General features: G+C 43.5%; 1 protein-coding gene across 1 annotated transcript; it reads right to left on the bottom strand.

Moving 5' to 3' along the window:
* Positions 1-25,353: 25,353 nt before the first annotated feature.
* On the bottom strand, positions 25,354-47,216 carry LOC123743770 (semaphorin-4F-like). Its single transcript, XM_045721870.1, has 4 exons — positions 47,070-47,216; positions 46,881-46,940; positions 26,554-26,652; positions 25,354-26,114 (listed from the first exon to the last, which is right to left on the bottom strand). Exons 1-4 carry the CDS (start codon positions 47,208-47,210, stop codon positions 25,788-25,790), a joined length of 627 nt encoding a protein of 208 aa, XP_045577826.1. The 5' UTR covers positions 47,211-47,216; the 3' UTR covers positions 25,354-25,787.
* Positions 47,217-72,089: the final 24,873 nt, after the last annotated feature.

Genomic DNA, 72,089 nt, shown 5'->3' with positions numbered 1-72,089 from the left:
CTGGAAGGGCATCAAGGAATCTTTGGGTTGTCTGAGAATTTATAGCACGACTTTTGATGCTCCTTGGTTGGGGTCTGAGCAGATTATTTGTTGCGATTGCAAACGTAATAAAATGGTGGTCCGACCCTTTTGGAGTGGGTCTGTGGACTTTTCCATGTGAATATTAAAGTCACCAAAAATGTGAATATTATCTGCTATGACTACAATGTCCGATAGAAATTCAGGAAACTCAGTGAGGAACGCTGTATATGGCCCAGGAGGCCTGTAAACAGTAGCTATAAAAAGTGATTGAGTAGACTGCATACATTTCATGACTAGAAGCTCAAAAGACAAAAACGTTGTTGTTTTCTTTTTTGTAAATTGAAATTTGCTATCGTAAATGTTAGCAACACCTCCGCCTTTGCGGGATGCACGGGGGATATGGTCACTAGTGTAACCAGGAGGTGAGGCCTCATTTAACACAGTAAATTCATCAGGCTTAAGCCATGTTTCAGTCAGGCCAATCACATCAAGATTATGATCAGTGATTAGTTCATTGACTATAACTGCCTTTGAAGTGAGGGATCTAACATTAAGTAGCCCTATTTTGAGATGTGAGGTATCACGATCTCTTTTAGTAATGGCAGGAATGGAGGAGGTCTTTATTCTAGTGAGATTGCTAAGGCGAACACCGCCATGTTTAGTTTTGCCCAACCTAGGTCGAGGCACAGACACGGTCTCAATGGGGAGCTAGAAGAGCTAGACGACCCTGAACTCCAACACATTGATTTGTTGACCACTCCATGGGGAGATCCAGCGGGCAGCTGCCTCTGATCACGGCACCTCAACCCGTCAGAGAGGCTTCAGTGCACACCAGTTCTCTGCCATGGACTCTGATCAGGCTCACCCCCCTTAACAGGAAGGAGTGGGATAGCCACTTTGATAGGGTCCTCAAACATGCACTCATCACCAACAGTTGACGGTGTCTGTGTTTTGGGTGCTGGCCATGGGAGTTGAACCATCGCTGAATGATGGAGAATGCCTAGCGGAACCAACAGTGAAGCCACCGTCAGTAGGTCAAGTAACTGTTGGTACTCTAACACTGACATGGCTCGTCCGACCTGGAATGACTCTTCTCATTTAGGGCGAGGCCCAGAACTCAAATGTGGTTCAAGAGGGTCCTCGTGTCCGTTGTGGCCTGTTCATTGGATGCTGTAGACTACTATAGGTTGACATTCCATCTGAACTCATTCGGAAACATTCAGTCAACCAGGGTGTCAACACTAGAAGTCCCTGAGACATTTGAGGCACCAGGATTATAGCGGTGGCCAGCATTGGAATTTTTTGTTCGTAGCCTTCCATCACTGTATTCAGTGCCCAAGGGGACTCCACTTGCATCTCTGTTTGGCCTTTGGGCCTGTGAGAACCTGCCAATGCCAACGGCAAACACCTCAGGGTGACTGCAGACTGCCACCCTTCTTAGACGTAGTCTGCTGCCTGTGGGCAGAGACACCTCACATTTCTCAAGGTGAAAAGCCATACTGGAAATGGTTGTTTCTCTTCGTGGGAAGAAAAGATGGGTAGTATATACCTTGCAGTATAACAAAATAATATGGCAACTCCAGCTACACGCTGCGTAAGAACAGCTGTTATGTGAGTTTCTAAGGGAAACTAGGATAGTTACTGTCTCTACTGTAAACTAATGTAACAAAACTATAGTAAACCCAGCTATATACTGAAACCCTCAGTGTAATCGATCTGAGATGTGAGTTTCCAGGGGAAACTAGGATAGTTACTGTCTTGACTGTAAGTACAACAGAAAACTAGTAAACCCCAGCTACACACTGTGCAACACCACAGCGTAATAGCTGAAAAGTGAGTTTCCAAGGGAAACTAGAATAGTCACTGGACACTAGCATAGTTACTGTATGTAGCCTACTGTAAGTACTGCAACAGAAAAACTATAGTAAACCCAGCTACACACTATGTGAAAAAAAACAATATTGTAATAGAGCTGTCAGTTTCCAATTAAGGGATAGTTACTGTCTGTACTGTAAAGTAGTGGAACAGAACTATAGTAAACGCAGCTACACACTGAAACCTGAGCTGAGATGTGAGTTTCCAAGGGAAACTATGATTGTTACTGTTTGTACTCTAAAATAGTGTAACAAAAACTATCGCAACCCAGCAACTGTGAAAAAACACCAGTGTAATCTCACTATTGTTGGGCTAATATAAACTCAGCCTAATACTGGAAAATGAAGCCAACAGTATTAAATTACTGTAGCTATAGTATACACTGCACAATACTGTACGATAGTATAGAATGGGACCTACAGTATCAGCCTTAGTCTCATATACTATCTGAAGGAGGAGAGAGGTGAATGGCTGCATCTTTTCCGTGTGAACAAAATTCATCCAACAGTGTACTATACTGTTTATAGTAAACACTGTGCAATAGTAAAGATTACTACGGACCCAGTATCAGCCTTTGTCTCATACACTATCTGAAATGATGAAGAGGCGACATGAATGGCTGTAACTTTTCCTTGTGGTAAAATAATGTAGCCAACATTGTAATATACTATGTCTATAGTAAACCCTGTGCAATACTGTATAATAGTAAAGATTACTACGGACCTACAGTATCAGCCTTTGTCTCATACACTATATGAAATGGAGAGGCGACATGAATGGCTGTAACTTTTTCTTGTGGAAAATAATTAAGCCAACAGTGTAAACTGCCTGACCGTGAAGGGGCAGGGCATTCTACCTCACGCACGTTTCTAGGTTATGTCTTGCTTTATACGTTTGTTATTTTAACAAAAACATAACCAATCTTTGTTAAACATAAATACCAAACTTGTTTTTGCATGGAGTCCGCTACGCCGTTAGCTTTTAACAGTAGGACTGCTATTTCTTGTCCTGGAATCCCGCTTAACTGACAGGTTAAAGTCTGCTTGAAAGAGCAGCTAACCTAGCTAAACTGCTAATGTTAGCCATCAAGCTAATGAAGTTATCCCCAGATGAGTTTCCCAATGGAGCTCTCTTTGTCTGGAGAAGTAAATGAACGGTTCCAGCGCTGTAGGAGCTCTATCTACAATGCTTTGTTTCGGGACAAACTGGATCACTAAGAATTCCAATGCGGCAATTGTTTGCTTGCCGAGGCTTGAGGTGGCTTCCTTGATCACTCAGGTTGCCAGCCTGCATAAGAAACTGGGTAAAACGCAAAGTGGAATGTTTACCCTTTCTACGCCGGTGTTGGATGCATCACCGTCTTGTCATTTGTCATTATCCGTTCGCTAGGGGAGCCATCTCTGATAGCAGAGTCGAAGAAGCACAGCAAGAGGAGCATGGCAATCAATGATGGTTGCATGTCACGAGCCGTGGAAGCCAAAGACAGCAGCCTTCCGCAAAGCAGTCTACACTCCCAATGAGAGGCCCAGAGCAGATACAAACAATGAATAGTTTCGCCGCCCTAGAGCCTGATCTTCTTGTACCTTCGTCGGTGGGCGTACCTGTGTCTGCGGCCGCTGTGCCTACTCCTACGATTTCAAAGTCGATGTCGGCACCCTTCCGTCCCTGCTCTGGATCAAGCGGGGCTTCTCCATCTGTCGAGGCCTGCACCATCCTGTGAAGCGTGGGAGTGGGAGGATTTCCTCGTCCTTCTCGCCAGCCGTGATTTTGGGCAGCTCCATTGTAAGAAATGTGACTGTTCCTGGTTCCTGAGTAAATTACATTACTAAGCTGTTCCCGAATGTACTATGCCAGGACATGGACATTGATTCTATCGTAGTCCATGAGGGTTTTAATGACATTATGAAGGGCAGCTCTGAACAGTTGAAACTGGATTTCAAAGAGATGATTGACTCTCTGCTAGACACTAAGAAAAGACCCATCATATCAAATCAAATTTTATTAGTCACATGCGCCAAATACAACAGGTGTAGACCTTACAGTGAAATGCTTACTTACGAGCCCATAAACGACAGTGCAGTTTAAAATAAGAATAAGAATAAGAGATAAAAGTAACAAGTAATTAAAGAGGAGCAGTAAAAAATAACAATATATACCGGGGGGTGCCGGTACAGAGTCAATGTGTCAATCATAGTCTGCTGCTGGAAAAATGTATGTGTTACGCTGTACACCCCCTGCTCTATTGTGGATAAAGAGTCTAACAGAACAAAGAGGGTGTTATTTAATGGAAGCCTCTCCAACATAATCCAGGTAGAATCAGGTATTCTCAAGGGAAGCTGTCTAGGCCCCTTACTTTATTCAATCTTTACTAACGACATGCCACTGGCTTGTGTCTATGTATGCGGATGACTCAACACTATACACATCAGCTACTACAGCGACTGAAATGACTGCAACACTTAACAAAGAGCTGCAGTTAGTTTCAGAATAGGTGGCAAGGAATAAGTTAGTCCTAAATATTTGAAAAACTAAAATCAATGTATTTAGGAAAAATCATTCACTAAACCCTAAACCTCAACTAAATCTTCTAATGAATAATGTGGAAATTGAGCAAGTTGAGGTGACTAAACTGCTTGGAATAACCCTGGATTGTAAACTGTCATGGTCAAAACATATTGATACAACAGTAGCTAACATGGGGAGAAGTCAGTCCATAATAAAGTGCTGCTCTGCCTTTTTAACAACACAATTAACAAGGCAGGTCCAACAGGCTTTAGTTTTGTCGCACCTGGACTACTGTTCAGTCGTGTGGTCAGGTCTCATAAAAAGGGACTTTGCAGTTGGCTCAGAACAGGGCAGCATGGCTGGCCCTTGGATGTACAGAGAGCAACCATTAATAATATGCATGTCAATTTCTCCTGGCTCAAAGTAGAGGAAAGATTGACTTCATCACTACTTCTATTTGTGAGAGGTATTGACATGTTGAAAGCACCGAGCTGTCTGTTTAAACAACTAGCACACAGCTCAGACAGCCATGCATACCCCACAAGACAAGCAACACAAACATAGGCACAGACACATGCATACACACACATGATAACATACGCACCATACACACATGTACACATGGATTTTGTGTTGTAGATATGTGGTAGTGGAGTAGGGGCCTGAGGGCACACACTTAGTGTGTTGTGAAATCTGTTATGTGCCCTGTGCAAGATGAACCGTGGTGCACCTCACGACACACTAGCTCACTCTCAAGGGAGAACTGGAATGGCAGCTATTTAAGGGGGTCAGCCGTAGCACTACTCGGTACACGGGACTAATCTGAAATTCTTACTCAGAGTGTATCCTGTCGTGCGGAAGGATACCATATTGGAGTGATCCAATAAAGTGCTACATAACTCCAATTATACTGAATGAAGTGTCTGAGCCGCAATCTGAGGACCAATGAAATCTGATTCCCTTCCTCTTGCAAAGATGATCCTTAGTTTGAGGAAGACTACTGATTAAATATTTTATTAATCACCAGTTTTTTTGTGTGTTAAAAAATAGTAATGTAAAAGCCCCATGCAGTCTTTTTATTTTATTTTTAAATCATCACTTTATATTTAATAAATCATTTTTGAAAATGTATTTCCCTGAGCCTCCTTGGGCCACTGAAATGCTCAGTCCTACTGTGGGCGTGGGGATACAAACTGGAATATAGTTACATACATCTAGAGCCCACCACCTCATTTGGAGCTGGAGTTGGACACTGAAATTTACAAACTTCCACAGGTGTGTAGGCTACTTTGTTTTGTCATCAAAACAAAATGCATATATCCCACATCTTAAAATGAAACAGACAGTGTTTTAACTAATTTGCAGCTATAAAACAAACAGACAATCATAATATCAGTCAAACATCAAATTCCCAGTTTGTGCTACAAAACTAACTTTATAAGACATTTTAAAAAGAGGTTCTTATTTGACTCAAAATTCCATGACATAGAGTAAGACATTGTTGGCAGAATAGATGGATGCAGTTCAATGGATGATTAACATAATTAACCAATAAATGTATTGGTAGTCGTACAAATATTGCTATCAGGTTGTAAATCACAGCTGGCCTGGTACATGCTTTGCTTCCTCCAGCCATTCGGGATGCACTGTTTCAGTTTCAATGACTCAATATTTTGGACAAAAACAGACAAACGTAACTAATGTAACCAGGCCATGATCACAAGTCAGTCATAACGTGGCTAATAGGCTAGCTTATCTATTTAGTTATTTATTTATTTGGCACGCTAAAGACACAGAGCCTAATGTTAGCTAGTTAGCTAGCTGCTGGGAGGATGTTGTCATTGGACGAGTGGGTGAGTGGGCGACTTTTTCCCCTCACATCGTTTTTCGGTGGCTACAGCTAGAGATGCAGGTGTAATTTTGTTAGATAGCAGGAAATGTGTTTCACTTTGCTAGCTAGCTATGCTGCACTTAAACGACTGTTATCCACAGTTAGCATATCTCTTAATTGTCAATCAAATGTATTTGGCATCGGTCAAATGGGTGGGCAGGTAGGCACGTTACCATGTAGCTGTCAAAATGTGGGTTGGGACACGCGTGCATTGGCAGACAAGCTGCAGAATGGCGAGCAGGCTACTATTCCAGATTGTTTATCAGTGCAATGTTGAGAGGGTTTACCTGATGTTCCCTCGTTAGATTTTAGCTCATCTGACTCTGGCTAAGATGACTTGTTGATCTTGTTGTTGTTCTCTGACCTATTCAAGTAGTGTCAGTGTCTAAACATTAGACCTAGAATGGCGGTATCATCAGACTGGACAATATCAGGGTGTCTACTTGTACATTAATTTGTATACAGTGCAAATAAGTTGGTGAACTCTCAGCCTTGGGGGGAAACTTAATGACCTTGGGTTCAGGCAGGGTCTTGTTCATTTGGACCTGCTGGGTCTTGTTGGTCAGAAATGAGTGATCCCACCTGATGATATTGGGTTTGACTGGCATCTGTCTGAGCTTACTGAGGAGGATGTGTGGCTCCAATATGTTAAATGCTGAACTAACATCCGCAAATAGCATTCAAGCATAGGCCTTGGGGTTCTCCAGATGTTGCAGGATGAGATGCACTATGCTGAGGATTGCTTCATCAGTGACACATTTGTATTTGTAAGCAAACTGATATGGGTCCAACAGTGTGTTTAGTCTGACTGAAGCTTACACGCCATGATCTTTTCAAGACACAACATTACAATGGAGGTCAGAGCAACATGCTTACAGTCTTTGTTTTCTTTGGGAGAATGCTTTTTGGGAAGAGGAGTGATGATTGCCTTCTTCCAACGAGATGGAACTATATGGGAATGTATAGACCTCTGAAAGACAGGGACCCAGGCTGGTGGAAGTTCCTCTGCTCAAAGCAGAGACACCATCAGGGCCTGTTGCCTGTTTGCTTAAAGACTCTTGTGGCCTCTCTAGGGTTAAATTTGAACTTGGTGTTGAGCATGTTAACACACTTAGCAGAGAAGTAATGTCAGTCAAACTTTATGTAGAAGTCATTAAGTTAATTTGCCATTGTCTTTTCGTCTGTTGTGTACAGTGGTTTTCTGGTGGGAGTCATATTAGTGATAGATTTTATTGTTAACCCTTGTTCTTGAATACTCTTCATTCTAAGCTGGATTGCTGCCCAATTCTACAAGAGTAATTATATTGAGTCAAACACAATTTTTTTGTCATCATTTGATGATAGTCAAATAGATGCCATAGGTTATAATAATCAAACATAGATTTATTGGTAAATGAAAAATCGGTAGGTATTTTGATTCCCAATTATACAAGAGTAATTATAATGAGCCTTATTCACAAAATACATTTGTATTGTCATCATCAGAGAGCCGAACAGATGTCATAATGAGATATAGGCCTAATAATGAAAATGTATTGGTAATAAATAAAAAACTGGTAGACTAATAACATCAAAATAACTTTTATTTTCAGATTTAGGCTATATCACTTAGGTGTTTGTTGTGTGTTTTGTTAACATTCAAATGGCATAGTATGATTCTCTGACAAGAATAGAGTGCCTTTTAGCTCTCCCAGTCTTATTTCACATGGTCGGGAACTGACCAATAAAAACGTGTTAAGAAATGGAAAAACAACAAGCACAATCAAACCATCTAAGCGCTGGTATAATTTGATCGTTCCACTTCTGTTGACACGCCCACTTTCAGACACTTTCAGACAAGTATGCAGTTAGCGTTACCCATTCTTGCAAAAAAAGTTGCATATTGTGACTTTAATAGATGAATAGGGACCGGCCTCACACTTCAGTACAGTAGGTGGTGGTGTATGCACTTTTCAGTTGGTTGCGATCCGCCAATACAGGGGGTGATGAAAAGTCGAACTGCATTAACCTGTTAGGGCTAGGGGGCAGTATTGACACGGCTGGATAAAAAACATACCCAATTTAATCTGGTTACCACTCCTACCCAGTAACTAGAATATGCATATACTTATTACATATGGATAGAAAACACCCTAAAGTTTCTAAAACTGTTTGAATGGTGTCTGTGAGTATAACAGAACTCAAATGGCAGGTCAAAACCTGAGAGATTCCTTTACAGGAAGTGGCCTGTCTGACCATTTCTTGAACTTCTTTTCCATCTCTATCTTTTACTAAGGATCTCTGCTCTAACGTGACACTTCCCACGTCGTCCATAGGCGCTCAGAGCCCGGGAAAAAACAGAATGTCGTCATTCCAGCCCCAGGCTGAAACACATTATCGCCTTTCTCAAGTGGCCGATCAAGGGACTCTGGGCTTATGCGCGTGACCCGACCGCCCCCGCCTTTGTGATTTTTTCCTCTGTTTGCCGAAAAGGAGATTCCCTGTCGGAATATTATCGCTTTTCTACGAGAAAAATGGCGTAAAAATTGATTTTAAACAGCGGTTGACATGCTTCGAAGTACGGTAATGGAATATTTAGAATTTTATTGTCACAAATTGCGCCATGCGCGACACTTCTTTACCATTTCGGATAGTGTCTGGAACGCACGAACAAAACGCCGCTATTCGGATATAACGATGGATTATTTTGGACCAAACCAACATTTGTTATTGAAGTAGCAGTCCTGGGTGTGCATTCTGACGAAGACAACAAAAGGTAATCAAACTTTTATAATAGTAAATATGATTATGGTGAGTGCTAAACTTGCCGGGTGTCTAAATAGCGAGCCCGTGATGCCTGGGCTATGTACTTAGAATATTGCAAAATGTGCTTTCACCAAAAAGCTATTTTAAAATCGGACATATCGAGTGCATAGAGGAGGTCTGTATCTATAATTCTTAAAATAATTGTTATGCTTTTTGTGAACGTTTATCGTGAGTAATTTAGTAAAATGTTAGCGAATTCCCCGGAAGTTTGCGGGGGGTATGCTAGTTCGGAACGTCACATGCTAATGTAAAAAGCTGGTTTTTGATATAAATATGAACTTGATTGAACAAAACATGCATGTATTGTATAACATAATGTCCTAGGGTTGTCATCTGATGAAGATCATCAAAGGTGAGTGCTGCATTTAGCTGTCTTCTGGGTTTTGGTGACATTATATGCTGGCTTGAAAAATGGGTGTCTGATTATTTCTGGCTTGGTACTCTGCTGACATAATCTAATGTTTTGCTTTCGTTGTAAAGCCTTTTTGAAATCGGACAGTGTGGTTAGATTAACGAAAGTCTTGTCTTTAAATAGCTGTAAAATAGTCATATGTTTGAGAAATTGAAGTAATAGGATTTTTAAGGTTTTGAAAATCGCGCCACAGGCTGCAAGTGGCTGTTACGTAGGTGGGACGAATTCGTCCCTCCTAGCCCAGAGAGGTTAATGGGTATAAATCCAATGTCGTTTTTTCGAAAGAACCGCAAAGATGATGGTGAGTAACCGTCATGTTTCACTCATTGAGATATCCACCTTCATCCTTCTAGTTATCAAGGGATTTGGTTACCGAATCACATGTACTGTACATTGTAGGCTCTGTCTACCCAGATGGAAACATTATCTTTCAAATAAAAGACGCTACAAAGTCCACCGTTATGATGTTAACAAGTACCTAGCTAGGGTCTATTAGGATCAAATGGGCATATTACTTGCTAGCTAACTAGCTGTGACTCCTGTATCGTTAGTTCATAGAAAGCTAAGCCAAAACAAACATGTGGTTTGATAGTGTTAGGTTTGAAATGTAAATCTTGGTCTGTTAACAATTTGTGCCTACACTAGCTAGGCTACCTAGCCTAGGTCGTCCTGACAGCAGTGTGTCGCATCAGATTCAGAGGCTTAGATGGAACAGTCGAGAACCTTCCTCCAGTGTTAGGCTATTTACCTACTGTATATGGGCTTCCTAAGCATGGTTTAATTATTCTCTGACTGGCACACATTGGGAAACCAGCCCATTAATATTAGATATAGATCTTCACTACTCCATGGTGTTTGTGTTTGGTAGCTAGCGACACTCAGCTAACGTTCGCTTTCATAGTGGTATTTATTTAGTTAGGATATCGAGGAACAACTGTGCAATTGGTAGGCTGGACAAATGACATTTTAACGCATTTTTTTCTGATAAAAATGAGTTAATTGCATCCACCGTAGAGCGCAGTTTCATATTACCATTTGTCCCAACTGCTTGCCGTAGTTTTGAAGTAATCACGAAAAAACTGCTTATTTTAGGGCATTTTTCACTCTGCCAGGTCCTATTAATTCTATTGAGCACCGTGGCACCAACTCACCTTCCAAACGTTCTATTCCCAGCCCATTGTTCTACGTCACAATGTCTGCTTCGCTGTTGTTGGCAATGAGAAATGCCCACGTTAAACTCGTAGGCTTACCTCAAAAAAATGTATAATAAGGTTACAGCTACTTTTTTTATTTTATCTTACTAGGAAAGTCAGTTAACAAATTCTTATTTTCAATGATGGCCTAGGAACAGTGGGTTTACTGCCTTGTGCAGGAGCAGAACAACAGATTTTTACCTTGTCAGCTCAGGATTCAATCTTGCAACCTTCCGGTTACTAGTCCAACACTCTAACCACTAGGCTACCTGCCGCCCCAGGTAGCTTGGTGAGCGATCTCACTGAGTACACGTTGTTGTGACCCAGAGTGCCAATGATGGCTGGCGCAAAGCCATCAAACGTGAAAAATTTTCTGGTCATGGTTAACCATATTTCCTTTCAGAAAAAGGTGTAAACCTAAACAAAACCTATGTCCCCATCCTCTTTTTCAAGATGTGGCCGATTTAAACAGCTAGAATACATTTTTATTAAATTAAGAAATAAACTAGTAGTTCCTTTTAACATGAGTCTTCAATATTCCCAGGTAAGAAGTTTAAGGTTGTAGTTATTATGGGACTATTTCTCTCTATACCATTTGTATTTCATATACCTTTGACTATTGGATGTTCTAATAGGTACTTTAGATTTGCCAGCCTAATCTCGGGAGTTGATAGGCTTGAAGTCATAAACAGCGCAATGCTTGAAGCACAGCGAGGAACTGCTGGCAAATGCAGGAAAGTGCTGTTTGAATGAATGCTTACGAGCGTGCTGCTGCCTCCCACTGCTCAGTCAGACTGCTCTATCAAATATCAAATCATAGACTTAATTATAATATAATAACACACAGAAATACGAGCCTTAGGTCATTAATATGGTCAAATCCGGAAACTATAAATTTGAAAACAAAACGTTTATTCTTTCATTGAAATACCGTTCCGTATTTTATCTAACGGGTGGCATCCATAAGTCTAAATATTGCTGTTACATTGCACAACCTTCAATGTTATGTCATAATTATGTCAAATTCTGGCAAATTAGTTCGCAACGAGCCAGGCGGCCTAAACTGTTGCATATACCCTGACTCTGCGTGCAATGAACACAACAGAAGTGACACAATTTCCCTAGTTAATATTGCCTGCTAACATGAATTTCTTTTAACTAAATATGCAGGTTTAAAAATATATACTTGTGTATTGATTTTAAGAAACGCATTGATGTTTATGGTTAGGCACATTCGTGCAACATTGGTGCAATGTGCTTTTTTCACGAATGCGCTTGTTAAATCACCCGTTTGGCGAAGTAGGCTGTGATTCAATGATAAATTAACAGGCACCGCATTGATTATTTGCAACGCAGGACAAGCTAGATAAACTAGTAATATTATCAACCATGTGTAGTTAACTAGTGATTATGTTAAGATTGATTGTTTTTTATAAGGTAAGTTTAATGCTAGCTAGCACCTTACCGTGGCTACTTGCTGCACTCGCATAACAGGTAGTCAGCCTGCCACGCAGTCTCCTCATGGAGTGCAATGTAATCGGCCATAATCGGTGTCCAAAATTACCGATTGTTATGAAAACTTGAAATCAGCCCTAATTAATCGGCCATTCCAATTAATCGGTCGACCTCTAAAACAAGCCACACTTTATTTTTCAAATGTGATTTGAACTGGGTATGACCTAGTAACCTATATGGGAAAGTCCAGCAATTGGCTGCGATAGGTGGGGCAGGATTGAGACTGATCTCAGGAATTAATAAGAAAAATACACTTTATTTCTCAGCTGCTTCACAAATGTTTTTATGTGAATTAATAACTTTTAATTGCTAAATATTTCCAATAGATGGCAGCATAAGACCACGAAGCATCAATTATAGGCTATAGCAGCAATATTATTGACATAAAATGGCATGCAACCAAAGACTATATGTCCCATGATTTTCTAAAACGGTCACTCGTTACTTTACAGGTAGCTATTTATCTCATATTAGGCCTGTGTTGCTTTTGGGAGTGCAAAACAATAGTGACTATAGCAGGTACTGAACCCCAGACAAATAATCACTAGACAGGTACACTAACCACAACCCTAGTAGACATGCATTACAAAAAGCTCTGTTAACATATCATATTATCAGTAAACCGCCTCGAATAGAAAAGACGAGTGCTTTTTCCAGTCCGCCAATAAATTACATCATGCAACGCAACCCTCGTAGTTAGCAAATTTACCTCAACGTGCCCCTTGCTTGCGCGAGAAGGCAAAGTTCTCGCTGCCGCTGACAGCACAAGCTTTTGGCGGGGCTTGTTGGCTACTTTTGCGAGAAGGCAGAGCGGGTCGATGCTTGTTGATAAATTTGACAATGAATGTACTAGGAAAATACGTTTTTTGTCGACCAGAGGTGACTGAATTAATGTTCAGGCTTATTGATAATCGTCATAGCAATGAAGTATAATTTCAAAACATGAGCATAAAAACAGGTAATAATAAACATAAATCATCATTATATTACTTCAGTCATCTGTTAAATTTGTTTTCAGCCCTTCCTCTTGCATTAGCAGTGTGGAAAGGGACATAAAAAGGCCTGAGCAGGAGTTTTCCTGTGAGGGGAGTGGTGTGTCCAGGGAGAGAACTAATCTTCAGAAATTTCATTTGTGATCTTATGCTGCCATCTATTGGAATTATTTGGCATCTGCAGTAGAATTGAATAAATTGTATATCTTTACTAAAGTAGTAATTACTCAGAATTGCAAAATATACAATTTTCTAGCTCATTTCATCACTTACAACCATAAAATAACCATTTAAACCATAAGAAACAATGAAACTGACATTAACACCATACATTTAAATAAATAAATAACATATTTAGATAGGAGACATTATCTGCGAAATTAACACCTCCTTAACATAAAAACAGTTTGAATGGTGTCTGTGAGTATAACAGAACTCCTTTGGCAGGCAAAAACCTGACAAGGTTTCAGGCAGGAAGTGGCCTGTCTGACAAGGTGTCGTTCTTCTTGTCTCTGTTTATTGAAGAGTGAGGATCTTAGCTGTCCCGTGACACTTCCTACGGCTGCCATAGGGTCTCAGAAGGCGGCAAAAAGCGGAATTGTGGCTTTGCAGGCTCTGGCTGAAAAAAAGTAGCGCGTTTGGGTAGTGGCTGGTTACAGTACTGTGAGACTCAGGCTCGTGCCCGCGTCGACCGAAAGCTTTGTTTACTTTCCTCAGTTTAGCTAAATGGACATTCCCGGTCGGAATATTATCGCTTTTCTACGAGAAAAATGGCATAAAAATGGATTTTAAACAGCGGTTGACATGCTTCGATGTACGGTAATGGAATATTTAGATTTTTTTTGTCACGAATTGCGCCATTTACCATTTCAGATAGTGTCTGGGACGCACGAACAAAACGCCGCTATTCGGATATAACGATGGATTATTTTGGACCAAACCAACATTTGTTATTGAAGTAGCAGTCCTGGGAGTGCATTCTGACGAAGACAACAAAAGGTAATCAAACTTTTATAATAGTAAAGCTGATATTGGTGAGTGCTAAACTTGCCGGGTGTCTAAATAGCTAGCCCGTGATGCCTGGGCTATGTACTTAGAATATTGCAAAATGTGCTTTCACCAAAAAGCTATTTTAAAATCGGACATATCGAGTGCATAGAGGAGTTCTGTATCTATAATTCTTAAAATAATTGTTATGCTTTTTGTGAACGTTTATCATGTGTAATTTAGTAAAATGTTAGCGAATTCCCCGGAAGTATGCTAGTTCTGAACGTCACATGCTAATGTAAAAAGCTGGTTTTTGATATAAATATGAACTTGATTGAACAAAACATGCATGTATTGTATAACATAATGTCCTAGGGTTGTCATCTGATGAAGATCATCAAAGGTTAGTGCTGCATTTAGCTGTCTTCTGGGTTTTTGTGACATTATATGCTAGCTTGAAAAATGGGTGTCTGATTATTTCTGGCTTGGTACTCTGCTGACATAATCTAATGTTTTGCTTTCGTTGTAAAGCCTTTTTGAAATCGGACAGTGTGGTTAGATTAACGAGAGTCTTGTCTTTAAATAGCTGTAAAATAGTCATATGTTTGAGAAATTGAAGTAATAGGATTTTTAAGGTTTTGAAAATCGCGCCACAGGCTTCAAGTGGCTGTTACATAGGTGGGACGAATTTGTCCCGCCTAGCCCATAGAGGTTAAGGACAAGTTTCAATTCAAGTTTCAATTCCTTTGAATAACATCAAAAGCCAACTATAAGTCCTGAAAAGCCTTCTCAATATTAGATGCGCTAGAATAAATAATTGTGTCATCAGCATACAGATGGGGATTTGCAGAGTCAACAGCCTTCCCTATATCATTTATATACAGTGTAAAAAGGATCGGACTTAAAATTGAGCCCTGGGGAACTACTTTTGTAAGCCTTCAACTCAGATTTCATACCCTCCTGAGCTACACACTGTGTTCTGTCAAAGGTAATTTTGGCACCAATCCAATGCATCAACACTTAAACCAACCTTTTTTAGTCTACAACAGCAAGGCATGGTCAAGTGTTGAAGGCCTTCGATTAGTCAATAGAAAGTTAAACACCGTGATTTTTCTTGTCCTGAGCATCTAGAATATCACCTACAACCTTACTTACTGCAGTAATTGTACTATGCTTTGCTCTAAAACCCGACTGGAATTGAGATTAAAACTTACTTATTATAAAGAAAGTCTTTCAACTGTGAGTTCACCAGGTTTTCCAAAACTTTTGCCAGTGCAGACAGTTAAGATATGGGACAATAGTTATCCAACTGGGATGTATCTCCACCCTTATGTAAAGGCGTGACACATGCTGCTTTCGTGACTTTTTGAATGGTATTACTCGCCAATTAAAAATTGAATATATGAGTGAGAGTGGGCAGCAATGATCTCTGCACCATTTTTTTTTAAATTAAGGGTTTAATTCATCCGGGCCAGCCGCTTTCTTAATATCAATAGATTTGAGTGCCTTTACCTAGATTGAGCTTCCAGAAGTTGTAAAATGAAATAGATGAACCATAGGCTGGCATTTGGCAGTTTCATTCACAGCCTCGTTTGAGATGTTAGGAAGGAGTTCATTATCAAATAAATGCCAAGCTTTAGCAAAATGCTTATTAATAAGCATGTCAAGCAGTTTATTCTTGTCTGTCACATCCATATCCATATTTCAGCGGAAGACCAGAGGTGTTCGGGTTAGCATTCATGGATTTATTGGTTTTCCATAATTTTGTCGGGTTATTGAGGTTTGCTTTTGTAGATTCGTAACAGAAGCTAGATTTGCATTTCCTTATTAACAAGGTGCACTTATTTCTCAGTGCCCTGAATAACTGCTATTCAGCCGGGGAATTACCCTTTCTGGATTGGCCCATTGTGTATTTTGTTTTATGGATCAAGTCAGATACTTCCCCTGTAAACCAAGGAATGTCTCTACCTCTAACCTGGTACTTTTTGAAAACATGGAATGAAAATTGGAGAATGCCTCTTCGAGGTCTGGAATAAGCGCAATCCTATCCCGGTTGCATGCAGGAATGCCTGGTCATAGAACTGCGTACAATTTCATTTGACTATGAACCAAGGGGGCACTTTGGGGATTTTGGTATCTCTAATGCAAGCAACTGCACAATGATCACTTAAATCATTAGGGAAAATACCTACGGCCAAGTATTTATGCGGATTGTTAGTTCAAATATCATAAAGTGTTGACTTGACTTAGTCTTTTGGATTGAGTCTTGACTGCAATTCTAATTTGAGTAAAATTCTGTGTATTTCAGTGTCCTCTTATGGCCTCTGAGTTTTGAGATAACCAGTCCCAGTTTAAATTGCCAATAAGGACCATTACATTTTCCCCCTAACGAACGCATCAGTTCAGCCAGAGAATCCAGGGATTCTACTTTTGCAGATGGAGGTCTAAGTTCACAGCTTTCGATAAATGCAGTTTCATTGCTAAAAACTCAACTGTTTTGGTTTACATAAAGACCGTAGTTCAGTACCCATATATCTCTTTAATATAGATGGCTATAGCCCCCCCCCTCGTCGGTCACATCGATAAACAAGCCAGGACTCAGACAGAACTAAGACATCTGGGTCAGCAGTGTGAACCCAGACTTTTATCATGTCTATTTTCAACATCAGACTCCTCACATTAATATCCCAACCCTGATCTAGTTTTAAAATCATTTGAGGTCGGAAGTTCATCCATAGCCAATGGGCCTTGGGTTTGGGTGAATGTTTCCTGACACCAAAAGCAGAATAATAATAAAACACTTTGATTTGTTTCTTCCTAAAATCTCTCTGCACTTACATGATTTAAAATAATCCAAACTACAGTAATCTGATACAACAAACAGTTTTTAACCAGTCCAAACCCTGTAGATGAGAGTTTTCTGAGCATGTCACAGTAGAAGTCAAATGGTAGCACAATCAGATCCCTCAGAGATGAAAGCTGCAATACCATAAGTCAAAGTAGGGTTTAGTGGTATCTCTGGGGTAAGGAGATGTTTTTGATAACTGAGACTATGCAATGAGCCAAAACCCATGTAGGCAGCAATTTAGCCCATTTGTACAAAAATACCAATTTTAACCACTAAATCCAACGATTCACTAAAACAAAAACTAGTTAAAATATGCTGAGTCAGTCTTTTGAAACATTAAATGCCATAAAAATATTCAGCTGTAGCCTACAGGTCTACTAGAGTTAGAAACCAAGTGTGTGCCCGAGCATTGCCTTGGTTAGAATGCCTGCGTGTTCAATAGCCGCCGCTGCAGGAATGTGCTGACAGTGGATTTTGCCCAGTGTGTGGATCTGGTCAATGCGCCCAGTCGCCTTGCAGTAGGCTGCCGCACAGTGAGGCAGCAGCGGGCCCAGCAGACCGGGCAATCACCGGTGGCGAGTCCACCCGGTGGCGAGTCCACCCGGTGGCGAGTCCACCCGGTGGCGAGTCCACCCGGTGGCGAGTCCACCCGGTGGCGGTCTCCTGGGCTATGAAGGCCAACGAATCTGGACGTTATGTCACAGCGCAGATACCGGCCTCCGGCTTCCACCACACAGCACAGCAAGGCAGGAAAGGAGTCGGAAGACGGGTAGATTGTTGGAACACAGATGAAAAACCTGACCGTCGAGGAGATTCCAAGACTAGTCAGCCCAACGTGTCTAGACAGTCAGTCACTGCACAGATGTATCCTCTCTCGGCTTTCAGCGAGGGCACCCGGTGGGAAGCAGCTGCTGCCCAGTTGGAAGCAACCACGTTGATACAACACCGATGCACTAGTCATTTGCACACCGGCTTGTCATAATGTTAACTAATTGGCATGTCACAGTGACAAATACTAAAAGTTTTTTCTCCCTCTCCCATTGAAGTTTTATTTTACAGGTTTTAACCCCATACACTTGTGGTTATTGGCCTATATGGATAGGTCTACATTTGAAATGTTTCTTACAGAAGAAATATGGAAAGCATATGCATAACCATGGTAGAAAATTATTAGACTAAGGGTGAAGACAACAGTTCACCTGACACAAGACTGAATCCAAACATTACACTGTTGATTTTATGTGCATTTTATATTTACTGTACATTTTGTACAGTAAAGGAAATCAGTCAAAACCCATACAAAGCTATGAAGCGGAGACCCTGAGCTCTGACGTCATTATAGCATGTTACTGTACAGCCACTGCGTTCCAATTTAGGTGCTTATAAGTGTCAATCTGCCATTTTCAACTCTTATATGGGTACAAGTGTAAAGGGCTACCTAGGGCCATGCTGCTGCTGTTGCCAGCTAGCCATCATAAACTAGCTAGCTGGGAAGTGCTCATCAGGACGACTGACTAAACTAACAGAACAGAATCTGTTCGTTTCCACTTGACTCTATCAATTTGGTCACTAGGCATGTCTATATAGCTGCTCCCTACACATTCTGAACAAGCATATCTGTGTTGTACACTTGTCATACAATAAGTTGTACTCATCCTTAAAAATGTCGTACTGGAGAGAAGAGGACCAAAACGCAGCAGGTATGTGCAGGCTCATCTTGACTTTTATTTACTATCAAAATGAATGCCAAAATAACAAACCATGAGAATGAACGAACAACCAACAAACAGTCTGGCAAAGCATAGGCTCAACACAGAACAATTCCCCACCAACCCCAGTGACAAACAACTCCTACATATGTGACTCCCAATCAGGAACAACGATTCCCAGCTGTTCCTGATCAGGAGTCACAAGACACACACCAGACTGCCACTTCCTGACCCCCAAACTACTACACCAGCTCCATCTGCTGGTCAGGACGTGACAGTACCCCCCCTCAAGGTGCAGACCCCGGAATGCACCTAAAAAAGAAAAACAAGAAAAATCCCCAATACCCCAACAAAAACCCAACAAACAATAACCCCTAAACCATAAGTGAGGGAAGGGAGGGTGGCTGCCGTCAACGACGGCACTGTGCTACACCCTCCCTCCCCAACCCACCTATCCTGGAGGTGGCTCAGGTGCAGGCCGTTCCAGGCTGTTGGGGCAGTCTGGCAACTCGGGGCAGTCTGGCAACTCGGGACAGTCGGGGCAGTCTGGCAACTCGGGACAGTCGGGGCAGTCTGGCAACTCGGGACAGTCGGGGCAGTCTGGCAACTCGGGACAGTCGGGGCAGTCTGGCAACTCGGGGCAGTCTGGCAACTCGGGGCAGTCTGGCAACTCGGGGCAGGTCGGGGCAGTCTGGCAACTCGGGGCAGGTCGGGGCAGTCTGGCAACTCGGGGCAGGTCGGGGCAGTCTGGCAACTCGGGGCAGGTCGGGGCAGTCTGGCCACTCCGGCAGGTCGGGGCAGTCTGGCCACTCCGGCAGGTCGGGGCAGTCTGGCCACTCCGGCAGGTCGGGGCAGTCTGGCCACTCCGGCAGGTCGGGGCAGTCTGGCCACTCCGGCAGTTCGGCGCAGTCTGGCCACTCCGGCAGTTCGGCGCAGTCTGGCCACTCCGGCAGTTCGGCGCAGTCTGACCTCTCTGGCGACTGTTGACTGGCGGGCAGCTCTGACGACTGTTGACTGGCGGGCAGCTCTGACGACTGTTGACTGGCGGGCAGCTCTGACGACGACTGTTGACTGGCGGGCAGCTCTGACGACGACTGTTGACTGGCGGGCAGCTCTGACGACGACTGTTGACTGGCGGGCAGCTCTGACGACGACTGTTGACTGGCGGGCAGCTCTGACGACGACTGTTGACTGGCGGGCAGCTCTGACGACGACTGTTGACTGGCGGGCAGCTCTGACGACGACTGTTGACTGGCGGGCAGCTCTGATGACGACTGTTGACTGGCGGGCAGCTCTGATGGCGACTGTTGACTGGCGGGCAGCTCTGGCGACTGACTGGCGGGCAGCTCTTGCCCCGTCAAACAGCCCTTTTCCCCCCCCTAAAAAATTATTGGGGGTGCCTCTCGGTCTCCCTTACCTCGCCAGCCTTCTTCCGCTGCTTGGTCCTTTGTTGGTGGGGAATTCTGTCATACAATAAGTTGTACTCATCCTTAAAAATGTCGTACTGGAGAGAAGAGGACCAAAACGCAGCAGGTATGTGCAGGCTCATCTTGACTTTTATTCACTATCAAAATGAATGCCAAAATAACAAACCATGAGAAAGAATGAACGAACAACCAACAAACAGTCTGGCAAAGCATAGGCTCAACACAGAACAATTCCCCACCAACCCCAGTGACAAACAACTCCTACATATGTGACTCCCAATCAGGAACAACAATTCCCAGCTGTTCCTGATGAGGAGTCACAAGACACACACCAGACTGCCACGTCCTGACCCCCAAACTACTACACCAGCTCCATCTGCTGGTCAGGGCGTGACAACACTCATGATATTTTGTAGGGTTGCAAAATTTCAGTAACTTTCCCAAAATTCCCAGGTTTTTCAGAAATCCTGGTTGGAGGATTCTGAATTTCCTGACCAAGATTTCTCAAACCTGGGAACTTGTGGAAAGTAAACTGAATTTTGGCAACCCTAACTACTAGTAGTTTTCACAAGGGAGTGGCATATATGTTTTAATTGAATCCAACACCAGGTCAGAAGGAGTTCTTCAGTGAGATGGTGGTGGAGGCTGTCATGATGCTGGATGAACTGCTGCCTCTCAAGATGATCAGTATCAAAAAGGTGCACGGGGGAGCTCTGGAGGTAAGACTTAGGACCTAGGGTGTGTCTGTGTGTAGGTAAGACGGTGTGTGTGTTTCAGTGAGGTGAAACGAGACTACAGGGCTCCATCTCAATAGTCTATGGTGTTTAGGGCTGGGACCTAACCTGTGTTTCAATAGTAAAATAAATAAACAAGAAGGTGCAGGGAGAAGCGTTGGAGGTAATAGAAGACTGTTTGTCACTGAGGTAGGATTAGACAAGGGGCTTTTTCAGCAGTGGTGGCAAAGTTAGCGGAGGGGTAGTGGGCATGGCCAATGGCATGGTTTTAGAGGCCACCCTCTTCGCCGCAGAGACAAAATGTGACCGACCGGCTCAAATCGGTCTTACGTAACAAAATTTGAAATTCTTTTTTTTTTTACATTGGATAAAAGTAGAGACTCAGAGCTACAAAATGGTATATCATACACTACAGTTGAGGAACAATAGGAAAATGATTTTGCTTTGAAAGTTGATAAACTTGTAAACTCGCTTTTGAGAAAATGGCCTTTGAATATTTTGGTGCTACTACTGGAGAGCCCTTTGTCGACACCCATTCAGCATCGTTCACACCCTCTTAAGCATTAGCCCCACCCATCTCTTTAAGGGTTGATCTGAGCGTTCTGTTCTTACAACCGAAATCAACCACCCAAGCTAACTTGCTAGCTACTTCCAGACACAAATGATAGAACAGCTCACTGAACATTACTCGCCCTAGCAGAGCTATTTAGGCTCTTATGTTATCCAGAGCGTAGGTGACTGCAACTGTTTCGCTCTCGGAGCGTTCAAGCGCACACTGGACACTCTGACCGAGGAGTAGGGTTGATGTGAATGTTCTGAATTGACAAAGGCAGTCAAGCACCCAAGCCAACTAGTTAACATTGGCTCACTTGCTAGCTACTTCCAGACACATAATGAGATAACACCCCACTCTGACCATTTTACTCGCCTTAGCAGTGCTGGTTAGGCTGTTTTCATGTTATCCAGAGCGTTGGTGACTGTAACTGTGCTGTTGGCAACAATTTAATTACGCTTTTTTGCCGATGTTTACTGACACCGGCCATATTCAACGGGTGTTGAGCGTTGGTAAATTCATCAGTTATTCTGCGCTGTGGCACACTCAGACAAGAGTCTTTTGTTAAGACAATTAACCATAATCCCAACTCATGACATTAAAACCCTGCATGAATCTGCATGTAGCTAACCAACCAGGTTCAATGTTAGCTAGCTAACATTAGGCTATAACTAGTCAAGCAAATGGCTCTGAGATAAAAATGTAATCATACACGTAACTTTAGCTAGCGAGCCGGCCAGCTAACGTTAGCTATCTAACAGTACACTTTAACTTTAACTTGAAATGAAACCACTTTCTGTCAAAATTAGAAACGTGTAATATTTGAAAATGTAGCTAGCTAGACTACCTTACCCGTATACATCATGGATGGACGCGTCTCCTGTCAGATGCCATGGTTGCCCTTAGTTTGAAAATGTAATCCGGAGACAGATGTTTTCTCCATCTCCTTAGCTATCGTACTCGAATTCCACTGATTTCAAAACTTGGTTAACTGTACCTTAACATTAGGCTTATGCAGTTTTACTACATGATACATCGTTTAAAAAGCAGCATTAGACAGCATCTCCTGTCAGATGCCATGGTTGCCCTTAGTTTGAAGATGTAATCCGGAGACAGGTGTTTTCTCCATCTCCTTAGCTATCGTACTCGAATTCCACTGATATCAAAACTCGGTTAGCTTTAACTTAACCTGTTGGGGGTAGGGGGCAGTATTGACACGGCCGGATAAAAAACGTACCCAATTTAATCTGGTTACTACTCCTGCCCAGTAACTAGAATATGCATATAATTATTGGCTTTGGATAGAAAACACCCTAAAGTTTCTAAAACTGTTTGAATGGTGTCTGTGAGTATAACAGAACTCAAATGGCAGGTCAAAACCTGAGAGATTCCTAGGACATTATGTTATACAATACATGCATGTTTTGTTCAATCAAGTTCATATTTATATCAAAAACCAGCTTTTTACATTAGCATGTGACGTTCAGAACTAGCATACCCCCCGCAAACTTCCGGGGAATTCGCTAACATTTTACTAAATTACTCACGATAAACGTTCACAAAAAGCATAACAATTATTTTAAGAATTATAGATACAGACCTCTTCTATGCACTCGATATGTCCGATTTTAAAATAGCTTTTTGGTGAAAGCACATTTTGCAATATTCTAAGTACATAGCCCAGGCATCACGGGCTCGCTATTTAGACACCCGGCAAGTTTAGCACTCACCATAATCATATTTACTATTATTAAAGTTTCATTACCTTTTGTTGTCTTCGTCAGAATACACAGCCAGGACTGCTACTTCAATAACAAATGTTGGTTTGGTCCAAAATAATCCATCGTTATATCCGAATAGCGGCGTTTTGTTCGATGCGTTCCAGACACTATCCGAAATAGTAAAGAAGTGTCACGCGCTTGGCGCAATTCGTGACAATAAAATTCTAAGTATTCCATTACCGTACTTCGAAGCATGTCAACCGCTGTTTAAAATCAATTTTTACGACACTTTTCTCGTAGAAAAGCGATAATATTCCGACAGGGAATCTCCTTTTCGGCAAACAGAGGAAAAAATCCCAAAGGCGGGGGCGGTCGGGGTCATGCGCATAAGCCAGTGTCTCTTGATCGGCCACTTGAGAAAGGCGATAATGTGTTTCAGCCTGGGGCTGGAATGACGACATTCTGTTTTTTCCCGGGCTCTGAGAGCCTATGGACGACGTGGGAAGTGTCACGTTAGAGCAGAGATCCTTAGTAAATGATAGAGATGGAAGAGAAGTTCAACAAATGGTCAGACAGGCCACTTCCTGTAAAGGAATCTCTCAGGTTTTGACCTGCCATTTGAGTTCTGTTATACTCACAGACACCATTCAAACAGTTTTAGAAACTTTAGGGTGTTTTCTATCCATATGTAATAAGTATATGCATATTCTAGTTACTGGGTAGGAGTGGTAACCAGATTAAATCGGGTATGTTTTTTATCCAGCCGTGTCAATGCTGCCCCCTAGCCCTAACAGGTTAACAGAACTCATTTGGCAGGCCAAAACCTGAGAAGATTCTGTACAGGAAGTACCCTGTCTGACCATTTCTTGGCCTTGTTGATTATCTCTATCAATTACAGGGGATCTCTGCTCTTACGTGACACTTTCTACGGCTCACATGGACTCTCAGAAGGCGGCAAAATGCTGAATCGTGGCTTTGCAAGCTCTGGCTGAAACAAAGTAGCGCGTTTGGGTAGTGGCTGGTTACAGTACTGTGAGACTCAGGCTCGTGCCCGCGTCGACCGAAAGCTTTATTTTCCTTTGTCTGTTTAGCTAAACGGAGATTCCCGGTTGGAATATTATCACTTTTTTACGAGAAAAATGGCATAAAAATGGATTTTAAACAGCGGTTGACATGCTTCGAAGTACGGTAATGGAATATTTAGAAATCTTTTGTCACGAATTGCGCCATGCTCGCGACCCTGATTTACCATTTCGGATAGTGTCTTGGAACGCACGAACAAAACCCCGCAATTTGGATATAACGATGGATTATTTTGGACCAAACCAACATTTGTTATTGAAGTAGCAGTCCTGGGAGTGCATTCTGACGAAGACAACAGAGGTAATGAAACTTTTGTAATAGTAAATCGGAGTTTGATCAGGGCTAAACTTGGTCGGTGTCTAAATGGCTAGCCGTGATGGCTGGGCTATCTACTGAGAATATTGCAAAATGTGCTTTCACCGAAAAGCTATTTTAAAATCGGACATATCGAGTGCATAGAGGAGTTCTGTATCTATAATTCTTAAAATAATTGTTATGTTTTTTGTGAACGTTTATCGTGAGTAATTTAGTAAATTCACCGGATGTTTGGTGGGGGTATGCTAGTTCTGAACGTCACATGCTAATGTAAAAAAGCTGGTTTTTGATATAAATATGAACTTGATTGAACAAAACATGCATGCATTGTATAACAATGTCCTAGGATTGTCATCTGATGAAGATCATCAAAGGTTAGTGCTGCATTTAGCTGTGGTTTTGTTTTTTGTGACATTATATGCCAGCTTGAAAAATGGGTATCTGATTATTTCTGGCTGGGTAGTCTGCTGACATAATCTAATGTTTTGCTTTCGCTGTAAAGCCTTTTTGAAATCGGACAGTGTGGTTAGATTAACGAGAGTCTTGTCTTTAAAATGCTGTAAAATAGTCATATGTTTGAAAAATGGAAGTTTTGGGATTTTAGAGGAATTTGTAATTCGCGCCACGCCCATCATTGGATATTGGAGCAGGTGTTCCGCTAGCGGAACGTCTCGATGTAAGAGGTTAGCTTGAAAAATGGGTGTCTGATTATTTCTGGCTGGGTACTCTGCTGACATAATCTAATGTTTTGCTTTCGTTGTAAAGCCTTTTTGAAATCGGACAGTGTGGTTAGATTAACGAGAGTCTTGTCTTTAAAATGGTGTAAAATAGTCATTTGTTTGAGAAATTGAAGTAATAGCATTTCTAAGGTATTTGAATAACGCGCCACAGGATTCCACTGGCTGTTACGTAGGTGGGACGATTTCGTCCCGCCGGCCCTAGAGAAGTTAATTGGATTCGTTCCAACATTTCTTGATTTTTTTCCCGCTTTTTTTCCTATACATTTTTTATTATTTCTGTACTTTATACTGTTTCACATTTGACTGCATTGTTAGGAGCTAGTAACATGAGCATTTTGCTGCACCTGCTATAACATCTGCAAAACTGTGTATGCGACCAATGAAATTTTATTTGAGAGTGTGAGAGAGGGGACATAAAAACAGAGATGGGAGGGTTATTTGTAGGCATTTCTGAGAGTGGATTAGTATGTGTAAAGTAAGTAAGATTTGTCTGAGCCAGAACGGCCCATAGGGCAGGAGCCTATCTCCTGTTTTTGTAGCGTGAGGCAGCTTGATGTACTACAAGTAGCGTCCCTGGATAGGACGCTAACCTCAGGGTGGCCACTATGTTCAATGTTTATATTACCTGTTTGTTTGTTTGTTTGTTTGTGTGTGTATGTACAGTGTGTGTTATTACCTGCCACGACAGCTGTATAGTGCTGGCTGGGCTCAAAGGGACATTTCCCTTTTCCTGTCTCCGTCCTCACCCTTTCATCCTCCCATCGCTCCAGAGAGAATGAAGACATGTTCTGAAAGAGAGAAAAAAGAGGGATGAGAAAAGGGAAAAAACAAAGAGATGAGGTTGTCATTCTAAGAGGCCAGCAAGAGAAGGAAGAATAAAGAATGAAAGAACGAAAGAAAGAAAGAAAAAAATTCCGAAAGCACGTGAAAGAAAAAACGAAAGAACAAAGGAAAGAAAGAACGAAAGATAAATCCTTCTCGCTTTTTTTCGCTCTCTATATCTTTCTCTCTTCTCTTCTCTGTGTGTGTGTGTGTGTGTGTGTGCATGTGTGCATGAAGTCTGCTTGTATGTGTTTTTGTATGAACGTATATGTGTGTACCTGTCAATCCAATGTGTGTCAAACGGAGTGTGTGGGTGTGTGTCTGCCTGTTACTTTGGTGTGTGAACGAGTGTGAAAGCATGTCAGAAGGGTTCAATTGCAGCTCATTGCACACACACACACACACCAGAAATGCACACTGCGGGTCGAAAGCGTAGGTGCCACAGGCGTAGATCTGCCCGTCTCCAAGAAACTCCAGCAGGCGGATGTAATTATTACAGTCACCCTATAGAGGGAGACAGAGGACAGGGGGATGAGTGAAATTACAATCATATTTCGCCACATGATTTTAATTAGTTCTAACGTATTGTACTTTAATACTGTAGTTAAAGGCAGTTCAAACAATAACAAAGCGGTCCCCCTGACACTGTTTGATCTCATGGATGGTCAGTCCTGTATATATAGCTCTGTCTATTAATTTGAGAGTGGATGCATTTCTCTAGCCCCATCCCTCAGCTGTTTATCACCTGAAGAGTTTCATTCATTCCATTCTGCACATCCAGTTTCAGAAATGTTAATACAGTTGCTTTTATTGTTTAAAGAAATGATGAGACATTGGTGTGTTTTTTCAATACTTAATTATTTAATGGCTTTGGGTTGTTTAATGACAGACATGTTTAAAAACTAGCATTGGATGCTTTCATTTCAGAAAGACAAATAGTCATGTTTTTTTTTTGGAAAATGCCTCACTCTCAAAGAAATAAGTAGTACTGCTAGGTTTTACACAGCCAAATGTAATATATATATATATTTTTTTTTAAGAAATGTACAAATGATACATTTGTGACCTCAATATTTAAACAATGTTTAAAAAATATATATTCTACACAGTATCATGAGATCTGTATTTTAGTAATTTCGCACATGCTCTTATCCAGAGCAACGTAAGTCATTCATCTTAAGACAGCTAGACAACCACATATTACAGTCAAATACACAGGACACGCAAATTCCATTCCAGCTAAACAATGGATATATAGCATTTGCCCCCCCCAAAAAACTACATCTTTCATACATATCTAAAACCTATGAATTAAAACATTTCAGAACAGTAACAATTTACACACACATGAAGGTACCCATAAGCAATCATTTCTGATGAAAAAACACAAAATGTGAAAATTAGTGGATATAGCGTTTTGGAAATAAACTCTTCACTTTTTTTATATGCAGATTGCCCCTATAAAAGAGGTAGAATAGATGAGGTAGAGGTCAATGGAACGAAGATTGTGGGGGATTGAATAAGGGTGTCGGTCGGATTGACGCATATTCAACAACTCTGTCTAATAAAGTGGATATTTGTCAAATACGTCATGATTGTGGGCCTGTTACAATACATCAATATGGTTAATAAAGTCTCATTTGGATACATTTGGCTGTTTTCGCTGCATAACATAAAGAAGTTGTTCTTTTTCAGGTTTAGAAGTGACTGCTACTGTAAATTCTAACTCCCGTTCGTATAAACTGGTAGCATAGCTAGCATACAGAAATCGCTGGTGGTAGTCAAAGTTGTTTTTAACGGCAATGCAGTTTATTGGTGGTATTGGGGTTGACATCCATACAAGCATTATACTCCTATTTTTACTTCAACATAGTGTGAAATACACATATAAACAATAGCCTAAATGTAGGTACATTTTGCTGGGGGTCAATGAGGAGATTCTGGATTTTTTTCCCCCATGGCATCTTTCCCCCACGCATTTCCATTGTTTGGGTTGAGTTCAATTGACATCTTTACCGCATCTATACTCCAAGTTGATATTCACGTAATAATAAGGAATTCCCCTCGACCACGCCCACAAATTGGGGAAAACAAACATTACTTCCTATTGTTGTCGATTTTTTGTTACTTAGAAATAACAAAACATTGCCGAAAAGCTTATGTGTTGTTCCATATACATATAACCAGGTGAAAAATCCCGACCTACGGTTCGCAATGCTCCTACGTAGGGAAATAGAGCCTGCGAGAAGAGCCCTGTGGCTTCAGGCTATTCGGGGTGGGAGAGTGGGAAGTGTGGCGATCCAGTGTTCAAGTAGGCTACACATAGCTATGTGTGTGGAAAACATTTAATAACAGGTAAGACATTTAACTTGTTTAGTATAGTCCATTTGTAACTCCACTCACTACTTGTAGCGGTATAGTCTGTTTGTTTGTGTTGTTGGTCTTGGATAGCTTAATGTTCCTGTCAGTAGCTAGCTAGCACTCACGTGGCTGCTAGCACCGCCATGAAAAGGGGCATGAGGGAAGCCCTACAATATTACGTTTTTCAATGTAGAGAGAATAATTACATTTACATTTACATTTAAGTCATTTAGCAGACGCTCTTATCCAGAGCGACTTACAAATTGTAATAATCATAATAAAAGAATAATCAGGAACAGGCAGTGTTGAAAAGTAATCTGCCCTCCCAAGCAAACAGGCAGTAACTGCTCATAGAGTGGAACTGAGAAAAATGGCTTCAAAGTTTTTTAATTGTCCGGCCAAATGAATTCTAGGGAGATCATTGGAGATGTAGTGATTTGTTGCCTTACTCCGAGTACATTTTTTATTCATGTTGATCCTGACATAACCTTTGACCCTTAAACGGCAGTTACTGCCTTTTTCCTTGGCATGATATGTTATTGCAGGGTAATACCAAAGCAAAGAGCAGTATCTGCCATTTTCATTTGTTAGTTTACTATACTTCTCATTTATGCTATTAATACAAGAGCAGTGTAATTACTGACAGTGTAACAGAGTTGAAACTGCATCCTTTGTGTGTCTTCCACAAAGATACCAGTTTCATTTACATAGAGATGTACTGTAGGTTCTGCGTCAGTCACATTACATACTGTGTTTGACAAGTAGCCCATGTCTTGTTATAAGAATAAATGTGAAAAGAAGCACTACAATTGTTTGAATTACATTAAATGATTACCTGTCTTGTAATATACACTGCTCAAAAAAATAAAGGGAACACTAAAATAACACATCCTAGATCTGAATGAATGAAAAAATCTTATTAAATACTTTTTTCTTTACATAGTTGAATGTGCTGACAACAAAATCACACAAAAATAATCAATGGAAATACAATTTATCAACCCATGAAGGTCTGGATTTGGAGTCACACTCAAAATTAAAGTGGAAAACCACACTACAGGCTGATTCAACTTTGATGTAATGTACTTAAACCAAGTCAGAATGAGGCTCAGTAGTGTGTGTGGCCTCCACGTGCCTGTATGACCTCCCTACAATGCCTGGGCATGCTCCTGATGAGGTGGCGGATGGTCTCCTGAGGGATCTCCTCCCAGACCTGGACTAAAGCATCCGCCAACTCCTGGACAGTCTGTGGTGCAACGTGGCATTGGTGGATGGAGCGAGACATGATGTCCCAGATGTGCTCAATTGGATTCAGGTCTGGGGAACGGGCGGGCCAGTCCATAGCATCAATGCCTTCCTCTTGTCGGAACTGCTGACACACTCCAGCCACATGAGGTCGAGCATTGTCTTGCATTAGGAGGAACCCAGAGCCAACCGCACCAGCATATGGTCTCACAAGGGGTCTGAGGATCTCATCTCGGTACCTAATGGCAGTCAGGCTACCTCTGGCGAGCACATGGAGGGCTGTGCGGCCCCCAAAGAAATGCCACCCCACACCATGACTGACCCACTGCCAAACCGGTCATGCTGGAGGATGTTGCAGGCAGCAGAACGTTCTCCACGGCGTCTCCAGACTCTGTCACGTCTGTCACATGTGCTCAGTGTGAACCTGCTTTCATCTGTGAAGAGCACAGGGCGCCAGTGGCGAATTTGCCAATCTTGGTGTTCTCTGGCAAATGCCAAACATCCTGCACGGTGTTGGGCTGTAAGCACAACCCCCACCTGTGGACGTCGGGCCCTCATACCACCCTCATGGAGTCTGTTTCTGACCGTTTGAGCAGACACATGCACATTTGTGGCCTGCTGAAGGTCATTTTGCAGGGCTCTGGCAGTGCTCCTCCTGCTCCTCCTTGCACAAAGGCGGAGGTAGCGGTCCTGCTGCTGGGTTGTTGCCCTCCTACGGCCTCCTCCACGTCTCCTGATGTACTGGCCTGTCTCCTGGTAGTGCCTCCATGCTCTGGACACTACGCTGACAGACACAGCAAACCTTCTTGCCACAGCTCGCATTGATGTGCCATCCTGGATGAGCTGCACTACCTGAGCCACTTGTGTGGGTTGTAGACTCCGTCTCATGCTACCACTAGAGTGAAAGCACCGCCAGCATTCAAAAGTGACCAAAACATCAGCCAGGAAGCATAGGAACTGAGAAGTGGTCTGTGATCACCACCTGCAGAACCACTCCTTTATTGGGGGTGTCTTGCTAATTGCCTATAATTTCCACCTGTTGTCTATTCCATTTGCACAACAGCATGTGAAATTTATTGTCAATCAGTGTTGCTTCCTAAGTGCACAGTTTGATTTCACAGAAGTGTGATTGACTTGGAGTTACATTGTGTTGTTTAAGTGTTCCCTTTATTTTTTTGAGCAGTGTATAATGATGGAACATGATAGAAGTATGACGTAGGGTAACACAAATTATAAAAAATGACCATGAGACTGTTTTTATTAGCATTTTATTTGTATTTTTTCAAATGACACTTTGAATGAATGAATAAATAACAGCTTTAAGAATACATTTAACATATTTACATGTTCATAAGAGGACCCAAATGACATTTAGCTACAATTGATGAAATGCTGAATAATTACATTTCATTTTTAAGTAACATTTCATTTCAACTTCAATATCACTCCTCATCAATGCTGTTCACAGCCAAGGCATTCCAGAACTGCCTTCGATTTGCAGGCATCAGAGGACACAGCTTGGTGATTATGTCCATCTTCTTGGACTCTTCTATCCCTCTATAGTGTGTACGTAGTGTCGAGGGTGTCTCTAGAGTGACTTTCTTCATGATAAAGTCAAGCTCTGTGAAGTCTTTTTCTTCATGGGAGACTTTGTAGAAGAGGCTCCTGGATCCACGCCTCAACTGGATCTCAGCCATCTCTGCCAGCTTTGGAACTGCTGCCTTCTTCAGCTTGATGATGGAATGGCCAGCTTTAAATGCCAGGATGTTTTCCTTTTTCATTTCGACCACCTCCACCTTGCCTGCATTGGAGGTGGCGACCACATGGAGGAAATCCCCGAAGTCGTACACCACACCTCCAGGTCGAGCTTTCATTTAATGTTCCACACCATGGTGGAAACTGTCTACACTCATGAAGGTGTGTCCTGGCTCAAAGAGCTTGAGGGTTATGTCCTCCATCAAAGTTGAGTCAGCATTGACAACACTCACCAGTGATGTTAGGAGGCACCAGTTTTTTGTTTTGAGAGTGCAGTTATCCACCCAATACACTGCATGCTTGACATCTCTCTCCCTCTCCAGTGTTGTTATGTAAGATGAAGTAACCTCCTCTGCCTTCCGACCAGCTTTTCCTTCATGCCATACCACTGATATTGTTTTCTTTGTCTTTTGAGACTTCTTTCCAATGGTGGCAAATGTCTCGTGATAGGCAATGATTCTTCTTGTGAACAATGCTGTGTTCACACCTGGCATGCGAGGGAGCATGATGACTTTTTGCATATCAACACTCCTTAACAGACCAGTCCTCAGGACAATCTTTCTGTGCATCAGCCTGGTAATGGCTTCTGCTCTGCCATGCAGACTTCTGATGTTCCTCATATTTCCTATATTGCATGCAGTCGGGGTTGGTGATGGTGAATTCAGGTGTTGCATGGCTGTTGTCTTTGCAGGCTTGGGTTTCCATGGCCTCATTCTCCCTGTGCTCCATCTTCAGATGATGACCTTGCACCAAACAGAGCTCGCACTCCTCCTCTCCAAGCTTCACAAAGCTGATGTTCCTTCCCTTTACCGCATTGCGCTAGATTTCTTTCCCCTCAGTTTGGTGGTGATTGTCTTGCCCATCATTGTGACAATCAGCCTGTTATTTTTGGGGTGGTAGCCCAATGTTGTCAGAAAAAACACTTTGCACACTTGTTGTGCAGAACCGCTCTGGTTTGGAAGACGGTACAGAAACGACCTGCTGCGTCGACTGTCAGAGCCAACAGTGATATTTTTCTTAGATTGCTGTGCCATCATTTGGAAGATCCATGTTCTCTTCTCCTTATACTTCATCTCCCAATAATTTTCCCATAATTCCATTTGTCTACCCTCTGAAATATTCTGAGTACATTGCCTCTTGCATTTGGGACCACATGGCTTACCCATTGGTGGAATCTTGGATTTCTTGTTTGATAGGTTGTCTGGAGTTGTGTCCACGGGCTCAGCTGCCACTTGTGCTGGAACATCCAACTTTGAAGGTGGATGATAATCTTCATCATCATCATCGGCAATTGATTTCTCATCTTATAGACTGATGTCTAAGGAGTCAGAGACCACTCACTGGTTCTCTATTTCTTCAATTAGTGTTGACACTGACTTCAGTTAAAGGTGGTAGATCATGAATCTTTGTTGGAATGTGGCCCTCAAGCTCAACTGAAATAAATAGAGCAAATAATCAGGGACATGCATCCTAATGATTGTATTCTGTCATGGATGATAATAATTAATACTGACATGTTGTGGTGTGCAAACATATGATCATAATCCTTTTCAGTTATTCTATAATGTAATCAATGTTGATTTTTATCTTGTGCAAACATTTATCATAATAATTTTCACTGTCATAACTCAGTTCATCTATTCATTTCATACCTGCTCCCAAAAAGGCTCTTAAATGTTCATCTTTATTTACAAATAAAAAAATAATTGCATGAATGGACATTGACAGGAATAAAACCAAGTATTGAAGTGGTTGTACTGTCCTAATACACCCTCACATGGCAACTTTGATCCGCATAGATACTAATCATCTAGACCACAGGGATTGGTGGAAGTCATGCAAAATAGTTTTTTCAGCATTCATGTAATGATGGCACTGAAGCAGACACATTGAGCACACATTTGGCATGTCAAAGCTTGTTGTACTAATTACATATGCCACCAACAAAGGTCATGGATACAATTTGGGATTTTAACTTTCCTGACCGGGACAGTCACGCAATACTGGAATATAAAAGGAAACCATGAACATGTGAGTAGATATATTATTAATGAGCTAGCAATGCTGTGTGTGCGCTCATCCGGAAAACAAGTGTGCGTGGCTTTTGACAATTCAGTATGGGGTGCACGTCCAACTGACCGTCAGCTGTCTAGAGATCGTGTGCGTGGTGTAATGTTACGGATTCAAATAACCCATTGAATGTCAGAATACAACTACAGAGATTATATTAATTATAGGTATAATAGATTGAAGCTAGTATAAACTGCTGATCGTCTCTTATGGGAACATGTAGCACAATTCTATTGCTTCATGCTAATGCTAGCTAGGTAGCTTTTGACGTTTTGGTAGGGGCGCGTCAGTTGCAGCTAGATGGCTGTCACTGGCTAGAAATCGTGTGTATGGTGTACTGATTCAAAGAAACCATCAGATGAAATTTCAGAATATAATTCATTATATGGCTAATAGATTGAAGTTAGTATCAATTGCAGATCTCTTATGAGAGCAGGTATCATTGTTAGTCTATGCTCGCTAGCTAGCTTAGCATGCTAGCTAGCTAGCTAATACATTTTGATCTCTTAGCTAGCTAGTTCTTAGCAGTGTCAGGATGTCGGTGTTTCAGAGCAAGTTAAACCATCATTTTCCCCCGGGAATGCTGTGTCATGGTGTTGTATCCCTAGATTAGCAATGTATTTGTGTGTGTAGCTGTCAGTCAGTGCCATACAGATTCGATTGCATCACTATCAGAATAAAATGATATGAAACCAAGGTAAAACGCAGTAACTGCAGCCAAGGGCAGGTTGAAACCAAGCTAAAAGGCAGTAAGTTCAGTTACTGCCATTTACCATGGTTTCACAATAACCTTTTGCAGTTACTGCTAATACGACCCCCATTTTCTCCAAAACACAATACAATAGAGGCAGGATACTTGTCCACACGATTAAGCATGCATTTAATGTAACACAAATTACATTAGCTAATTTTCGACCAAATGAGCAGTTACTTTTTGCTTGGGAGGGCAGTAATCCTTAGACATGTTGTTCTTTTCTTAAATTAAATTTTGTAATTGACTAAAACAAACACATAACAAGACCATTACATTTGAAACCAGTCAAGTAATCTAAGTAACCACAGGTTAGTTTTCCCCACAGGCGGGAGGGGCCGCGACATTCTATCTAATACCGACTAGGACTACACTGAACACCAGAACCACGGATGGTTCAGATAAGAAACCAGAGGGCCCCCATTGGTGAAAGACATATGAGACCTCCCCCAACCCACCTCACTCTGCTACAGAAAGACCCAACTGATCAATCCAACCTTAGCCCACCCCCCCACCTCTTTACCATGACATAAAACCCTTTTTCAATAGTGTGTGTCCAACCCCTCCAACCTCAACCCCCCTCTTATTCTTCACCATGACAATAGATATGCACTTGCAACCCTAGAGATTATAGAGAGAAGGGAACTAGGTCTATGTCCCAAATTGCACCCTATTCCCTATTTAATGCAATATTTTACAGGGAATAGGGTGGCATTTGGGGGGGGGGGGGGTTGAAGTTGGCGGGGTTGGTGGTAGTTCTGAACAGCCCCTGTGAACGCGCACAAACCATTTATTTTTTATGTGAGATCAATGCACACATTGCACAGAGGTAAATCAGATCCAGGCTGAACTGTGCAATGTAATAGGGAGTTGTAGTTTCCAACAGGCCAATATTCTACATAGTTTAGCACATAAAACTTGGCAATTAACTACAATGACCATCTACTACTGTGTTCCTTTTACACCTGCTACCGAAGAGAGAGAAAAATGCGCAAGCTCCCAACGAACAGTTCTTGTGCTGACATTGCTTCCAGAGGCAGTTTGGAACTCGGTAGTGAGTGTTGCAACTGATGATTTTTACACGCTACGCGCTTCAGCACTCGGCGGTCCCGTTCTGTGTGCTTGTGTGGCCTACCACTTCGCGGCTGAGCCGTTGTTGCTCCTTAATGTTTCCACTTCACAATAACAGTACTTACAGTTGACCGGGGTAGCTCTAGCAGGGCAGAAATTTGACGAACTGACTTGTTGGAAAGGTGACATCCTATGACGATGCCACATTGAAAGTCACTGAGCTCTTCAGTATGGGTCATTCTACTGCCAATGTTATTCTACGGAGATTGCATGACTATGTGCTCGATTTTATACACCTGTCAGCAACAGGTGTGGCTGAAATATCCGAAACCACTAATTTGAAGGTGTGTCCACATACTTTTGGCCATAAAGTGTATATGCAGTTCTTGACACAAACCGGTGCACCTGTCACCTACAGTTTGATTAAGTGATAGTTTTTGTATTGTTAACAAATGACAAGAAAATCATATCAAAAGTAAAATGAATATTGCATTTTGAAAAGCAGATGCTTTGATTAAATATGTATCCAAATTGAAAGAGCGATTTAGTGCAGTGAACAAGTGACTTTGTGAATTTGTTTCTTGTACTCAGTCAATTGGAAATGTGCTTAGTTTTGAAACACGACCCATTTCGATGATCTGTTTTTTTTGTGGTTAGAGTTGTGAAAATGTACCTCATGCTTGGGAAAATAGCACTAAAGTGATTGTAAAAAACTGTAAAAGACAAAACAACATGCTCATCTCTCCCTCCCCTCCATCTTCCTCCCCTATCTCTCCTTCCTAGCTCTCCTTCCTCTCCTCTTCTCCTTCCTCCCCTCTCTCTCCTCTTCTCCTTCCTCCCCTCTCTCTCCTCTTCTCCTTCCTCCCCTCCTTCCTCTCCTCCCCTCCTTCCTCTCATCCCCTCCTTCCTCTACTCCCCTCTCCTCCTTTGTCCCCCCTCTCTCCTCTTCTCCTTCCTCCCCTCTCTCTCCTCCCTCTCTCTCTCTCTCCTCCTTCCTCTCCTCTTCTCCTTCCTCCTCTCCTCTTCTCCTTCCTCTCCTCCCTCCCCTCTTCTCCTTCCTCCCCTCTTCTCCTTCCTCCCCTCTCTCTCTCCTCTTCTCCTTCCTCCCCTCTCTCTCCTCCTTCCTCCCCTCTCTCTCTCCTCTTCTCCTTCCTCCCCTCTCTCTCCTCCTTCCTCCCCTCACTCCTTCCTCCCCTCTCTCTCTCCTCCTTCCTCCCCTCTCTCTCTCTCTCTCTCTCTCTCTCCTCCTTCCTCCCCTCTCTCTCTCCTCCTTCCTCCCCTCTCTCTCTCTCTCTCTCCTCCTTCCTCCCCTCTCTCTCTCCTCTCCTCCTTCCTCCCCTCTCTCTCTACTCTCCCCCTCTCTCCTCTTCCCATTCCACCCCTCTCTCTCCCCTCTTCTTCTTCCTCCCCTCTCTCTCCCCTCTTCTCCTTCCTCCCCTCTCTTCTCCTTCCTCCCCTCTCTCCTCCTCCTCCCCTCTCTCCTCCTCCTCCCCACTCTCCTCCTTCCTCCTCCCCTCTCTCCTCCTTCCTCCTCCCCTCTCTCCTGCTTCCTCCTCCCCTCTCTCCTCCTTCCTCCCCCTCTCTCCTCCTTCCTCCCCTCTCTTCCCTCCTCCCCTCCTTCCTCCCCTCTCCTCCTTCCTCCCCTCTCTCTCTCCTCTCCTCCTTCCTCCCCTCACTCTCCTCCCTCTCTCCTCCTTCCACCCCTCTCTCTCCCCTCTTCTCCTTCCTCCCCTCTCTCTCCTCTCTTCTCCTTCCTCCCCTCTCTCTCCTCCTTCCTCCTCCCCTCTCTCCTCCTTCCTCCCCTCTCTCCTCCTTCCTCCCCTCTCTTCCCTCCTCCCCTCCTTCCTCCCCTCTCCTCCTTCCTCCCCTAACCTCCTTCCTCCCCTCTCTCTCTCCTCTCCTCCCCTCTCTCTCCTCCTTCCTCCCCTCTCTCTCCTCCTTCCTCCCCTCTTCTCCCCCTCTCTCCTTCTCTCTCCTCTTCTCCTTCTCTCTCCTCTTCTCCTTCCTCTCTCTCCTCTTCTCCTTCCTCCCCTCTCTCTCCTCTTCTCCTTCCCCCCCACCTCTTCTCCTTCCCCCCTCCTCTTCTCCTCCCCCCCACCTCTTCTCCTTCCCCCCCTCCTCTTCTCCTCCCCCTCCTCTCCTCTTCTCCTTCCCCCTCCTCTCCTCTTCTCCTTCCCCCCTCCTCTTCTCCTTCCTCCACTTCTCCTTCCTCCCCCTCTCTCTCCTCTTCTCCTTCCACCCCCTCCTCTTCTCCTTCCCCCTCTCCTCTTCTCCTTCCCCCCCTCTCCTCTTCTCCTTCCCCCCTCTCTCCTCTTCTCCTTCCTCCCCCTCTCTCTCCTCTTCTCCTTCCCCCCCCTCTCTCCTCTTCTCCTTCCCCCTCTCTCCTCTTCTCCTTCCTCCCCCTCTCTCTCTCCTCTTCTCCTTCCTCCCCTCCCCTTCTCCTTCCCCCCTTCTCCTTCCCCCCTCCTCTTCTCCTTCCCCCTCCTCTTCTCCTTCCCCCCTCCTCTCCTCTTCTCCTTCCCCCCCTCTCTCCTCTTCTCCTTCCCCCCCGTCTCCTCTTCTCCTTCCCCCCTCTCTCTCCTCTTCTCCTTCCTCCCCCTCTCTCTCTCCTCTTCTCCTTCCTCCCCTCCCCTTCTCCTTCCCCCCTTCTCCTTCCCCCTCCTCTTCTCCTTCCCCCTCCTCTTCTCCTTCCCCCCTCCTCTCCTCTTCTCCTTCCCCCTCTCTCCTCTTCTCCTTCCCCCCGTCTCCTCTTCTCCTTCCCCCCTCTCTCTCCTCTTCTCCTTCCCCCTCTCTCTCCTCTTCTCCTTCCTCTCTCTCTCCTCTTCTCCTTCCCCCTCTCTCTCCTCTTCTCCTTCCTCTCTCTCTTCTCTTCTCCTTCCCCCCCCTCCACTTCTCCTTCCCCCTCCTCTTCTCCTTCCTCCCCTCTCCTCCTTCCTCCCCTCTCTCTCTCCTCTCCTCCTTCCTCCCCTCTCTCCTCTCCTCCTTCCTCCCCTCTCTCCTCCTTCCTCTCCTCCTTCCTCTCCTCCTTCCACCCCTCTTCTCCCCCTCTCTCCTTCTCTCCTTTCTCTCTCTCCTCTTCTCCATCCTCTCTCTCCTCTTCTCCTTCCTCCCCCTCTTCTCCTTCCTCCCCCTCTCTCTCCTCTTCTCCTTCCTCCCCCTCCTCTTCTCCTTCCTCCCCCTCCTCTCCTCCTTCCTCCCCCTCCTCTCCTCCTTCCACCCCTCTCTCTCCTCTTCTCCTTCCTCCCCTCTCTCCCCTCTTCTCCTTCCTCCCCTCTCTCTCCTCCTTCCTCCCCTCTTCTCCCCCTCTCTCCTCTCTCCTCCTCCTCCCCTCTCTCCTCCTCCTCCCCCCTCTCCTCCTTCCTCCTCCCCTCTCTCCTCCTTCCTCCTCCCCTCTCTCCTGCTTCCTCCTCCCCTCTCTCCTCCTTCCTCCCCCTCTCTCCTCCTTCCTCCCCTCTCTTCCCTCCTCCCCTCCTTCCTCCCCTCTCCTCCTTCCTCCCCTCTCTCTCTCCTCTCCTCCTTCCTCCCCTCACTCTCCTCCCTCTCTCCTCCTTCCACCCCTCTCTCTCCCCTCTTCTCCTTCCTCCCCTCTCTCTCCTCTCTTCTCCTTCCTCCCCTCTCTCTCCTCCTTCCTCCCCTCTCTCCTCCTTCCTCCTCCCCTCTCTCCTCCTTCCTCCCCTCTCTCCTCCTTCCTCCCCTCTCTTCCCTCCTCCCCTCCTTCCTCCCCTCTCCTCCTTCCTCCCCTAACCTCCTTCCTCCCCTCTCTCTCTCCTCTCCTCCTTCCTCCCCTCTCACTCTCCTCCCTCTCTCCTCCTTCCACCCCTCTCTCTCCCCTCTTCTCCTTCCTCCCCTCTCTCTCCTCCTTCCTCCTCTCTCTCCTCCTTCCTCCCCTTCCTCTCCCCCTCTCTCCTTCTCTCTCCTCTTCTCCTTCTCTCTCCTCTTCTCCTTCCTCTCTCTCCTCTTCTCCTTCCCCCCTCTCTCCTCTTCTCCTTTCTCCCCCTCTCTCTCTCCTCTTCTCCTTCCCCCTCTCTCTCTCTCTTCTTCTCCTCCTTCCTCCCCCTCCCTCTTCTCCTTCCTCCCCTCCTTCCCCCCCTCTCTCTCCTCTCCTCTTCTCCTTCCCCCCCTCTCTCTCCTCTTCTCCTTCCCCCCTCTCTCTCCTCCTTCCCCCCCTCTCTCTCCTCTTCTCCTTCCTCCCCCTCTCTCTCTCCTCTTCTCCTTCCCCCTCTCTCCTCTTCTCCTTCCTCCCCTCTCTCTCTCTCTCTCTCTCCTCTTCTCCTTCCTCCCCCTCTCTCTCTCCTTCTTCCTCTCCTCCTTCCACCCCTCTCTCCCCTCTTCTCCTTCCTCCCCTCTCTCTCCCCTCTTCTCCTTCCTCCCCTCTCTCTCCCCTCTTCTCCTTCCTCCCCTCTTCTCCCCCTCTCTCCTTCTCTCTCCTCTTCTCCTTTCTCTCTCTCCTCCTTCCTCTCTCTCCTCTTCTCCTTCCTCCCCCTCTCTTTCCTCTTCTCCTTCCTCCCCCTCTTCTCGTTCCTCCCCCTCTTCTCCTTCCCCCCCTCTTCTCCTTCTCTTCTCCTTCCCCCTCCTCTCCTCCTTCCCCCCTCTCTCCTCTTCTCCTTCCTCCCCCTCTCTCTCCTCTTCTCCTTCCTCCCCCTCTCTCTCCTCTTCTCCTTCCTCCCTCTCTCTCCTCCTTCCTCCCCCTCTCTCTCTCCTCTTCTCCCCCTCTCTCTCCTCTTCTCCCCCTCCCCTTCCTCCCCCTCTCTCTCTCCTCTTCTCCCCCTCTCTCTCCTCTTCTCCCCCTCCCCTCTCTCTCTCTCTCTCTCCTCTTCTCCTTCCTCCCCCTCTCTCTCTCTCCTCTTCTCCTTCCTCCCCTCTCTCTCTCTCTCCTCTTCTCCTTCCTCCCCCTCTCTCTCCTCTTCTCCTACCTCCCTCTCTCTCTCTCTCTCCTCTTCTCCTTCCTCCCCCTCTCTCTCTCTCTCCTCCTACCTCCCTCTCTCTCTCTCTCCTCTTCTCCTTCCTCCCCCTCTCTCTCTCTCTCCTCTTCTCCTTCCTCCCCTCTCTCTCTCTCTCTCTCTCTCTCTCTCTCCTCTTCTCCTTCCTCCCACTCTTCTCCTTCCTCCCCCTCTTCTCCTTCCTCCCCCTCTCTCTCCCCCTCTCTCTCCTCTTCTCCTTCCTCCCTCTCTCCCCTCCTTCCTCCCTCTCTCTCTCCTCCTTCCTCCCCCTCTCTCTCTCCTCTTCTCCCCCTCCCCCTCTCTCTCTCTCCTCTTCTCCTTCCTCCCCCTCTCTCTCTCTTCTTATCCTTCCTCCCCCTCTCTCTCTCTCTTCTTCTCCTTCCTCCCCCTCTCTCTCTCTCTCTCTCCTCTTCTCCTTCCTCCCCTCTCTCTCTCTCTCCTCTTCTCCTTCCTCCCCCTCTCTCTCTCCTCTTCTCCTTCCTCCCCCCTCTCTCTCTCTCTCTCTCCTCTTCTCCCCCCTCCCCCTCTCTCTCTCTCTCTCTCTCTCTCCTCTTCTCCCCCCTTCCCCCTCTCTCTCTCTCTCTCTCTCTCTCCTCTTCTCCTTCCTCCCCTCTTCTCCTTCCTCCCCCTCTCTCTCTCTCTCCTCTTCTCCTTCCTCCCCTCTCCTCTTCTCCTTCCTCCCCTCTCTCTCTCCCTCTCCCTCTCCTCTTCTCCTTCCTCCCCTCTCTCTCTCTCTCCTCTTCTCCTTCCTCCCCCTCTCTCTCTCTCTCTCTCCTCTTCTCCTTCCTCCCCCCTCTCTCTCTCCTCTTCTCCTTCCTCCCCCTCTCTCTCTCTCCTCTTCTCCTTCCTCCCCCCTCTCTCTCTCCTCTTCTCCTTCCTCCCCTCTCTCTCTCTTCTTCTCCTTCCTCCCCCCTCTCTCTCTCCTCTTCTCCTACCTCTCTCTCTCTCTCTCTCTCTCTCTCTCCTCTTCTCCTTCCTCCCCCTCTCTCCTCTTCTCCTTCCTCCCCCTCTCTCCTCTTCTCCTTCCTCCCCCTCTCTCCTCTTCTCCTTCCTCCCCCTCTCTCTCTCTCTCTCTCTCTCTCCTCTTCTCCTTCCTCCCCCTCCCTCCCCTCTTCTCCTCCCTCTCAATTTCTCCTCTCCTAGCCCCTTTTAATCCTCCTACTTTTTCCATTAAAATGATTTTTTAAAAATCATAAAATTCCATGTTAATTCACAATGCAGCTGTGCTGCTGCCAGCAACAGTTTGGGTCTCATGGTTCGTCCCTTTAATAAGATGGTTAAGCATTACACCAGTACTACCATTCAATCCCACTTCGCAAAGTTTGCATTTCACCACCTCCTAATTTAACTTCTCAAAGTATTGCCATACAGGACTCCAAAGTTGACTCCAAAATAATTGATTCCTTGACTCCTTGCACATCGACTCCCGGTGTCGACTCCCATTTCTGAGCGTCAAGTACTCCAAACATTCAGTATTTTTGGACCGGAGGAGAATGATTAGTTGCCGTACTTCTGAAAACACAAACACTCGCATTTTTCATAGCGAGCTAGCGAGGGGAGGGGCACAGTATACGCAGGTCGGCCACCGTACACTTGGCCAATCTATTGGAAATCAATTTATGTATCTTGCAATGGAAGGCTGTATCTCCCAATTTCATGCCTTGCAATGTCTCGCAACTTCAGTAAAGCAGGGCCAATTATCAATGAGTAGACTAGGATATTATACACACACAACAGACCGAAGACTAAACTCACATTTGCATCATTAGCGAAGAGAAAGAGGCGGCGAGCCAGCGCGAGAGAGAGAGTGGAGGGGGCAGGCAGAAAGAACCATGCACATACAGTATGTCTTGGTAATCTGTATCTAGCATTGTCCTGTCTTGTGTGCCTCGCAAATTTACCAAAGTAGCCTAATGTTTGCCTCTTCCTCTGTGATTGTGTGATTTTTAGTTTAGCACTGTGATTTTAGTTTTGGGGGGGGGCGGAATTGGGACAGAGTTAGAATCTTTCTTAACCTGTTGGGTCTAGGGGGCAGCATTTGCACGTCTGGATAAAAAAAATGTACCCGATTTAATCTGGTTACTAATCCTACCCAGTAACTAGAATATGCATATACTTATTATATATGGATAGAAAACACTCTAAAGTTTCCAAAACTGTTTGAATGGTGTCTGTGAGTATAACAGAACTCATTTGGCAGGCAAAACCCTGAGACATTTTCTGACAGGAAGTGGATACCTGATGTGTTGTATTGACTTTAAACCTATCCCATTGAAAAACACAGGGGTTTAGGAATATTTTGGCACTTCCTATTGCTTCCACTAGATGTCACCAGCCTTTACAAAGTGTTTTGAGTCTTCTGGAGGGAGATCTGACCGAACAAGAGCCATGGAACGGTGATGTCCCATTAGACACCTGGCGCGCTACTTCATGTTGGGTACCCTCGTTCCAATACGTTATAAAAGGCTATGCATTCGTCCACCTTGAATATTATTCATGTTCTGGTTAAAAAGGCCCTAATGATTTATGCTATACAACGTTTGACATGTTTGAACGAACGGAAATATATTTTTTCCCCTCGTTCATGACGAGAAGTCCGGCTGGCTTACATCATGTGCTAACGAGACGGAGATTTTTGGACATAAATGATGAGCTTTTTTGAACAAAACTACATTCGTTATGGACCTGTGATACCTGGAAGTGACATCTGATGAAGAGAATCAAAGGTAATGGATTATTTACATAGTATTTTCGATTTTAGATCTCCCCAACATGACGTCTAGTCTGTATCGCAACGCGTATTTTTCTGGGCACAGTGCTCAGATTATTGCAAAGTGTGATTTCCCAGTAAGGTTATTTTTAAATCTGGCAAGTTGATTGCGTTCAAAAGATGTAAATCTATAATTCTTTAAATGACAATATAATATTTTACCAATGTTTTCTAATTTTAATTATTTAATTTGTGACGCTGACTTGACTGCCGGTTATTGGAGGAAACGATTTCCTCAACATCAATGCCATAGTAAAACGCTGTTTTTGTATATAAATATGAACTTGATAGAACTAAAAATGCATGCATTGTCTAACATAATGTCCTAGGAGTGTCATCTGATGGAGATTGTAAAAGGTTAGTGTATCATTTTAGCTGGTTTTATGGTTTTGGTGACCCTGTCTTTGACTTGACAAAACATTACACACAACTCTTGTAAATGTACTGTCCTAACATACTCTAAATTTATGCTTTCGCCGTAAAACCTTTTTGAAATCGTAAAACGTGGTTAGATTAAGGAGATGTTTATCTTTCAAATGGTGTAACATAGTTGTATTTTTGAAAAATTTGAATTTTGACATTTATTTGGATTCAAATTTGCCGCTCTTGAAATGCACCTGCTGTTGATGGAGTGCACCACAGGTGGCACGCTAGCGTCCCACCTAGCCCCAAGAGGTTAATGTTAAGGATCCCAATTTCGTTTAAACGTTTCAACACATATACAGTGCCTTGCAAAAGTATCCACCCCCTTGGTGTTTTTCCGAATTTGTTGCATTACAACCTGTCATTTAAGTAGATTTTTATTTGGATTTCATGTAATGGACATACACAAAATAGTCCAAATTGATGAAGTGAAATTAAAAACATTGCGTGCAAATGTATTCACCCCCTTTGCTATGAAGCCCCTAAATATGATCTGGTGCAACCAATTTCCTTCAGAAGTCACATAATTAGTCAAATAAAATCCACCTGTGTGCAATCTAAGTGTCACATGATCTCAGTATATATACACACTTGTTCTGAAAGGCCCAAGAGTCTGCAACACCACTAAGCAAGGGGCACCACCAAGCAAGCGGCACTGAAGACCAAGGAGCTCTCCAAACAGGTCAGGGACAAAGTTGTGGAGAAGTACAGATCAGGGTTGTGGTATAAATAAATATCAGAAACTTTGAACATCCCACAGAGCACCATTAAATCCATTATTACATTTTTTTTAAGAATGTGGCACCACAACAAACCTGCCAAGAGAGGGCTGCTCACCAAAACTCACGGACCAGGCAAGGAGGGCATTAATCAGAGGCAACAAAGAGACCAAAGATAACCCTGAAGGAGCTGCAAAGCTCCACAGCAGAGATTGGAGTACCTGTCCAGGACCACTTTAAGCTGTATACTCCACAGAGCTGGGCTTTAAGGAAGAGTGGCCAGAAGAAGAAAAAAAACATTGCTTAAAGAAGAAAATAAGCAAACACATTTGGTGTTCGCCAAAAGGCATGTGGGAGACTCCCCAAACATATGGAAGAAGGTACTCTGGTCAGATGAGACTAAAATGTAGCTTTTTGGCCATCAAGAAAAACGCTATGTCTGGCGCAAACCCAACACCTCTCATCACCCTGAGAATAGCATTGCCACAGTGAAGCATGGTGGATGGCAGCATCATGCTGTGGGGATGTTTTTTTTATCAGCAGGGACTGGGAAACTGGTCAGAAGAGAAGGAATGATGGATGGCGCTAAATACAGGGAAATTCTGGAGGAGAAACCGGTTTCAGTCTTCCAGAGATATGAGACTGGGACAGAGGTTCACCTTCCAGCAGGACAATGACCCTAAGCATACTGCTAAAGCAACACTCGACTGGTTTAACCTCTTGGGGCTAGGTGGGACGCTAGCGTGCCACCCGTGGTGCACTCCATCAACAGCAGGTGCATTTCAAGAGCGGCAAATTTGAATCCAAATAAATGTCAAAATTCAAATTTTTCAAAAATACAACTATGTTACACCATTTGAAAGATAAACATCTCCTTAATCTAACCACGTTTTACGATTTCAAAAAGGTTTTACGGCGAAAGCATAAATTTAGAGTATGTTAGGACAGTACATTTACAAGAGTTGTGTGTAATGTTTTGTCAAGTCAAAGACAGGGTCACCAAAACCATAAAACCAGCTAAAATGATGCACTAACCTTTTACAATCTCCATCAGATGACACTCCTAGGACATTATGTTAGACAATGCATGCATTTTTAGTTCTATCAAGTTCATTTTTATATCCAAAAACAGCGTTTTACTATGGCATTGATGTTGAGGAAATCGTTTCCCTCCAATAACCGGCAGTCAAGTCAGCGTCAGAAATTAAATAATTAAAATTAGAAAACATTGTTAAAATATTATATTGTCATTTAAAGAATTATAGATTTACATCTCTTGAACGCAATCAACTTGCCAGATTTAAAAATAACCTTACTGGGAAATCACACTTTGCAATAATCTGAGCACTGCGCCCAGAAAAATACGCGTTGCGATACAGACTAGACGTCATGTTGGGGAGATCTAAAATCGAAAATACTATGTAAATAATCCATTACCTTTGATTCTCTTCATCAGATGTCACTTCCAGGTATCACAGGTCCATAACGAATGTAGTTTTGTTCAAAAAAGCTCATCATTTATGTCCAAAAATCTCCGTCTCGTTAGCACATGATGTAAGCCAGCCGGACTTCTCGTCATGAACGAGGGGAAAAAATATATTTCCGTTCGTTCAAACATGTCAAACGTTGTATAGCATAAATCATTAGGGCCTTTTTAACCAGAACATGAATAATATTCAAGGTGGACGAATGCATACTCTTTTATACCGTATTGGAACGAGGGTACCCAACATGAAGTAGCGCGCCAGGTGTCTAATGGGACATCACCGTTCCATGGCTCTTGTTCGGTCAGATCTCCCTCCAGAAGACTCAAAACACTTTGTAAAGGCTGGTGACATCTAGTGGAAGCAATAGGAAGTGCCAAAATATTCCTAAACCCCTGTGTTTTTCAATGGGATAGGTTTAAAGTCAATACAACACATCAGGTATCCACTTCCTGTCAGAAAATGTCTCAGGGTTTTGCCTGCCAAATGAGTTCTGTTATACTCACAGACACCATTCAAACAGTTTTGGAAACTTTAGAGTGTTTTCTATCCATATATAATAAGTATATGCATATTCTAGTTACTGGGTAGGATTAGTAACCAGATTAAATCGGGTACATTTTTTTTATCCAGACGTGCAAATGCTGCCCCCTAGACCCAACAGGTTAAGTCGAAACATTTAAATGTCTTGGAATGGCCTATTCAAAGCCCAGACCTCAATCCAATTGAGAATCTGTGGTATGACTTAAGGATTGCTGTACATCAGTGGAACCCATCCAACTTGAAGGAGCTGGAGCAGTTTTGTCTTGAAGAATGGGCAAAAACCCCAGTGGCTAGATGTGCCAAGCTTATAGAGACATACCCCAAGAGACTTGCAGCTGTAATTGCTGCAAAAGGTGGCTCAACAAAGTATTGACTTTGGGGAGGTGAATAGTTATGCATGCTCAAGTTCTGTTTTTTTTGTTACTTCTTGTTTGTGTCACGATAAAAAATATTTTGCATCTTCAAAGTGGTAGGCATGTGTAAATCAAATGATACAAACCCCCCAAAAATCTATTTTATTTCCAGGTTGTAAGGCAACATAATAGGAAAAATGTCAAGGGGGTGAACACTTTCGCAAGCCACTGTACACACATTTCTCACCTCTGTCTTTCCTTTAGCCACACAGGACCTCCTCTTCTCCTCAGGAACATCCCACACGATCTAGAGAGAGAGAGAGCGAGAAGAGAGGAGGAGAGAGAAACATGCACAGATGATAAAACACATTTCAAGGCATTTCAGTTTCACACACCCAACCCCTCCACCAACACACAAACACACAACCTCCCTCACCGTGTGTGGTTGCTTTGCCAAGTTGTGTGTATCCACAGCCAGTATGCCGTCTCTCGCACCCAGGAAAAGAACCCCAGATGAACGGTCCAATAGAAAGGTGCTAAAATTGGCTAAGCCTCTGAACTGCTGAGGCCCCACCATGGCGTCTAAATCTGAAAGAGGAGGAAAGAGAGAGCGAGAGAGAAGGGTCAATGAGGCAGATGGGAAACTAGATCCTACAGGATCCAAAATTACATCTGATGTGTGCGCACACTCAATACATGACGAGAGTTGAGTAATGTGGGGTCGAACATCTGAATCTCTCACTATTCTCTCATTCACAAAAAAATGTATCCTCTCTTTCGCTCCCTCTATTGTTCAGCCATATAATGTACTTTATCTAATGGCTGTGTCAGAGGACTGTTGGCACTCTTACATTTATTTAACCTTTATTTTAACAGAGAAGACATATTGAGACATACACATTACACCCTATATACAGTGAGGGAAAAAAGTGTTTGATCCCCTGCTGATTTTGTACGTTTGCCCACTGACAAAGTTTGCCCACAGTCTATAATTTTAAATGGTAGGTTTATTTGAACAGTGAGAGACAGAATAACAACAAGAAAAATGCATGTCAAAAATTTTATACATTGATTTGCATTTTAATGAGGGGAAATAAGTATTTGACACCTCTGCAAAACATGACTTAGTACTTCAAAAAGAAAGGAGGACCAAGGCACTCTTCATATAATAGATTAAAATGCCTTTATTAGTATGGCATGTTCAATAGAAACAATGTTTTTAAAAATCCGACGCGTTTCGGCTGCATGGCCTTCGTCAGGGAGGACAAAGAAATAATACAATGTTCTCTTTTTAACAGCTTTTCCAATTAACCCTATTTTGAAGAGGGAGTGGTTAAAATTGATTGGACACACCTAGTAAGCAATACTATACACACTTTAAAGTGAAATACTGTAGCTATGTTATCATAAAAATTTAACTCCAAGCTAGAAGTATCAGAACACTTAGAAAGGTAGTTCTAACCTTAAATATGGCTGGGAGAAGTGTCAAGAATAAGAAAGCAATATATTCCATAGTACACTAGAACACAGCAAAACATGAACAACAAGAGTCTAAACATAGCTGACGGCAATTGAGCAAAATGTCCCACCTAGTCAACAGCCAGCGGAATCTTGTGGCGCGAAATACAAATACCTCAAATGCTATAACTTCAATTTCTCAAACATGACTATTTTACACCATTTTAAAGACAAGACTCTTGTTAATCTAACTGTCTGATTTCAAAAAGGCTTTACAGCGAAAGAAAAACATTAGATTGTCAGGAGAGTACCCTGCCAAAAATAATCACACAGCCATTTTCAAAGCATGCATATATGTCACAAAAACCAAAACCACAGCTAAATGCAGCACTAACCTTTGATGATCTTCATCAGATGACACTCCTAGGACATTATGTTATACAATACATGCATGTTTTGTTCAATCAAGTTCATATTTATATCAAAAACCAACTTTTTACATTAGCATGTGATGTTCAGAACTAGCAAACTTCCGGTGAATTTACTAAATTACTCACGATAAACGTTTACAAAATACATAACAATTATTTTAAGAATTATAGATACAGAACTCCTTTATGCAATCGCGGTGTCAGATTTTAAATTAGCCTTTCGGCGAAAGCACATTTTGCAATATTCTGAGTAGATAGCCCGGCCATCACGGCTAGCTAATTTGACACCCACCAAGTTTGGCCCTCACCAAACTCAGATTTACTATAAGAAAAATTGGATTACCTTTGCTGTTCTTCGTCAGAATGCACTCCCAGGACTTCTACTTCAACAACAAATGTTGTTTTGGATCGAAATAATCCATAGTTATATTGAAATAGCTCCGGACGTATTTCGTGACGCGCGGGCGTATTTCGTGACAAAAAAATTGTTCAAAGACTGAAAGAACAAAATGGCGAATTCACATGAACGCGCATCTCCAGTGTCACTGTCCCCAGACAGGCCAGTAAGAAACAGAGCTGCTGTACTTAGCACAGAGACTGCAGAGCTCTCATTCCACTTTCTGGTGCCTTCTGAGAGCTAATGGAAGCCTTAGAAAATGTCACGTTACAGCAGAGATGCTGTATTTTTGATAGACATAATCTAGAAGGACAACAAATTGTCAGACAGGGCACTTCCTGCATGGAATCTTCTCAGGTTTTGGCCTGCCATATGAGTTCTGTTATACTCACAGACACCATTCAAACAGTTTTAGAAACTTTAGAGTGTTTTCTATCCAAATCTACTAATTATATGCATATTCTAGTTTCTGGGCAGGAGTAGTAACCAGATTAAATCGTGTACGTTTTTTATCCGGCCGTGCAAATACTGCCCCCTAGCCCCAACAGGTTAAAGCTTATGACTGGCTCAGGAAAGACTTGGCGTAGTAGCGTATCACTTTGGATGATTCGCCAATAATTTTTTGATTATTGAACTTGTTCACTTTAAATTTGTATTACGCTGTTTCATTTGTTCCCAGGGGGGGACGGCACCTTGGGAGTGCTTAGGCAAGAGACCTGCGGGCATACATATACCCATAGTATGTACTCTGTCTATGCACACTAGGTAAGACCTGGGCGGACCACCCCCTGTATTGTGGTTATCACGCCAGGTGGCGTTAAGGTTAGGTAAGTAGTGGGTAGGCAGGTAAAGTAGGAGAGGGGACTCTAACTTTTACTTTCTTTGCTTTGGTTCCATCCAGCCCCTTTTCCCCACCTTACCGTGTTAAGGAAATCAATTCCCAGTAAATGGTAATATTCTCTGCCTCTGTCATCTTTACCCGCACCTACAATCACATACCTCTTTCACTCCACGGGGAGTTAAGTGTAGTAGGGTGTTGCGTTCCCTCCTCCAAGAGGCGTGTGTAACAAGCATCATCTTTGGCTGACGCTTTCGCCGGTGCCGAAGAGGGACAGACAAGCTGTACCTCAATGAGCCGATTTCTCCCACAGGGTTGTTTGGTTAGGCCCTGGAGTCTATGCAGGCCCGGTTTGAGAACAAAAAGAAGCAGGAAGAGGCGCAGCACGCTTTTCTCCCTCGGAGGTCCAGGAGCGAGGTGAGAGATGGTCTTGGCGCAGGGAAAGGGGGTGGCACGGGATTGGGTTCTCCCTTGCCAACCGCTCCAAACACCCATGGTGACAACAGTAACCCTAAGTGGCACAGCCAATCAGGGTACGTCACAGATGGCCTAAGCCCCCAAACCCGGAGTGGACTGGCTTCAGGCAAACGTTTGCACCTAAACACATTGAAACAATGCCATTGTTTGCGGGTTTCAAGTGTTGTGTATTCCACATGAAAGTTCAAAAAAACATTTCCCTTCTCCACTTTCAGACACAAGGTTGCTTGACCAATGGTGCACAGTGACGCCCTGGGTAATGCAAACTGAGAATTCATTGTACACCCCCACGTTTTTGTACTATTTTTATTTATTTTTGTCATGTAGCAGAGCGACTTAGGGTTAAGTGCCTTACTCAAGGGCACATCAGATTTTTCACCTAGCTGGCTCAGGGATTTGAACCAGCAACCTTTGGGTTACTGGCCCAATGCTCTTAACCGCTAGGCTACCTGCCGCTCCTGCACCGCCATCACATCGCTTGTTCCCCTGGCCTCAGCGCCAGTATTAAGAAACAGGCAATGTGAGTGGTTCCTCATAACATTTTAACATGGAAACAGCTGTTCTATCGTTCAGCCTAAAGTAGGAGAAAATGTGGGGTGTTCAATGTAGGCTTGCATTCCATGAGACTTTTAATAAAAAACATTCAGTGCTTGACATTAACCTTCTTGACATTGATGGAAGAAACCACTTTACAAAATAAAAAGTATTATTATTCCCGTATCATTATTACAGAGAATCAGACAAATTATGCTACCCTCTGCCTACTTAGTTTATTCAAGGACATCTCAAAATACAACACTGTCTCTTGAAGACATAAAAAAAGCTCTTTACCAGACTCGCTTTTCAAAAATGGCTAGAAATACACACATTTTGTGGTCATGTAGGAAGCAACCACTCCCCCATTTTTTACAACAAATGTGCTATAACTGGACTAATAACTAACTAATTAGCAAATAATATGAACAAATGTGCACAGGTTCCTACATGCAGCTCTAGCTTTGATCTCAAAACAAGCACATCTACTCAAGACTTCTCATGCTGTGAACGGCACATATCCATATATGGCAATGGCTATTTGCATACAGGCCTACTGCAGCGCTGATTGGTTATGGAATGTATAGGCCTGGGCGATGCTGTAGGTTCATTGATTGTGCAGGGCGGCTTATAAAAGACTCAGCCTAAATTATAGTGAATTTGTATTTGATTTTGAATAGCCTCGTAATAGGGAATTGTTTATACTTGCATTATGAATAGGCTGACACGTTACCTTTTTACCCACAGAATATCTCACCACTGTGCGTTTCCATCTCCTACTCTTTCTCCTTCAATCCTTTCTCGAGCGCACAGAGAGGGGCTGTCAACAGTTTAATTAAATATATTTTGTTGTGAAAACATGTTACTATCGATGTTCCAGAACAGATTTTACTTGGTTTCCAAATTAAGCACTGGGTAGCTTCAGCAAAAGGGTTGGAGAGGACATGAGCGGAATATCACCTGTTGTGCAGTAAGAGGCTGCATGCTCCTCAAACAGTGGTTGACACATGGAGTGAAATAACCAGAGTAGTCTACCCAGCATGATTGAAAAACAAACTGGCATGAAAGCGGCCTCCATTTGCCATTTGAGTGCATACAGATGACATTACTTTTTTTCCCCTGTTCCTACCCATTTGATAATGGGCCATTCTAAATCGAAACATTTTTACAGTACATATTAGTAAAGACAAGATTTAAATTGAGAATAGTCTGATGGGTGAAAATATGATCACTTGATGAGAGAACAGCATCTGCAGCCTGAGGCAAGGAACAGAGCACAAGCTTTTTTTGCGACTTTCTCAAATCATCACTAGCCTATAGTTGAAAGTATTCACACCCCTTGACTTTTTCCATATTTAGTTGTGTTACAGCCTGAGTTTAAAATGTATACAATTTTTGATTTTGTGTCACTGGCCTACACACAATACCCCATAATGTCAAAGTAGAATTTCATTTGTACAAATTAATAAAAAAGGAATAGCTGAAATGTCTTGAGTCAATAAGTATTCAACCCCTTTGTTATGGCAATTAGGCTACTGTGCAGTCTACAATACATACTGTAGTTAACATGGGAAAGTGCCTAACTCCTTACATAAGGGAGAGCAGGCCATGTCTGTACAACAGAATGCGAAGCATGTGGGAGACCGGGGTTCAAATCTCCGTTGGGGAGGAAGGAGTAGGCTGTGCTTGTAAATAGGAATTTGTCCTTAACTGATTCCATATGTGTTATTTCATAGTTGTGATGTCTTCACTATTATTCTACAATGTAGAAAATAGTAAAAATAAAGAAAAATCCTTGAATGAGTAGGTGTGTCCAAACGTTTGACTGGTACTTGCTTAATTAATTTGATTAACCTGTTAGGGCTAGGGGGCAGTATTGACACGGCTGGATAAAAAAACGTACCCGATTTAATCTGGTTACTACTCCTGCCCAGTAACTAGAATATGCATATAATTATTGGCTTTGGATAGAAAACACCCTAAAGTTTCTAAAACTGTTTGAATGGTGTCTGTGAGCATAACAGAACTCATATGGCAGGCAAAAACCTGAGAAGATTTCATGCAGGAAGTGGCCTGTCTGACAAGGTGTCGTTCTTCTTGTCTCTGTTTATTTAAGAGTGAGGATCTTAGCTGTAACGTGACACTTCCTACGGCTCCAATAGGCTCTCAGAGCCCGGGAAAAAGCTGAGTCGTGGCTTTGCCAGCTCTGGTTGAAAAAAAGTAGCGCGTTTGGATAGTGGCTGGTTACAGTACTGTGAGACTCAGGCTCGTGCCCGCGTCGACCGAATGCTTTGTTTTCTTTCCTCTGTTTACCTAAACGCAGATTCCCGGTCGGAATATTATCGCTTTTTTACGAGAAAAATGGCATAAAAATGGATTTTAAACAGCGGTTGACATGCTTCGAAGTACGGTAATGGAATATTTATAAATATGTTTTGTCACGAATCGCTCCATGCTCGTGACCCTTATTTACACTTGGGACAGTGTCTTGAACGCACGAACAAAACGCCGCTATTTGGATATAACAATGGATTATTTTGGACCAAACCAACATTTGTTATTGAAGTAGCAGTCCTGGGAGTGCATTCTGACGAAGAACATCAAAGGTAATCAAACTTTTGTAATAGTAAATCGGAGTTTGGTCAGGGCTAAACTTGGTGGGTGTCTAAATAGCTAGCCGTGATGGCTGGGCTATCTACTGAGAATATTGCAAAATGTGCTTTCACCGAAAAGCTATTTTAAAATCGGACACCTCGATTGCACAAAGGAGTTCTGTATGTATAATTCTTAAAATAATTGTTATGTTTTTTGTGAACGTTTATCGTGAGTAATTTAGTAAATTCACCGGAGGTTTGCAGAGGGTATGCTAGTTCTGAACGTCACATGCTAATGTAAAAAGCTGGTTTTTGATATAAATATGAACTTGATTGAACAAAACATGCATGTATTGTATAACAATGTCCTAGGGTTGTCATCTGATGAAGATCATCAAAGGTTAGTGCTGCATTTAGCTGTCTTCTGGGTTTATGTGACATTATATGCTAGCTTGAAAAATGGGTGTCTGATTATTTCTGGCTGGGTACTCTGCTGACATAATCTAATGTTTTGCTTTCATTGTAAAGCCTTTTTGAAATCGGACAGTGTGGTTAGATTAACGAGAGTCTTGTCTTTAAAATGCTGTAAAATAGTCATATGTTTGAGAAATTGAAGTAATAGCATTTCTAAGGTATTTGAATAACGCGCCACAGGATTCAACTGGCTGTTGAGTAGGTGGGACGAATTCGTCCCGCCTAGCCCAGAGAGGTTAATATTATCATGTTTCTATTCCATGAAAAACCAAAAACCCTCCGAGTTTCTGCTAGGATGGAACGGAAAATATGGTGCTGTACAATGTGATGTCCGGCAGTACGGTACTGGGCTATTTAGCTAAAGAATCCCTATGTCGTGCTTGTCTCAGAGCAGCACGAAACAGTGCTAAAATAGTTGTAGGCTTTTGCATCTAACTTCAATATTCTCGTTAAATAAATAAGACCTACACCATTTTTAACAGTATATCTAAAAATGTTTTCTTCAATGATGTGACTCTCCGCCAATAATTACATTTAGAGGATTGGAGGACTCTATATTAATATCTAAGGGGCATTTTCTGTTAGGATCTGTGAAAATATCAGAATATCTAAGGGGCTTTTATATCATTTTAAATTGATTAATAATAATCGCTTTGTTCAAAAAGTAACAACATTTCGGAGATTTCGTTTTCATTTAATCTAGAGTGAGCAAGAAAAAGGCAATTCTTGAACATGGGGTGAGACATTCTCACTAATTTGTAAATAAAGCCTAGCTCGGCTATTATACAATTCTTTAGTAAAGGTTGAATAGTCTATTGTTCAGCTAATAGCCCATCCTGCTATGCTTGTGAAAAACTAATAATAATACTTTTTCCTCTTTCCACGTTAAAGATTCCAATAGACAAAGTGTATTTAGCCACAATCGGCCCCAACCCCAATTAATACATTTAGGCGCAGTCGATAGCGTGCTGAACTTTGGGCTAGAATGTTGAGGGTTCGAAACCTGCTCCCTGTCTGCTATAATTAATGAGTTTGATACACCTGGTATTGGATGTGGCTGAAAAAAACTTGCTAAATAGAGATTTGTAAATTAACTTTATTACAAAGAAATATGCACAATCATTTGGCTCTACATTAACTAACATATTCCTCTCAATGGTAATTGTTTTTTGCACGACTCGTTATGACGTTATAACTACATACATTTGCTTCCCCGTAATGTTTTGTTAGCCATCTTTGCTGAAGTCACCAGGGACGGGTGGCCCCCGTCAAATTCGTCATTGGAACTAGAGGTCGACCGATTATGCTTTTTCAACGCCGATACCGATTATTGGATGACCAAAAAAGCCGATACCGATTAATCTGACGATTTACTTTTATTTATTTATATTTTTTTGTAATAATGACAATTACAACAATACTGAATGAAAACTTATTTTAACTTAATATAATACATAATACTATCAATTTAGCCTCAAATAAATAATGAAACATGTTAAATTTGGTTTAAATAATGCAAAAACAAAGTGTTGGAGAAGAAAGTAAAAGTGCAATATGTGCCATGTAAAAAAAGCTAACATTTAATTTCCTTGCTCAGAACATATGAAAGCTGGTGGTTCCTTTTAACATGAGTCTTCAATATTCCCAGGTAAGAAGTTTTAGGTTGTAGTTATTATAGGACTTTCTCTGTATACGATTTGTATTTCATATACCTTTGACTATTGGATGTTCTTATAGGCACTTTAGTATTGCCAGTGTAACAGTATAGCTTCCGTCCCTCTCCTCGCCCCTACCTGGGCTCGAACCAGGAACACATCGACAACAGCCACCCTCGAAGCAGCATTACCCATGTAGAGCAAGGGGAACAACTACTCCAAGTCTCAGAGCGAGTGACGTTTGAAACGCTATTAGCACGCACCCGCTAACTAGCTAGCCATTTCACATCGGTTACACCAGCCTCTTGGGAGTTGACAGGCTTGAAGTCATAAACAGCGCATTGCTTGAAGAATTGCGAAGAGCTGCTGGCAAAACGCACAAAGGTGCTGTTTGAATGAATGCTTACGAGCCTGCGGGTGCCTACCATCGCTCAGTCAGACTGCTCTATCAAATATCAAATCATAGACTTAGTTAGAGCATAATAACACACAGAAATACGAGCCTTTGGTCATTAATATGGTCGAATCTGGAAACTATCATTTCGAAGACGAAACGTTTATTATTTCAGTGAAATACGGAACCGTTCCGTATTTTATCTAACGGGTGGCATCCCTAAGTCTAAATATTCCTGTTACATTGCACAACCTTCTGTAACCACTGTCTTCAAAAATGGACCAAGGCGCAGCGGGAATGTGGATACTCATAGTTTTTTTTAATAAACTTAAGTAAAGCATCCACAGGAAAAAACAATAAACGATACTCACGAAGACAGGAACAGTTTTGCAGGCACACAACATGCAGTGCAAAAACAACTACCCACAACCCCAAAGAAAAACACACACTACTATATAGGACTCCCAATCAAAAGCAACTCAACACACCTGCCTTCAATTGGGAGTCCAATCACCCACACAACATTTAACACACACAAACCCCCTGCCACATCCTGACCAAAACTAACACAATTACGCCCTCTGCTGGTCAGGACGTGACACCTTCAATGTTATGTCATAATTATGTTCAATTATGGCAAATTAATTACGGCCTTTGTTAGGAATAAATGGACTTCGCACAGTCCGCAATGAGCCTGGTGGCCCAAACTGCTGTATATACCCTGACTACTTGCACGGAACACTAGAGAAGTGACACAAATTCATGTTAGCAGGCAATATTAACTAAATATGCAGGTTTAAAAATATATACCTGTGTATTGATTTTAAAGAAAGGCATTGATGTTAATGGTTAGGTACATTGGTGCAACGACAGTGCTTTTTTCACAAATGCGCTTGTTAAATCATCACCCGTTTGTCGAAGTAGGCTGTGATTCGATGAGAAATGAACAGGCACCGCATCGATTATATGCAACGCAGGACACGTTAGATAAACTAGTAATATCATCAACCATGTGTAGTTAACTAGTGATTATGTTAAGATTGATCGTTTTTTATAAGATAAGTTTAATGCTAGCTAGCAACTTACCTTGGCTTCTTGCTGCCCTCACGTAACAGGTAGTCAGCCTGCCATGCAGGCTTCTCGTGGAGTGCAATATAAGGCAGGTGGTTAGAGCGTTGGACTAGTAACCGGAAGGTTGCAAAAACGAATCACCCCTGAACAAGGCAGTTAACCCCTGTTCCTAGGCCGTCATTGAAAATAAGAATGTGTTCTTAATCTGACTTGCCTAGTTAAATAAAGGTGTAAAAGAAAATTTATTAAATAATAATAATTAATAAAATTTTTCAAAATTCTGCAAATCGGTGGCCAAAAATACCAATTAGTGATTGTTATGAAAACTTGAAATCATCCCTAATTAATCAGCCATTCCGATTAATCGGTCGAACCCTAATTGGAACCACTTGATATAATTGGTCATATAAACACCTTGGGACACACATGCATAATGAGTGCTCTAACTCCCCCTTGTGGTGGTCTTGAGCAATGAAGCTGGGTACCTCTAAATCCCGCGGCGTAAGTTCACAACTTTTAAAGGATGAACCACTGTAGAACGCTTCTGTCTATTTGAGCTGGTCAGTATGTGTAGGTAATCCTGTCTAACGTGGCTTTTAAAAATTGTTTTATTGCATAGTAAAACATAAGACTCTATGCAAGTATACATTTCAATAGAATGTTACCGCAACTACTGTTTCAGAGCACTCGTCTGAATGTGCCAGAGCGCAGAATAACTGCTGAATTTACGAAAGCTCAACACCCGTTGAATATGGCCTGTGTCAGTAAATGTCAGCAGAAAAGCACAACTCAATTGTTGCCAGGAGCACTGTTACAGTCACCAACGCGCTAGATAACATGAAAACAGCCTAACCAGCTCTGCTAGGGTGAGTAAAATGGTCAGAGTTTGGGTGGGGGCTAAAGCTTAAGATGATTCTTATTGCATTACACACAGTCAGTGTGAACCAGAGTGACTTGACACAACGGGCCAAGCAAGCTGTACAAACAAAACGGAAACGACAAGGAACTTCTTATTTCATGAAAGGGGTTTCAGTCTGTCGTGAAGCTTTCATCCATGTATACGGGTAAGAGTATAGCTACAGTTTCAGATATTATATGTTTCTAATTTTGCCAAAGTTGTTTTCATTTCAAGTTGAGGCTTACTGTTAGCTAGCTAGCTAAGCAGAGAAATGTGAATTCCATCGCTCCACCATCCCCTTCCTTGGTTACATCATCGCTGCAGGGAATGTACAGATGGATCCCGGGAAGGTGAGAGTGGTGGGTGGATTGGCCCCAGCCTATGTCCAGAGTGCAGCTGCAACTTTTCCTGGGATTTGCCAACTTCCATCGCCACTTTATCCGGGGTTACAGTACCCTGGCTTCCCCCGTCTGTACTCACCTCTCCCAAGATTCAGTTCACAATGTCCCCAGCTGCTGACCGGGTGTTCCGGGACCTCAAGCACCGCTTCACCATTGCTCCCATATTGGTTCATTCTGACAAGTCCCGTCAGTTCATGGTAGAGGCCGATGCTTTGGATGTCGGAGTGGGGGCTGTCCTGTCCCAGCGTTCTGCCCTGGACCTCAATTTACATCCCTGCGCCGCCTTCTCCCATCACCTCAATGCCACGGAGAGGAACTACGATGTGAGGAATCGTGAGCTTCTCGCGGTGACAATAGCATTGGAGGAGTGGAGACACTGGTTGGAGGGGGTGGAACATCAGTTCATTGTGTGGATGGACCACAAGAACCTGGAATATCTCCACACCGCCAAGCATCTCAATTCCAGGCAAGCTAGATGGGCCCTGCTTTTCACCTGGTTTAACTTCTCCCTCTCCTACCGACCAGGATCCAAGAACATCAAGCCGGATGCGCTGCCACGCCGCTATATCCCTGCAATTTCATCCTCGAACCCGAGATCATCCTTCCCACCTCATTTCTGGCGATGGCACTCATCTGGGGAATAGGGAAGCAGGACCGAGTGGGGGCTCAGATAACCGGATGTTTGTGCCTGACGCTGTCCGCTCCTCGGTCCTGGAGTGGGCCCACTCTTCCAGGCTTGCCTGCCACCCGGGCTCCCATCGGACCCTGGCCTTTTGGTGGCCTACCATGGTCCCGGACGTCTCCGCATTCGTCACCACCTGCACGGTCTGTGTGCAGAACAAGACTCCTTGGCAAGCTCCAGCTGGTCTTCTTCAACCACTGCCTGTCCCTCACTGTCCCTGGTCTCACATATCCCTGGACTTCATCATTGGTCTTGCCCCGTCTGAGGGCAACACTGCCATCCTGACAATAGTGTACCGGTTTTCAAAGCCGCCCATCTCATTCCTCTCCCCATGCTACCCTCCGCCAAAGAGACTTCCAGCTCATGGGGCAGCACGTCTTCCGGATCTATGGACACCCAGTGCACATGGTCTCAGACCGGGGCCCTCAGTTCTCGTCCTGGAAGGCGTTCTTCACGCTCATTTGGTCGTCGGCCAGCCTGTCCTCCGGGTTCCCACCCTCAGTTGGAGCGAGCCAATCAAGACCTGGAGACGACTCTTCACTGCCTTGTCTCCTCCAACCCCACCACCTAAAGCCAGCAACTCATGTGGGTTGAATACGCCCGCAACACCTCCCCTGCTCTGCCACTGAGCTCTCGGCTTTTGAGTGTTCCCTGGGTTATCAGCCCCTGTTCTTCCCGGAGCAAGAGGAAGAGGTCGGAATACCCTCGGCCCAGATGTTTGTACGCCGCTGTCGCGGGACATGGAAGAGAGCCCGGTTGGCTCTTCTCAAGACCACCTCCAGGTATTGATGACAAACGGACTGCCACCGGACCCCGGCTCCCCTGTATCGTCTCAGGCAGAGGGTATGGCTGTCCACTCATGACCTGCCCCTCACGGTGGAGTCCCGCAAACTTTCCCCCCGCTTTATCGGCCCTGTGTTATACCTGTGTTCTCTGTCTGTTGCCAGTTTGTCTTGTCAGGTATTATCAGCGTGTTTTCCCGTCTCCCTGCTTTCTCAATTTCTGTTACCCTGGCTCTGACCATTCTGCCTGCCCTGACCCAGAGGCTGCCTGCCGTTCTGTAACTGCCTGACTCTGACCCGTTTACGAACCTCTGCCTGTGCTGAGCCCGAGCCTGCCTGCTGTTCGGTACCTTATTGACTCTTCCCTTGATTACGGACCTCTGTCTGCCTTTGACCTGTCTTTTGCCTGCACCGTTTGGGTCAATAAACATATATGACTCTAGCTGTCTGCATCTGGGTCTTGTCCTGAGTTCTGATTTGACCCACCAATTTAGACAAATGTCTGGGTAAACATAATCTAATAGTTAACTTCTCTAGGGTAGGGGGCAGTATTTTGACGTCCGGATGAAAAGCATGCCCAAATTAAACTGCCTGCTACTCAGGCTCAGAAGGTAGGATATGCATATTATGAGTAGATTTGGATAGAAAACACTCTGAAGTTTCTAAAACTGTTTGAATGATGTCTGTGAGTATAACAGAACTCATATAGCAGGCAAAAGCCTGAGACAAATCCAGGGTTGTAGTTTTCTCAAGTGATTGCCTATTGCCTACACAGTGACTTAGGGTTCATTTTGCACTTCCTAAGGCTTCCACTAGATGTCAACAGTCTTTAGAATGCTGTTCCAGGCTTTTACTGTGAATATTGAGATGAGTGAGGAAATGACATGAGCTCAGAGGTGCATGCTCACGTGAGTGTGAGCTGTGTTCCTTTTCTTTTCTGAAGACATTGTAGTTCCGGGTTTGGAGCGAGTAGTCATGCTGCACTTCGCTCCGCAGGTAATATTACATTTCATTACATTACAACGGTTTGATTTGTTTGATCTGAGCAATTTTTAGCTAGCTACATAGTTGTCTTTGCTGTCTTTGTATCAAAGATAATTGTGTAGTTTAGAGTAATTATCGAGGTTAGCTAGCCAGCTATTTTCGTCCGCCGCGACGCCGTTCTCCAAACTTAGTCAACACTGCTAGCTAGCCAACTTCTACCGACTAGCAGCACTGTAGAAACTAATACATTACAACGGAACGATTTGATTAGTGTAGTGTTAGCTAGCTACATAGTTGTCTTTGTCATAGTTTGATAATTGTGTAATTTAGAGTAATTATCAAGGTTAGCTAGCCAGCTATTTTCGTCCCCCGCGATGTCATTTTCCAAACCTAGCCAACTTTTACCGACGAGCAGCATTGTAGAAACTAAATACATTATAAAGGAACGTCTTGATTAGTGTTATGTTAGCTAGCTACATAGTTGCCTTTGTATCATGATAAAGGTGTAGTACTGAAACTATCGAGGTTACCTAGCCAGCTACACTTTCAAAGTCAACAACGCAGCCACTGCTAGCTAGCCTACTTCACCAGCCAGCAGTACTGTATCATTTTAGTCATTTTATTCAATAAGATTTTTGCAACGTAAGCTTAACCTGTTAGGGCTAGGGGGCAGTATTGACACGGCTGGATAAAAAACGTACCCGATTTAATCTGGTTACTACTCCTACCCAGTAACTAGAATATGCATATAATTATTGGCTTTGGATAGAAAACACCCTAAAGTTTCTAAAACTGTTTGAATGGTGTCTGTGAGTATAACAGAACTCATATGGCAGGCCAAAACCTGGGAAGATTCCATGCAGGAAGTGGCCTGTCTGACAAGTTGTGTTTTATCTTGGCTCTTTTTATTGAAGACTGAGGATCTCTGCAATAACGTGACACTTCCTACGGCTCCCATAGGCTCTCAGAGCCCAGGAAAAAGCTGAAGGATATCGAGGCAGGCTCTGGCTGAAACACTTTATCGCGTTTGGATAGTGGCTGGTCAGAGTACTGTGGGCTTAGGCGCGTGCCCGAGTCGACCGAATGCTTTATTTTCTTTCCTCTGTTTACCTAAATGCAGATTCCCGGTCGGAATATTATCGCTTTTTTACGAGAAAAATGGCATAAAAATGGATTTTAAACAGCGGTTGACATGCTTCGAAGTATGGTAATGGAATATTTAGACATTTTTTGTCACGAATTGTGCCATGCTCGTGACCCTTATTTACACTTCGGATAGTGTCTTGAACGCACAAAAAAAACGCCGCTATTTGGATATAACGATGGATTATTTTGGACCAAACCAACATTTGTTATTGAAGTAGCAGTCCTGGGAGTGCATTCTGACGAAGAACATCAAAGGTAATCAAACTTTTGTAATAGTAAATCGGAGTTTGGTCAGGGCTAAACTTGGTGGGTGTCTAAATAGCTAGCCGTGATGGCTGGGCTATGTACTCAGAATATTGCAAAATGTGCTTTCACCGAAAAGCTATTTTAAAATCGGACACCTCGATTGCACAAAGGAGTTCTGTATCTATAATTCTTAAAATAATTGTTAGGTTTTTTGTGAACGTTTATCGTGAGTAATTTAGTAAATTCACCGGAGGTTTGCGGGGGGTATGCTAGTTCTGAACGTCACATGCTAATGTAAAAAGCTGGTTTTTGATATAAATATGAACTTGGTTGAACAAAACATGCATGTATTGTATAACATAATGTCCTAGGTGTGTCATCTGATGAAGATCATCAAAGGTTAGTGCTGCATTTAGCTGTCTTCTGGGTTTTTGTGACATTATATGCTAGCTTGAAAAATGGGTGTATGATTATTTCTGGCTGGGTACTCTGCTGACATAATCTAATGTTTTGCTTTCGTTGTAAAGCCTTTTTGAAATCGGACAGTGTGGTTAGATTAACGAGAGTCTTGTCTTTAAAATGGTGTAAAATAGTCATATATTTGAGAAATTGAAGTTATAGCATTTCTAAGGTATTTGAAAATCGCGCCACGGGATTACACTGGCTGTTGCGTAGGTGGGACGATTTGGAGCCACCTAGCCCAGAGAGGTTAACTTTCTGAACATTCGAGACGTGTAGTCCACTTGTCATTCCAATCTCCTTTGCACTAGCGTAGCCTCTTCTGTAGCCTGTCAACTATGTGTCTGTCTATCCCTGTTCTCTCCCCTCTGCACAGGCCATACAAACGCTTCACACCGCGTGGCCGCTGCCACTCTAACCTGGTGGTCCCAGCGCGCACGACCCACGTGGAGTTCCAGGTCTCCGGCAGCCTCTGGAACTGCCGGTCTGCGGCCAACAAGGCAGAGTTCATCTCAGCCTATGCTACCCTCCAGTCCCTCGACTTCTTGGCGCTGACGGAAACATGGATTACCACAGATAACACTGCTACTCCTACTGCTCTCTCCTCGTCTGACCACGTGTTCTCGCATACCCCGAGAGCATCTGGCCAGCGGGGTGGTGGCACTGGAATCCTCATCTCTCCCAAGTGGACATTCTCTCTATCTCCTCCTTTGAATTCCATGCTGTCACAGTTACCAGCCCATTCAAGCTTAACATCCTTATCATTTATCGCCCTCCAGGTTCCCTTGGAGAGTTCATCAATGAGCTTGACGCCTTGATAAGTTCCTTTCCAGAGGATGGCTCACCTCTCACAGTTCTGGGTGACTTTAACCTCCCCACGTCTAACTTTGACTCATTCCTCTCCGCCTACTTCTTTCCACTCCTCTCCTCTTTTGACCTCACCCTCTCACCTTCCCCCCCCCCTTCTCACAAGGCAGGCAATACGCTTGACCTCATCTTTACTAGATGCTGTTCTTCCACTAATCTCATTGCAACTCCCCTCCAAGTCTCCGACCACTACCTTGTATCCTTTTCCCTCTCGTTCTCCTCCAACACTTCTCACTCTGCCCCTACTCAGATGGTATTGCGCCATCGCAACCTTCGCTCTCTCTCCCCCCCGCTACTCTCTCCTCTTCCATCCTATCATCTCTTCCCTCTGCTCAAACCTTCTCCAACCTATCTCCTGATTCTGCCTCCTCAACCCTCCTCTCCTCCCTTTCTGCATCCTTCGACTCTCTATGTCCCCTATCCTCCAGGCTGGCTCGGTCCTCCCCTCCTGCTCCGTGGCTCGACGACTCATTGCGAGCTCACAGAACAGGGCTCCGGGCAGCCGAGCGGAAATGGAGGAAAACTCGCCTCCCTGCGGACCTGGCATCCTTTCACTCCCTCCTCTCTACATTTTCCTCTTCTGTTTCTGCTGCTAAAGCCACTTTCTACCAATCTAAATTCCAAGCATCTGCCTCTATCCCTGGGAAGCTCTTTGCCACCTTCTCCTCCCTCCTGAATCCTCCCCCCCTCCTCCCTCTCTGCGGATGACTTCGTCAACCATTTTGAAAAGAAGGTTGACGACATCCGCTCCTCGTTTGTTAAGTCAAACGACACCGCTCGTCCACTTTCTACCACTGGTCCTGCTCACATTGCCCTACCCTATGCTTCGACCTCTTTCTCCCCTCTCTCTCCAGATGAAATCTTGCGACTTGTGACGGCCGGCCGCCCAAAAACCTGCCCGCTTGACCCTATCCCCTCCTCTCTCCTCCAGACCATTTCCGGAGACCTTCTCCCTTATCTCACCGCGTTCATCAACTCATCCTTGACCACTGGATATGTCCCTTCCGTCCTCAACAGAGCGAGAGTTGCACCCCTTCTCAAAAAAACCTACACTCGATCCCTCCGATGTCAACAACTTCAGACCAGTTTCCCTTCTTTCTTTTCTCTCCAAAACTCTTGGGCGTGCCGTCCTTGGCCAGCTCTCTTGCTATCTCTCTCAGAATGACCTTCTTCATCCAAATCAGTCAGGTTTCAAGACTGGTCATTCAACTGAGACTGCTCTTCTCTGCGTCACGGAGGCTCTCCGCACTACTAAAGCTAACTCTCTCTCCTCTGCTCTCATCCTTTTAGACCTATCTGCTGCCTTTGATACTGTGAACCACCAGATCCTCCTCTCCACCCTTTCCGTGTTGGGTATCTCCGGCGCGGCCCACGCTTGGATTGCGTCCTACCTGACAGGTCGCTCCTACCAGGTGGCGTGGCGAGAATCCGTCTCCTCACCACTGGTGTCCCCCAGGGCTCAGTTCTAGGCCCTCTCCTATTCTCGCTATACACCAAGTCACTTGGCTCTGTCATATCCTCACATGGGCTCTCCTATCATTGCTATGCAGACGACACACAATTAATCTTCTCCTTTCCCCCTTCTGATAACCAGGTGGCGAATCGCATCTCTGTATGTCTGGCAGACATATCAGTGTGAATGACGGATCACCAGCTCAAGCTGAACCTCGGCAAGACGGAGCTGCTTTTTCTCCCGGGGAAGGACTGCCCGTTCCATGATCTCGCCATCACAGTTGACAACTCCATTGTGTCCTCCTCCCAGAGTGCTAAGAACCTTGGCGTGACCCTGGACAACACCCTGTCGTTCTCCACTAACATCAAGGCGGTGACCCGATCCTGTAGGTTCATGCTCTACAACATTCGCAGAGTACGACCCTGCCTCACACAGGAAGCGGCGCAGGTCCTAATCCAGGCACTTGTCATCTCCCGTCTGGATTAATGCAACTCGCTGTTGGCTGGGCTCCCTGCCTGTGCCATTAAACCCCTACAACTCATCCAGAACGCCGCAGCCCGTCTGGTGTTTAACCTTCCCAAGTTCTCTCACGTCACCCCGCTCCTCCGCACATTCCACTGGCTTCCAGTTGAAGCTCGCATCCACTACAAGACCATGGTGCTTGCCTACGGAGCCATGAGGGGAACGGCACCTCCATACCTTCAGGCTCTGATCAGTCCCTACACCCAAACGAGGGCACTGCGCTCATCCACCTCTGGCCTGCTGGCCCCCCTACCTCTGAGGAAGCACAGTTCCCGCTCAGCCCAGTCAAAACTGTTCGCTGCTCTGGCACCCCTATGGTGGAACAAGCTCCCTCACGACGCCAGGACAGCGGAGTCAATCACCACCTTCCGGAGACACCTGAAACCCCACCTCTTTAACCTGTTAGGGCTAGGGGGCAGTATTGACACGGCCGGATAAAAAACGTACCCGATTTAATCTGGTTACTACTCCTGCCCAGTAACTAGAATATGCATATAATTATTGGCTTTGGATAGAAAACACCCTCAAGTTTCTAAAACTGTTTGAATGGTGTCTGTGAGTATAACAGAACTCAAATGGCAGGCCAAAACCTGAGAAGATTCCATGCAGGAAGTGGCCTGTCTGAGAAGTTGTGTTTCATCTTGGCTTTTTTTATTGAAGACTGAGGATCTTTGCTCTAACGTGACACTTCCTACGGCTCCCATAGGCTCTCAGAGCCCGGGAAAAAGCTGAACGATATCGAGGCAGCCTCTGGCTGAAACACATTATCGCTTTTGGCAAGTGGCCGATCAGAGTACTATGGGCTTAGGCGCGTGCCCGAGTCGACCGAATGCTTTATTTTCTTTCCTCTGTTTACCTAAACGCAGATTCCCGGTCGGAATATTATCGCTTTTTTATGAGAAAAATTGCATAAAAATTGATTTTAAACAGCGGTTGACATGCTTCGAAGTACGGTAATGGAATATTTAGAATTTTTTGGTCACGAATTGCGCCATGCTCGTCACCCTTATTTACCCTTTCGGATAGTGTCTTCAACGCACGAACAAAACGCCACTGTTTGGATATAACTATGGATTATTTTGAACCAAACCAACATTTGTTATTGAAGTAGAAGTCCTGGGAGTGCATTCTGACGAAGACAGCAAAGGTAATAACATTTTTCTTATAGTAAATCTGACTTTGATGAGTGCTAAACTTGCTGGGTGTCTAAATAGCTAGCCCTGTGATGCCGGGCTATCTACTGAGAATATTACAAAATGTGCTTTCACCGAAAAGCTATTTTAAAATCGGACATATCGAGTGCATAGAGGAGTTCTGTATCTATAATTCTTAAAATAATTGTTATGTTTTTTGTGAACGTTTATCATGAGTAATTTAGTAAATTCACCGGCAGTGTTCGGTGGGAATGCTAGTCACATGCTAATGTAAAAAGCTGGTTTTTGATATAAATATGAACTTGATTGAACAAAACATGCATGTATTGTATAACATAATGTCCTAGGGTTGTCATCTGATGAAGATCATCAAAGGTTAGTGCTGCATTTAGCTGTGGTTTGGGTTTATGTGACATTATATGCTAGCTTGAAAAATGGGCGTCTGATTATTTCTGGCTGGGTACTCTGCTGACATAATCTAATGTTTTGCTTTTGTTGTAAAGCCTTTTTGAAATCGGACAGTGTGGTTAGATTAACGAGAGTCTTGTCTTTAAAATGGTGTAAAATAGTCATATGTTTGAAAAATTGAAGTTTTTGAATAACGCGCCACGGGATTACACTGGCTGTTACGTAGGTGGGACGATTTGGTGCCACCTACCCTAGAGAGGTTAAAAACATCCTAAAGATTGATGCTATACATCGTTTGACATACGTAAATATAAAAAAATAGACTTTTCGTTGTGACATTTTTGCGCGCTTCCTGCATTTGGAGTAGTGGACTGAACGCGCGAACAAAAAGGAGGTATTTGGACATAAATTATGGACTTTATTGAACAAAATAAACATTTATTGTGGACCTGGGATTCCTGGGAGTGCATTCTGATGAAGATCAAAGGTAAGTGAATATTTATAATACTATTTCTGAGTTTTATTGACTCCACAAAATGGCGGGTTTGGTTTCGTCTCTGAGCGCTGTACTCAGATTATTGCAAAGTGTGCTTTCGCTGTAAAGTTTTTTTAAAATCTGACACAGCGGTTGCATTAAGGAGAGGTGTATCTATAATTCTTTGAATAACAGTTTAATATTTTATCAACGTTTATGATGAGTATTTCTGTAAATTGATGTGCTCATTCACCGGAAGTTTTGGGAGATAAAACATTTCTGAACATTACACGCCAATGTAAAATGGGGTTTTTGGATATAAATATGAACTTTATCGAGCAAAACATACATGTATTGTGTAACATGAAGTCCTTTGAATGCCATCTGATGAAGATCATCAAAGGTTAGTGATTAATTTTAGCTGTATTTCTGGTTTTTGTGACGCCTCTCCTTGCTTGGAAAATGGCTGTGTGGTTTTTCTTGTCAAGGTGATGTGTTAACAATTTAATGTTATGCTTTCGCCGTAAAGACTTTTTGAAATCGGACAATGTGGTTGGATTAACGAGAATCTTAATCTTTAAAATGGGATATAATAGTTGTATGTCTGAGAAATTTGAATTTTGAGATTGTTGTTTTGAATTTGGCGCCCTGCTATTTCACTGGCTGTTGATAGTGTGTACCGCAGGTGGGACGGTCACGTCCCACATACCAAGAGAGGTTAAACAAATATTTTTAATTTGGACACTTTCTGTTTACCTGGAATATTTCCTTATTGTAGGCTACTACTTTTACCACTTTTGGTCTTAATCTTTACTACACTCTTTAGCGCATGAATTCAGATGTGAATTCTTAAAGAGATGGGTTGGGCTGGCTGAAGAGGGTGTGAACAATGCTGAATGGGTGTACATAAAGGAGAGCTCTCCAGTAGGTACCAAAACATTAAAAGGCAATTTTCTCAAAAATGTTGTTTCTTTCAAAAGAAAAATAGCATTGCAATATTTCCAAATAATATCCATTTCCAAATAATACATCGACATTGATCTTTCATGTGTTGAAATGCCATTGTCCACCACCCAGGTTGCTGGACAGACAGACGTAGCCTTAGATGTACGTGTAACCGATGTGAAATGGCTAGTTAGTTAGCGGTGGTGCGCGCTAATAGCATTTCAATCAGTGACGTCACTCGCTCTGAGACTTGAAGTAGGGTTTCCCCTTGCATTGCAAGGGCCGCAGTTTTTGTGGCGCGATGGGTAACGATGCTTCGTGGGTGTCAGTTGTTGATGTGTGCAAGGGTCCCTGGTTCGAGCCCAGGTTGGGGCGAAGAGAGGGACGGAGGAGTACGCCTACCGTTACTCCTTGAGGTCCAAGGTCCTGTATGTTATTTTCATAGGTAGACTGGCTCCGACAGCCAAACACTCCATATAAACGTGAATCAGTTCTCAATTGCAATACAGTTCTAGAAACATAAAGCCCTTTACCTTCATATCACATCAAAATAATTTCACAAATGTAAAATGAACACTTACTGTGCACTGTTTTAACCCGCTTTATCACAGTGGCAGCTGAGTGATAACATGTTTCCATTCCATTACAGTACAGAAAACGCCTTCATCCAATTACTCTTATGTGTAATGTAATGGAACTAAGAGTTATGATCATGGGCTAAGGCAGACAGTGCTTGTGTCTCTCACCAATATGTCACACAGGAATTATTTGTATTCTTTCTATAGTTAACATAATCACTCTCCTCTCAGCAGACTCAACACACCTTGTCCCCAGATATTTATCATCAAAATAACAGCACAATTTTCTTATCTCTCTCTCTGTCAAGTTTTGCCATCAGTTACTTGTATAATTCTGCCACCTGGTGGATATTATGCGGTACTGCAATACTGATACTATAATAGATAGTGAGTGGTTTAAAATAATTAAATACAAGGTGTGGATGTCATGAAAGCCTCCTACAATAAAACAGATTATATATAAGTGATACAAAAAGTCTAAACTGTATTATGTCATCAAATCAAATGTATTTATAAAATCCTTTTTACATCAGCAAATGTCACAAAGCGCTCATCCACATCAGTGGAGAGATCTGATTAGCTGGGAAACTGCTGTGACGTCTCACATGATCTAAACAGGAAGAGAAGTCATGGCTGCGGTGGTGGCACAGATGTGAGGAAGCCCAGTGGCCGGCAAATGTTCTCCTTGATGAAACATTTGATTTTAATACCGTTTTCTGTTTCCAAAACTAGAATCTGTAAAAGAGTGTATTATGTTTTGTAGGCTTTACCCTTTGTCAAAGTTGTCGTTTAGGAGGGCAAGAGCGAATTGAGTTATTGTACATGCGCACTTCACACAGTAGGCGTTTCCTAATAAATGCCAAAACACATCAATAGGATTTTGCTAGCTTGTGCTCTGCCCACCTCCTTGCTTGTTCTGCCCACTATGATTGATTTGCTCCCATTGGAAACGACAGGCTCTTGTCTATCTTGGGTTAGTCATAAAAATCTTTGGTGGTGGTGTATAAGGGTGAGTAGCTAGCTAATAAACTATTTGCAGGGTTCTTTTCAAGATTAAAATGGGCATGACAGAGGGCGTGGTCAGCCCGTTTCAGGCGGCTGAATTTTAGAACATTTTAATGTCAGAAAAATACCTAGGTCTGTAAAAAGTAATTATGACAGTGCTGCAAGAGGGAAAGTACAGCCCCTGAACTAAACTCAGCAAAAAATAAACGTCCTCTCACTGTCAACTGTGTTTATTTCCAGCAAACTAAACATGTTTAAATATTTGTATGAACATAACAAAATTCAACAAGTAAGACCTAAACTGAACAAGTTCCACAGTCATGTGACTAACAGAAATGGAAGAATGTGTCCCTGAACAAAGGGGGAGGTCAAAATAAAAAGTAAGTCAGTATCTGGTGTGGCCACCAGCTGCATTAAGTACTGCAGTGCATCTCCTCCTTATGGACCACACCAGATTTGCCAGTTCTTGCTGTGAGATGTTACCCCACTCTTCCACCAAGGCACCTGGAAGTTCCCGGACATTTCTGGGGTGAATGGACCTAGCCCTCACTCTCCGATCCAACAGGTCCCCAGACGTGCTCAATGGGATTGAGATCCGGGCTCTTCGCTGGCCATGGCACAACACTGACATTCCTGTCTTGCAGGAAACCACGCACAGAACAAGCAGTATGGCATTGACATGCTGCAGGGTCATGTCAGGATGAGCCTGCAGGAAGGGTACCACATGAGGGAGGAGGATGTCTTCCCTGTAATGCACAGCGTTGAGATTGCCTGCAATGACAACAAGCTCAGTCCAATGATGCTGTGACCCACCGCCCCAGACCATCACGGACCCTCCACCTCCAAATCTATCCCGCTCCAGAGTACAGGCCTCGTTGTAATGCTCATTCCTTCGACGATAAACGCGAATCCGACCATCACTCCCAGTGAGACAAAACCGCAACTCGTCAGTGAAGAGCCCTTTTTGCCAGTCCTGTCTGGTCCAGCGAAGGTGGGTTTGTGCCCATAGGCAACATTGTTGCCAGTGATGTCTGATGAGGACCTGCCTTACAACAGGCCTACAAGCCCTCAGTCCAGTCTCTCTCAGCCTATTGTGGACAGTCTGAGCACTGATGGAGGGATTGTGCATTCCTGGTGTAACTTGGGAAGTTGTTGTTGCCATCCTGTACCTGTCCCGCAGGTGTGATGTTCGGATGTACCGATCCTGTGCAGGTGTTGTTACACATGGTCTGCCAATGCGAGGACGATCAGCTATTCGTCCTGTCTCCCTGTAGCGCTGTCTTAGGCGTCTCAAAATACAGACGTTGCAATTTATTGCCCTGGCCACATCTGCAGTCCTCATGCCTCCTTGCAGCATGCCTAAGGCACGTTCACGCAGATGAGCAGGGACCCTGGGCATCTTTCTTTAGGTGTTTTTCAGTCAGTACTAAGTTTTCATAACTGTGACCTTAAGTGCCTACCGTTTGTAAGCTGTTAGTGTCTTAACGACCGTTCCACAGGTGCATGTTCATTAATTGTTTATGGTTCATTGAACAAGCATGGGAAACAGTGTTTAAACCCTTTACAATGAAGATCTATGAAGTTATTTGGATTTTTATGAATTATCTTCGAAAGACAGGGTCCTGAAAAAGGGATGTTTCTTTTTTTGCTGAGTTTACTAGTACACAGCTATGAACAGGATGAAGTTGCCCCTACAGATGCTGATCTGAAGACAAGTTTTTTGACTCCAACTGGTTAACATCATGGTTTGGAGAGGATAAGCTGGTCCTAGATCTGAGCATATAGGAGCGTGATGAAATAAAAGGGTAAGTAAAGCTTCTCAACTAAGGAGGGGCTTTTCTAGACTTCCACTTCTCCTGATACGGTTCTGTGTGTGTGTGTGTGTCTTGCAGTTGGTGGGCATGGACAAGTGTATCAAGGCCATCAATGGCATGGTGCAGAGAGCCAAGAAAAAGGCTGACTAGACCACTGTTGAATCAACTAATCATTCTCAATTAATGTAAAAAAAATAGAATCTGAATGTATACCGTATGCAACGCAAGAATTATGTTAGCTACTCAAAATGGCAGTCCGAGTACTTGCATCAAGTTTATAAAGAGTATCTTAAATAAACCCAACACACCCTTCA

Source organism: Salmo salar, chromosome ssa07 (assembly GCF_905237065.1).
Source record: "Salmo salar chromosome ssa07, Ssal_v3.1, whole genome shotgun sequence".
Lineage (NCBI taxonomy): Eukaryota > Metazoa > Chordata > Actinopteri > Salmoniformes > Salmonidae > Salmo > Salmo salar.
The sequence above is the reverse complement of the archived record's forward strand: the minus strand, read 5'-3'. Positions and strand labels throughout refer to the sequence as shown.

Excerpts from the sequence above, each read along its gene's own strand:
- LOC123743770 (XM_045721870.1), bottom strand. The coding sequence starts at position 47,210 with ATGGTGGGGCCTCAGCAGTTCAGAGGCTTAGCCAATTTTAGCACCTTT. Across the intron at positions 46,941-47,069 it reads TGGCAAAGCAACCACACACG|ATCGTGTGGGATGTTCCTGA; the intron begins GTGAGGGAGGTT and ends CTCTCTCTCTAG. Across the intron at positions 26,653-46,880 it reads TGGCTAAAGGAAAGACAGAG|GGTGACTGTAATAATTACAT; the intron begins GTGAGAAATGTG and ends CTCCCTCTATAG.